Source organism: Nothobranchius furzeri, chromosome 7 (assembly GCF_043380555.1).
Source record: "Nothobranchius furzeri strain GRZ-AD chromosome 7, NfurGRZ-RIMD1, whole genome shotgun sequence".
Classification (NCBI taxonomy): Eukaryota; Metazoa; Chordata; class Actinopteri; order Cyprinodontiformes; family Nothobranchiidae; genus Nothobranchius; species Nothobranchius furzeri.
In genome coordinates this window covers 37,543,984-37,616,072 of record NC_091747.1, presented here as the reverse complement: position 1 = coordinate 37,616,072, position 72,089 = coordinate 37,543,984, and the positions used below count along the sequence as shown (strand labels likewise).

Here is a 72,089-nt window from a genome sequence, read left to right as displayed (position 1 = left end):
AGAACGCTCCAGGCAAAGTGGAGCCGATGCTAGTGAGTAAGTGCCTTATGTTACCTCTTCTGGTGGAAGGAGACTGGGGCACCAATCTGGAGCTAAACTCAAATGCTCCACCTCTAACAATTAGATGAAGCCACATTTATGTGAGAGTCCAGGTGAGGGCGGGGCCCACGGTGTGCTGGCTTAATTTTAACACCATAAAAAGAAGGCCTGTCTGGTGGTGTTGTGCTTTGACTGGTATCCTCACAGAACGACGTCTTTGCTCGCGTAGAAAGTTCAACTTTTTTTTAAACGTGCTTGAAGTGATGGCCTGCTGGCAATCCCTGGATTGGACCAAACAGCTTCCAACGAAAATGTTCTATGGAAATCTCCCCAAAAAGTTTCATTTATCAAACCATGATGCAGTTAATGCTAAAACAGAACTAGAACCTTTAACTTTATAAAAGACTAAATAAAAGCTACCACAGTCCTTCAGACAGTGATCACTGAATCCATCCAAGGTCTGCTAGCCCTTCAATCTGTCCCATTGCAATACTTTTACCCAGGATTAGTTAGAAATTAGAATGATTTGAGATGCATTTCTGTGATATTTTCAATCCAGCTCCGGCTTAAATCAGAGCCACAGACAGAATAAACAGCCATGGGCTAGAATAAAAAACCATTTTGTTACTGAAGGGTCTGCTGAGAGGATATTTAGAGAGAAACAAAACAAGGAACGAAATCTGAGATCTTTTTTTTTTTTTTTTACTTTTGTAGCCAGAATCAGATGTATGCTGGTGAGATCTAATACCAGAAATCAAGAAGCAGTGGATTTAGTCAGTTTTAAGCTCTGATAATGAATGAGCTCAGCTGGCATTAAGTATGGGGTGGGGCTAGATATACTGAGGTGCTAACTATCATTAATGTATGGGTAATAGACATGTCATCTTAAGTCCAGTACTCACATCTCAACTTAAACGTCTCTCTGCAGGTTTTTCAGAGTACCCTTGATCCTGCGTTGGCAGCTGCATCATGGCACTGAGCCACAACACCTCTGGATTGGAACGGGTCTTGTTTGTAGCAGCTGTTTAGGCAAAATATCTCTGAGCTCTAAACAAGGCCATTTACTGAGAGTTAGGCTGTTAGGAAACAGCTGAGCCGCAGGCCTGCAGGTCCAGCGCTCTGTGTGTGTGTGTGTGTGTGTGTGTGTGTGTGTGTGTGTGTGTGTGTGTGTGTGTGTGTTGGGTGGACTGAGATTTGGGAATCAAGGAGGAAATTCACAAGGATTATCCTCTGACAAACAAACATTCAGATCCACTACATGTGTCGGTGAGCGGTGGGCCAGCGGGGATCTGACTACTCTCTGAAGAATGAACTCTGCATTTGAGAAGCGTTGCGGTTCTAAAACTAGGACTGGGATTATGTCCGTTTACAGTAAAGAGGAAGAAATGATCTGCGTGGTTGGACTTTGTGTAAGCGTTGTCCCTGCAACAACACGGTGTAGCTCACAGTCAGTGCAGTTGCGGTCGTTGGGTGAGTGAGAGAGAAAATTCGACACCAGGTATCAAAGCAGAGATTTCCTGCCCTCCCTGGCCCTCAAAGACTCGATCCCTTTCGGTTTCATGAAAGTCATGTCTCGCTACTCTGTGAGAGCGGTTTTCTCTGGCAGCTCGAACGCAGACTTTTATCCGTTTCCCAGTCCTCTCAGGTCAGGACAGTGTGCTCGCTCACACACTCGCTTCACACAAGTGCAGTTGACCCTTTTTGTATAGAGCTAGCATGTGTCAGGATTTTCCCTTTCCCAAAAACAATAATGAGGATGATCTCCACCTGGAATAACTGCTGGCGAGTCCTCAATTTAGCTGCATTCAGTGTTTACTTGTGGTTCTCTGGAAGTGTTAGCTCTCTGTCTTGCTCTCATTGGTTTTTATTAGAGTTTGTTATGAAAAATGAGGACAGGAAATAATTTTCAACTGCTTTTGGTTAGCTTAACAGGAACAAGAATCAGAAACTTCACAACAAAAACAGATCCAAAAAAGAATCAGGAAAATGTACTTCTGTCACGGTACGGGATGGTAGGACCCAAAATGCAGAACCCACGATGACAAGAGGCAGGAGATGATATCGAAGAAAATACTTTTATTTGTAGGATGAGTCCAAAACAAAAATAAATCCAAAAGGCTGAAGCCAGTAATCCAAAATGTCCAATAATATAAACTAGAGATTAAAAAGAATTATTAAAAAAAAAAAAAAAAAAAGAAGAAACCACAAGAAGAACCAAGAAACACTAGAGGTAGGAACGAGAGACTGACAGAATAACCACAATGGACCAACAACAAACAGAGACAAGGCAGGGCTTAAATACACAGGGAGAACAATTAAGGAAACAGGAAGCAGGTGTGTGGAGTGAGGGCTGGAGGGAAGCAGGTGACACAAATTATCTAAATGGGGAAAACAGAACCAATGGAGGGCAGATAAACCTAAACATAAAACTAAACCCAAGACTGAGGGAAGGACTCACACAAACACATACACATACTGACACACATAAACTCACACACACTGACACACACACATACACTAAGCTGGGGAACAAGAGGGCAGAGCTACAACTGGAGGGGCAGAGGATAAATAAATGAACACCGGTCCTGAGGGAATGATAAGAAGGCCTACAAACAGAAGACACATAATAGAGACGCAGACAAAGGACACATGAGGGCGCCATGAGACACAGAAGGAAATCTAGAGAGGATGGAGAAACATCAGGAGACACATGAAGGAAAGGACAGATGCAGACCACGACAATTTCATATTAGAGCTGCACAATTTGTCAGATTTGTATTTAGATTTTGTTTTTGTCTCCGAATAATCACAAATGCAAATTATTTGAAAAACACTGATTAATAATAAAACTAATTATATTTTATTTTTAAATTCATTTTATAAACTTTTACTGACTCTGTCTGAATTAATACGAAGTGTGTTTATCGTCCCTAAAGAAGCAGAGAACCCTAGAATCTTCTGATTAAACATTCAAAGATCAACCAGATTGATATTTTATATTAATATGGAATCATTACATCTTATTGGTCATAATTAATATGTTTTAATTGCTACATCCACATCAAGATAAGCCAGTTGAGGTGGTTCAGGCATCTGGGTTAGACGCCTCCTATGCCCCCCTGGTGAGGGACGCCGAACCGGGAGGACACCTAAAGGATGACCCAGGCTGGCCAGGGAACACCTTAGGATTCCCACGGAGGGGCTGAGGAAAGGGAAGTCTGGGCCTCCTCTGCTTAGGCTGCTGCCCTCACGACCCAACCCCGGATAAGCAGATTAAAAATGGATAGATGAATGAGTGCAGCACAGCATCCTGTGATATCGATCCATTTCATAAAACCGTCAGCTCTCAGTGCCTCTCAACCTGGAATCCTGAGCTCCCATATAAGCTCTTCGCTGCTTTTGCAGCATCATATGTCTGTGTTTTGTTCTTGTGAGAGATGGGCCAAGTTTAATTTAATTTCACCTAAAATTTCAAGTATTATTTATCCTAAGTAAGTAAGTAAGTAAGTAAATTTTTTTTATATAGCACTTATCACAGACATAGAATCACAAAGTGCTTCACATAGATCAAAACAAAATAAAACAAAGTCATAAAATCATAATAATGATCTCAAAACAAAAATAGATAAACATCAGAAAAAATCAAGTAATAAAATTATAAATTTTCAAAAACAGATGAAATATTAAATGTTTGAGTTAAAAATAAGAAAATAAAATATTTAGGTAGAATCAGCTTTAAATAAAAAGGTCTTAAATAAGTCGAAATGTTTTTGTGATATCAATAAACAGCATCAAGATTCCACTTGCCGACAATAATGTGTCTGCAGCCTTCTTAAATCATGATCTCTAGACATTTAAATGTTTCGTCTCATTAAAAACAGTCTCACAGTCCAAGATCCTGGACTAAAGATGATAAATGACTGATGTCTTCATTCACCTTAGTCCACATGTGTCAGACACAAGGAGCATTTTTATGTGGTCTGCGAGATAAATATCAAAAATACATTAAAACTGACCCGCTGGCTGATTTTTCTACAAAGACTACAACTCCCATGATGCTTTGCGGCATTAGCGCAGAGCCGAAGCGCCCCCTCCTTTGTGTTTTTTTCCACGGAGATTTTAACCGCTCATTAATGTGTTCACGACTGAAAGAGAGAGTTTTACAACTAACTTCCAGACAGCTGATATAACTCCAGTGAGCAGCGACACGCTCACACCAGCACGGCTCTGTGGCTGCTGTAGTTTCTATTTTTCCTCCCCGACACACAACAACGTGGTCAAGCTGCTCAGACATGTTCATCAGCACAAACCTATGTGAGCACCTGTTGTCATCTAATGTTGTCATTATTATGATGAAGATCCAATCCAATCCAATCCAATTTTATTTATAAAGCGCATTCACAAGGCATTACAACCAAACAAGGCGCTGTACACTAAAAATGTTGGTTAATTAAACCGGCATTATACAAACATGTCGAACACAGATAAAAGATAAAAAGGAAATACAACAAAATTCCCAAAAATAACAGCTAAAAATCATTAAGACACAGGGTGAAGTAAAAATAGGAAAAAAACATTTTACAAAGAACCTCAATAATACGGAAGTCGATAATTGTGGAGTCAGTTTATAAACAGTGCAGATGTCAGTGAGGTTCATAATTATGTTGTATAAGCTAGGTTGAAGTAGTGAGTTTTCAGGCGTGATTTAAAAATGCTAGCTGTTGGTGCTAGCCTCACTAGCAGTGGTAATGCGTTCCACAGCTTCAGTGCACAGACAGAGAAAGCCCTTTCTCCACGGCTTTTTAAACGTGCATTGGGAACAGCTAGGAGGAGCTTATCTTCAGACCTGAGAGCACGCGGCAGGTTGTAGTAATGGACAAGTTCACACAGATATGGAGGAGCTTGATGGTTCAAGGATTTGTAAGTGAGAAGCATAATTTTGAAGTTTATCCTGAACTGCACGGGCAACCAGTGGAGAGATTTCAGAATTGGAGAAATGTGTTGTCTTCTGTCAGCTCCAGTCAGCAACCTAGCTGCTGAATTCTGGACCAGCTGAAGTCTAGAGAGAGCTGCTTTACTGATGCCATATAAGCAGGAGTTGGAGTAATCCAGCCTTGAGGTGATAAAAGTGTGGACCACCGATTTCAGAAGACGTACACTCAGGATGTGCTTTAGTTTTGAGATGCGTCTTAGTTGGTAAAAACGTGATTTAACTGTGTTATTGACCTGGGCATCCATCTTCAGAGCCTGGTCCATTTTTACTCCAAGGTTGGAGATTACAGAGGATACATTAGGTGAGAGATAGTTGAGGTCAGGTTGTTGAGTTGCCGTGATACTGTTAGGACTGAAAACGATTAAGTCAGTTTTGGAGTCATTGAGATGGAGGAAGTTGTCAGCTAGCCATTGCTTGACCTCAGATGAACAAAACAACAGGAGTCTACTCCTCAGCTCAGACCAACCCCATGATGCAGGTATCTGTCTGGAACAGGTGAGCATCACAGTAAACCAGTGGAACAAACTGAGCTTTAAATATGTTGGTTTTATGCTCTTTTTCTGCTCCAAAACATGAAAGTTAACAGGTGAGATATTGCATTTTCATTAAAGATACAATCATATTTTTATTTTGTTGTTGGCCCGTGAGAAAAGATTTAACCTACAGTAAAACAGGTTCTGGAAAGGCTGCAGATAGATGAATAGAATAGAAAATCCCTTTATTGTTCCTCAGTGGGGAAAGCTAGATGTCACAGCAGCGATGACACTTATTACAGGAGGAAAAAAGGAGAATAAACCATAAGAAAAATGAATAAACAACAAGAAAACATGAATCCTGAATAGATTTTAAAAATGCTGAATATACCACAAGTAATGAATACCACTGATGTGTTTTATTTTAAATTGGCTTGCTTGTGTGTAATTTGGTAATTCCACATTCAGTGTTAAAGTTTGTTTCCAAATTTAAAGGTTCAAAATTGCATATATGTTGATAAAGAAAATGTGCAAATTTGCCGTCACTTCTTCAAAAAATATTAAGTTTGGCCCGCAACTTAGTCCCAGACTTTCATTTCGGCCCCGTGTGAATTTGAGTTTGACACCCCTGCCTTAGTTAGTAATCATCATTGCTTAATTTGATGATTTGGCGGTATTTTCCCCATACAGTGCTGGTTTGCAGCAGCTGCTTGAGGCGTGCACTTGCTATGGAGAGAAACATGATATTATATTAAACCCCAAAAAGAGTGTTGTCATGATTATCAGAACAAAAGATGATAAAAAAGGAAAATTCCCCTCCTTTTGCTTGGCCAATCAGGTTTTGGATGTAGTTCCCAAGGCTAAATATTTAGGTCACATAATTTAAAATTTAAAATTTTAGTTTTGACTTTAAGAGCTCTTAATGGACAAGCTCCACAATATTTATCAGACCTTTTAATCCCTCACTCTTCTGGCCGCAGTCCACGGTCCTCGGGTCAAAACCTACTGAAGGTCCCTAAGACCAGATTTAAAACTAGAGGGGACCTAGCTGTAGCTCCCAGACTTTGGAACGCCCTGCCCTTGTTTCTTCGTGTGACCGACTCGGTTGATTCTTTTAAAAAGCAGCTGAAGACACTTTTATTTAGACAAGCTTTTATGTAAGTTGACCTTGTGCTCCTGTCCTGTTTTGCCTTTTTATGTATGCTGTGAAGCACTTTATGATTTTATTTGTGAAAAGTGCTATATAAATAGAGTTTTACTTACTTACTTACTTAAACATGATCTATAATCAGTGGTTCCCAAACTTATTTAGTCGCGCACCCCCTTCCATGTCCCGACCATGTCGACGCACCCCCCAGCCCCCACATCAGGGCATGGCTATATACATATATATATATATATATATATATATATATATATATATATATATATATATATATATATATATATATATATATATATATATATATATATATATATATATCAGACGTCAAGCTAAACAGAGAGGGTTAAAAATATGATCAGCCTTTTTCCCCATCACTTTCATTTTTTAAATAATAATTAATAAGCATTCGATACCATTACAATTTCCTTTGATTAAATTTTAAATAAATATTTAGAGTGACCAGGTAGCACATAAAAAATGCAATTTAACGGTTTTCTTAAAGTTTAACCTGTGCGGCCAGAGCGCTCTCCTTCCTTCTGCTCTGCGTAAACCTGAGCTGGTCACCTACTTGTGCGTAATGAAATGTCTATAGGGGAAAAGATATAGCCATGAGGTTCACTTTTGCCTCAGACCGACTTATTGCTGTTTTATGGTGTGGCTGAATCTGCGATCCGCTGCCACGCGGACTAGAATAACAAATGCTGCAGTAACATGAGTTGTAGTCAGGTTCGGAGTCACTGGCTGGAGCGGACTCGACTTTAATACGTCATCCCAAAATAGAAGCTAATATCTTAATTTGACCTGGAATGAAAAATGTTATAAAACCTCTTAAAAGTTTTTATCAAGGAGGATGCAGCGCTCATTTCTGTCTTCAGTCTGATGACGCGCCGGAGTTTGCGAAGCGTGCGTGCTTATTGAATCTGTGTGTGTGTGTGTGTGTGTGTGTGTGTGTGTGTGTGTGTGTGTGTGTGTGCGCGCGTGGCACAGCTCCATGAGCTGCTCAAGTCACCGCGTCTCGTTATTGGCGCTATTTAAACCAATTGCTCACGTGCACCCGTGAGCCATGGTTCTGTTGGAACGCGTCTGACCTCTGACAGCCGCACTCTGAACTGCAGATCTTCAGCGCGCTGTTAATAGCCTGAATGGGCAAGGGCGTCAGTTTGTTTTCAGAATTGCTGGGGACAATAACCATACACTTGAGTGGGGTTTAAAAATTGCTGGGGACAATATAGGCTAGCACAGGGGTCGGCGGCTCTGGAGCCGCATGCGGCTCTTCCATCCGGCTCTCTGGGCTTGTAAAATAATGAATGGATATTTAAATAAAAAGCTTTATATTTTACTGCATTAATTTTACATCTGTAAGCCAATTCTTAATGTAAAGATTGTCTGCGTAAACCTGAACAGGTCCAACCCGGTCTTACTGTGAGACCGGGTTGACGCGTCACGCTTGTGCGTAATCATAGGCGCTTTATGAGCTGAAGAGGATGTGAGATTCTGGGATTCTCCTCAGACGGCTCCTGGATGTGTCGCCATATTGGAGACAGGAACAAGCGCTATTCAGCCAAAGTTTCGTAATCAGGGAACATTTTCTAAGTGACAAGTCTTCTCTGAGAGACAGGGTTTGGAAAACACTCGCTTCAGTGGGAGGAACCTTCCCACATGCGCTCTGGGTGGCTCTGGGGTTAATCAAGTTTAATTGTTTCTCTTTGCAACAATCTTCACAAGAAGGCAAAACAGTTAAACGGCAGGTTACAGATATTTCCATTTGACTGTTTATTTTGACAGATGAACTCAATGATGTTGCTTGGTTTGAAAGAATCACCCCGACGCACACTGATGCGCATGGATGAGCTGACATTTTAATCGTTGACGCACATCGCGGAGGTAAAATATTCCCATCAGAACATCAGAGCTTTATACTGGTTCAGCGTGGCTCGGAGCGCCCACGGTGGACAGTGAGCTGAAGATCTGAGGGGTTCGCAGCGCAGAACCATGTCCACTACCGCAACAGTCTGGAAACCCGGTCTCTCTGAGGGATGTGTCACTTGGAAAAATGTTCTTTTTATGAAATTATGAAACTTTGGCTGAACAGCGCTTGTTCCCGTCTCTAATATGGAGACGCATGACGCGTAGAGACATTTGATTACACACAAAGTTTATGTGGAGCAGAAGCGGTCGGGCCACGGCAGGTGGAATGTTCCTAGCCTACATGAAGTGAAACTGTTTAATTGTAACATTAATACGTTACTGGACATGCTGGTCTGGTTGGTTAGACCAGTGTTTGAAGTGGAAAACACACACACACACACACACACACACACACACACACACACACACACACCAATTAAAATAATGCTGATAGCGTGGACTAGAAGACAGGTGATGGGTTACGTATTTAAATGATGATCAGGCTGCTGTAAAATGTAATCTCCATCCACATCCAGACACAATTATCCTCTATTCTTTCTCTAGTTGCTCTGCTCTTGTCTGGGCTGACGTAGCTGATGGTGCGCGCGGCGCGCCTAACTAGCGGCTGACGCACATTTTACGCATTTGGAGAGGTGGGCTGGATGCTTTGCTTTTACTGGAAGATGGTCCACTTAACGCACGGGTGTAGACTACATATTAATGACAAATGAATGAAAATTAAATTGTGAGTTTTTACTTCATATTTTATAAATAAAAATGATGGGGGAACACATTTATGACGTCTTTTTAAACTAAATTTTCTAGCGCGACCTGCCTGCTTCACTTAAGTCACTGCTTATTAAGGTCCGTCCAAAATTACCGTGGGAAACGGGTAATAATGGCTCTTTGATGGGAACAGGTTGCCGAGCCCTGGTATAAGATCTGAGCTGGTAAAACAAAAATCCTCATCAGCAGGCGTTTTTGAAAGTGGGGGGGACACAGCTGCCAATCACAAATTTTGCCGGGGACATGTCCCCGGCGTCCCTGGTTAAAATGACGCCTATGTGAATGGGAATCATTTCTTGATTTATTTTGTTACATCCACAACGTTCTGTGTGTGAGGTTTACAATGTCAGAACACCTGCATGAGACAGGTGTTAATTACAATCTGCCAGAATGACTCACCTTCAGATTCCTCCAACATCGTTAAAAATAACCAAATACGGAACATATCGGCGTGTGCAGGCCAGAGTGCTGAAGCTCGGCTCATTGTTATTATGAAGCTAGGGTACATGTGGAGGACACACACACACACACACGCACACACACGCACGTGCAAAAATATACTTGTTTTCAATTACATTTATTGTGCCCACTTACTTTTTCTTTGGCCCACCCACAAATGATTTTCTATACGCTAATGGTGACATATGACAGACTTCTCTGAGCTCCGCAGCCATTACACTTTTCACCTTGCGCACCCCCTAGCGGCAGCTCGCGCACCTCCAGGGGTGCGCACACCACATTTTGGGAATCCCTGATCTATATGATGATGATGATGTGCAGACTCAAAGCTGTAGAACATTGGCGGTTTTAAACAGGGGCCCACAGTGTAGAATGTATGCCTCAGCTAACACGCTAGCTCAAAAATTCTTTATGTGCACAGAAGATGTCAAGATAGAGCTCTTTAGAGCTTACAGTTCTCCACTTTATGCATCTCAGTTATGGTGACAGTTTAAGATGAAAAAGATGAGAAAGTTAAAGGTTGCATATAATGATGCATTCAGGATATTACTCAAACGTCCAAGATGTTCCAGTGCGAGTCGTGTTTGCAATGTGTAATGTACCTGGATTTAACGCTGTATGGAGTAATTTCATGCACAAATTCATGTGTAGATTAAATAGCTCTGATAATGAGACGATTAAAGCACTAGCGTCTCCTGCAGTGAAACCAGATATGCATCGTGTTACTGGAAATATTGGTTAGTGCTCTCTATACATTTTAGTCTACTTGATAACTTTGAACTTTATGTAGTTTCTTTAGCCAATGCTATTATGTATTCTCAATCATTTTTTTAAATTGATAGATTTTATTGTATGCATTTTACTTTATCTATTTATTGTTACTGTATTTTAATCAATGTTTAAATGTTTTTTTCACCGATGTGTCTGTTAATAAAGCATTCAGTTCAATTCAATGCAATTCAATTCAACTGCTGTTATCCCTCCTCACATAAATCATTGTTTTCTTGAATTGTCTTTACGAGCGTCCTCTGTCACAATAAGCATGCACTGGAACGATCTACAGAATGTAGTATGTGAACCAGTGGTGCTCCTTTGACCAGTAGTCTTCCATGTGATTATCAATGGTTCCCAGTGTCCACCAGTGCTTCGCTGTTTGCAAACAACCATGAAGTTGCAGATAATCCAAAACAGTCCTGATCTTGTAATGATTGCAAGGCTGGGCCGAGTTTTTAATCAGTCAATTATTTCAGGAATCTAACAATTAGGCTCGGAAGTCTCTAAAATGTTGTATCCAAATGCAGGGATGAGCGAAAGACAAAGTTCTGGCTTTAATGATTGAGGGCTCCTCAGAGCATGCTTCATAGCAAGGTGCTGAAATTACTTCAGCATGCTGCAGGGATCACATTTCTTCATCAAATGGGAAATGATTTTCAAAACGTCTCTGTTCTTGGATTTCACCCATCGTTGGTGGAGTTGAGTTTCTGGCAGACTGAACGGCCAAGGTGAAGTCTGGAGTCTGTCAACTCTCAGGCCGCGCCAAGTGAGGATCTCCGCTTGTCTGTCTTCCGCTCCGAGATAACGGTGCTCCACCGTGACTTCTCTCAAACCTTTCAGCAGCACTCAGAGGAGGCATGGTGTAAAAAAATACTAAGAGGACCATGGAATACCACTTAGAATGTCAATGGAAAATATAGCTCAGTCAATCTGATCCAGGGCCAGCTCGGTGCAGAGTGGTAAAAAAAAATCTGATGGTTTTGTTTTAGGAAATGTAGAAAATTATGTCCAGAACAGCTGATCCACAAAAACCCAGCAGGGCATCTTGTTAGAGGGTCTATATGCTGCTAATACTTGCTTGTCTCACGACTGAAAACATCTCTGAGATAACTTTTGTGTGTTGTTTTCTCTCTTTTTTTACAGGCTTAGCTCTGGATGCCTTGGTGTGAAGGGTCTTGACCCCCCCCCCCCCCCCCCCCCGTGACAGAGGTATATGATGATAGAGTCATTAATACGCAGGAAGCAGAAGGGAGACCGAGGATGTGTTGCACCAAGCTCTGAATAAAGACCCGATACCAAGCAGACAAGACCCACAAGTTTTCACACAACCCTCGGTCACAATCTTTATTAGAGATTTATCTTTCTCCTGCTCCTCAGAGGGAGTTTGGCCTGATCCAGGGTCAGATAAATAAAGAGAAATGAAGGGACCTAAAATACACAGGAGATAGTAAGTGCTGGGGCCCAAACCGCTAATATGTGGTATGTGGTTGGTGCCGCTGTGTGCATGCAGCGGCTACGCCGCTTTATCCTGTTGTTTAGTTGTGAACAAACATTACTCACAGTGAGCGGCAACCCAACATTAGACTTCGCAAGCACCAGAACTAATGTGGAGTTTCTATTCTGTTTTATCGGTTGTAGATTTCTTTTTAAAGAGCAAGTTTTACTCCACTCCCATTTCCTGTTTGAAAAATGCACCACAAGGAGGCGTTGCCTGGCAGACCGAGAGGGTGGAGCTGCTAACAAATACACACACTCACCTGCGCACAATGACATTGTGACATCATATGGTACCAGCTTATATCATAGGGACCTCTTACCCAATATCAATGGCAGATTTAAATTGAAATGTAGAGCAGTTTTTACCTGAAGAGGGCGCAATACTGACAGTTTTAGGCAGAATATTTAAATTTTAACTAAGATGCACTAAACTGCCACATTATTGACTACTTGTGTCCATAGGACAATTAAACACTCATTTAAATAGTTTATTAGCAAATAAAAAAGTTGAATGGGGTGACTTGCTCTTTAAAGACAGAATTTCAAAGTGGATCATGTGATTTGATTTTATAACCATTTACAGTCAGTTATTTTTTCACAAACAATAAGAAACTCCTTAACTTGACCTCTGGATGAACCAGAGGTCTACATGTTTAGTCTATAGTTTGTTTCACTTAAAAACATTCAATGCAAATTAACAATGATGTTAAGGTTAAAAATGCAATGTTTTCATGGACAACAGTGAGATCTTGATGGCTGGGATTTTTTAAAACAGCAGCAGAATAGTGATGGGAATTCCGGCTCTTTTTAGAGAGCCGGTTCTTTTGGCTCAGCTCACCAAAAAGAGCCGGCTCTTTCGGCTCCCAAGTGGCTACTCAGATTTTCTGTTGTGTAGAGCACATTTATAACCAAAATAATGCTAAACTATATGTAAAATGGTTTACTAATGTAAAAACTATGTAATATATTGAATATTTATAATTTCTATGGATTTAATAACTGAACACTTTAAGAAATCTCCACTTTCCGACTGCTGGCGCTCATTTTCTCACCGTCTTCGTCGCACTCTCCTCTCTCTCAATCGCCTTTTTCCTCCTCCTCATTCCCTCTCATCTCCCTCCACCCGCATGTGCTCTGCTGTGTGTCTGAGTCTGATCCTCCCTCTTCCCCGCTCCTACTGCTCTGTGTGTGGACAGTCTGGACACGCAGTTACACATGTTGACCAATCGCCTGCAGCTTTCACCAAAGCAAGAGAGGAGGGGGGAGGGGAGGGGACAGGTCCCAATGACGAGCCGGCTCTCGTCCAGGGGTGGCGTTAGGCCCGGCTACTTGGGCTCAAGCCTCGAATGTTTTATGAAAAGCCCCAGATCTAAAATGTGGAAATAACGTGCAGTACCAAAGTCCAACAGAGAGGGAGCAGCTGGCAGTAGTTTGTGTACAGCCTGCCTGAGCCTCCACCACTGAAGAAGAAGCCCTTCAGCAGCCGGCTTCTTCCACACTCTCTGCCTGAAACGCATGAGTGAAGATAGACATAAGGACGTTTTTTAGACAAAAAGTACAACGACAGAACCCCAGCTTTGATGAGACTGGTGTTGACTCAGGTTTGTGAGTCTTATTTGAAAATATTTGTTGTGCTGCTGGTTTGCCTAAAGTTAGCTTACTATCAGGTAAAGTTGTTGGAGAAAGAACGAGGGAATATTTACTATCATCTCACACTAAACACTAACAGGAACAATATTCTGCCCTCAATATGCTTAATATGTCGCTTCAGATTAAAAATTATGTGGTACAAGACAAATATATATGATGTTGACTAGTGCATGTCGTCTGCGTGTGTGCGCTTGCGCGTGTTAAGCCCCGGATCTTCTTCAGTCCTAAATCCGCCCCTGCTCCCGTCGTTCACTTCAAAGAGCCGGTTTGCTCGCGACTGACGCATCACTACAGCAGAACCGTGTAGACTAGCCTTTAGCTCATCACTCCTTTAGGATGTAATCCTTCATTTTCTAAACAGGTTGGTCAGGAAACTTCTTATTTCAGATACTATTGTAAATTTTTATAAAAATACAAAATTAAAACAAAAATTATTTCTTTAATTAATCTAGTAAAACATGTAAAGTAATGAAATGCATATAAAACATTCCTGCAAAATTCTATTTTTAGCAACAGTGGACCTTAAAATATTATTTATTTCGGCAGTCTGCAACCTTTTTTCTTTTATTTTACATTTTATTTTTAAGCATTGGGACAAAAACAACACGTTGTTATGAGATATGACAAAATTTTGACTCTGCTGCAGACATGCCATACAGATCTTGTAGAAATCTGGATGAAAAGGTTCAAACTATCTATTATTTATGCTAGTTGAAAAAAAAGTGTGTGTGTGTGTGTGTGTGTCATTTGGTCAGTTAGGAGCTGCTTCAGATTAATTTGGCCTGCTGATGATTGTTGTTCTCTGAATATTACGTTCATCTTCAACAAACACATGCCACTCATTCAGATTTTTATTCATTGCTGTGACCAAGTTACATCATTAAAAAAAAGAAATTTAACAAATCAGACGATACAAGGAGATATGTATTTGGTCATTGGACTGAAAATCCAGTCTCCGTTCAAATAAACAAAAACTCAATTTATATAACTTAACAATAACAAGAAACAAACTCTGGTCACAACTTCATTTGTTTGGACAAAATCATAATTTATATGCTTTAACCCAACGTTGCTCTCCACTGGTCAGCGTAGGGGTTGTGCTGAAGTACAGTACCAGGGTCAGTAGAGACCTCGTTGTTGGCTCCGCCTCTTCCCAGCATGCAGCTATAGTGTGAGGTGTCAGAAGTAATCCGGGAGGTTCAAAAGGTGCGATCAGAAACACAAGACCTGGTTCTGCCTGGATCAGGTGTTTTATTTTATGATGCTGCCATGGATGCTCAAACCTAAACACCAGGATGCCCTTTGATTGTTTAAATGAATCTTTGTTTCTGCACCTCGACTGAAAACCAAGAACTTTAAGTGCAGCTTTGTAAAAGGAAACTTTGCACATTCAAGATGCATTTAAAACAAAACTCCTCAATCGTAAAATAACATTTTAAATGAAGATTTGGCTTCCTCAGAACTTGTTTTTCCTCCTTGGACACAACCCTTTAGATGTGCTTTTATTTACAGATAGAATTAGTTTTTAACAATTAATACTTGCTTGGCTGATAAGGGTTTAATACTGAAATGTATTTTTAAAATCAAAAAGAACAAACGAGTCTACGAGGGTGAAAGTTTTAAAACCATCCTCTGGCTTCTTGTAAACCATCATCTGAATGGAACGTGGAACAGTTGAGGATTAAACGGGGCTTTTCTTCTTCTTGTGTTGTTTTGTTTTCCTTCATTCTGGATTATCTTGTTCTGTTCTCAAACGTGAAAAGGCAACACTGTCTGATAACGCAGAGTGAAAACATCCCCTTTGGGTCACGACATTCTTGTGCAGAGGCAGCGGCTCTACGTGTGTCCAGCTGAGCGCCGGCGCACGTTTCGGCAGCTAAACGCCACGATAAGAGAGGAATCCTTCGCTTCGTTGATGAAACCCAAGGCTGAGATGGAGGGAGCTGTTTGCTTATCGGCGTATGCTTACCAGCAGCCACTGATGGCTTGCCAGAAAGCAGAGTCCGACTGAGACAAAGCAGCGTTCTGTTTACAGCCAAGATGAAGACCTCAGTCAAAATAAAAACACGGATAACTCACTGAGTATTTTCTGTGTGTGTCCTAACACACACGTGTGCTATTAGAGTTCCTCAGAGGGTGAGCTCACTCTGCCTTTAAGGCACGTATCGTTACAGGGAGTGTTTTTTTACTCGGAACAAACCCTGGATAATGACTCTTGACTCTAAACTCAGCAAAATGTTCCTTCACAAACCACAGAGGCTTCTCTGTTAATCTGTCCGTCCCACTGACCACAATCAGTGGATTTATCTTCAACAATTAAAAAAAGGCACTTTGGCAAATTCAACATTTGTAGCATAAAAAAAGAAGAAATAGAAAAAAGACTCGTAAAAAATAAGTTATTACAAAAGTTTTTAGGACAAAGATGGTGAAGGCCTCCTCTCCCTCCTCCAGAAGCAGTTTTTGAGTTCAGAGGGAGTATGTTTGGTCCATATTTGGACTGCATAGAGGGACGAAGGCACATGTCAGAGCTAATACTTCTGCATCAGTGGCACTTTAACAGTCTTGATCTCAGCTATATGCGAGGACTTCTGAATGATGCAGCTGGTTGTCCCAGAGACGCTGTCCTTCCCTTGTGCCAAGTTGGTCAAGGCCATGGCGGCGTTGATCTCCTTCCAGTACGTCTCATCTTTGCCCTTCACCTTCTCCTTCTGCGTAGCTGCGACGCCACCGCTCCCACTGATGATCAGCAGAATGTGCAAACATGCAGAGAAAGAACAAAACATAAAGATTTAGAGGTCACGCTCAGCTCGTGATCCCAGAGATTTGATCTGGTGGTAGAAGGTCCACTCACTTGTCACATTTACTTGATCCATGATGGTCTGTGGTTTCTGAAAGCATATGGAGAAAAACAGAAGGTGAACTTTGAGTTCTCTGGGCTCAGAGATTTCCTAAACCTTTGTATTCGGGAAACGTGTGTGTGTGTGTGTGTGTGTGTGTGTGTGTGTGTGTGTGTGTGTGTGTACACCAAACACGTGTTGCTCTGTTTTCTCTCTTCACTCAAGACCAAAATACGTCTTTTAGCATGAAGCCATCAAGCATAAAGGTGACTAATAGTATCGACTTGAAAGATGTTTCTTATGAGTCATAAACTCCGTGCTCTAATATTTTGTTGGAAAACAAATGGGCCTGGGCCAACGTAATCGAGTTGTCTGAAGAAATCAGATCAGAAGTGACCGAGCATTACTGATCTGAGAGGGAATGGAGAGAGAGAGAGATGGATGCCTGCTCGGTTTTTCTCCTCAAATGGAAGCAATCTTTATCTCATATGTGAAACATTAGCAAGTCATTAAAGATCGAACCTAAGCTTTTCTGCAGGGCAGCGGGGTGTTTACTGCTGTTTACTGTGTTTGTTTGTGTGTGTGTGTGTGTGTGTGTGTGTGTCTGGGGGGTTATTGGTGTGTATGGGGCCGACCTGTCTCCTGTCTCGGGTTCAGTCTAAGGTTAAGTTCGACCAGCAGTGATTTTGACTACACAAGCTTGGCGTTTCATGAGGGGCTGAGCATCTGGATTCTCTAGCTGTGCAGCCTCCAGGTGCTGGATTAACTAAACACTCAGCTAAGGCCCGGTGAGCTTTTCAGAACTTTGGTTTTCATCAATGACCCACGCATGTTTAAAATGGATAAATACTGGTAGGTTTCCATTTAGTCCGACAATATCTGCAGCAGCACGACTCAAGGAAGGAACCACTCTAGTGATTCTCTGCACTTTTAATAAAACAAAAATGTAAACAAGAGGCTGGTTTTTATGTTTATTCATTTAGCAGACGCTTTTATCCAAAGCGACTTACAATTTCAAACCCGTAGGGCATGTTGTGATCTGTGGGGGGAACCGGAGAACCCGGAGGAAACCCACGCATGCATGGGGAGAACACGCAACTCCACGCAGAAAGGCCGCAGCCGAGTTTCGAACCTGCGACCTTTGTGCTGCGAGGCAACAGTGCTAACCACTGCGCCACCATGCAGCCACTAAAACCACTATCATTAAAATACACAAGTGAATCATCTCATTATAAGACAACCTGCAGCCTGCATCTGTGTTTGTTTGACTGTTAAGCCTGGTTCACACAGCTGAATTTAAGAATTGTCTGATTAATTTTCTAAACATGACACCACACATGCTGTGATATAAAATCATGGCTGTAACATTTTTGGTCTTCCAGTGACTGGTGTCCAACTAAACACGTCAAACATGATCCCATTTCACTCACAGACGTTCCCAGATTAGACGGGAAATCTCGTAAAACCCTTCACAACTTTGGAGTAAACAAACATGGCGGAGAAGGAGGAGGATTTGGATCCCCTCTGTGCAGCGTGCTTCCATCACGTTGCTTTCTGATTGGCTACATATGACATTCAACAGCCTGCACGCTCATCTGTCCTCGTGGCACTCATCACATGCTCCAATATCAAACGGAGACTGTCAAAAAATCCTGAACATCACTGATTTATGCTCTGAGCATTCCCTACATCCTTCTGAGCAGACCAGAGCACTCTTAATACACCACACACAGCAGGAATATCTGATAGGATTATCTTAGGGCAAGCAGACACATCCTGTGTCAGAAGAGGTAAATCAGACATAAGTATCCTGCGAACCAGCCTGGAATTGAATTGAACTAAATGTGTTCAAACTTTGGCAAGACCTAATTAAGTTTAGGTTTTAATCTAATTTAAGATTGTCATGATAAAAACTAATTCCCACTACGGTCAAATAGTCAAACCTCCACCAGTATGTCGTCTCTATTGCTGATTTTCACCAAGTCCTTTGCAGATTTCTACTGACATCATGTGTTCAGAGATCTACAAGCTACATAAGCATCCCAATAATCTTCCTGGTTCTCTGCTACTTTCCATTCTACTTTTCCAAAAGCTATTCTCAAGCCTCCTGACCCACGTGGACAGAACACAGTTTACAATGCCCCAGGCTGATGTGGACCTGATTATAACATTTCCTGCAGTTTTTAGTTTGTTTTGTAATAGCTGTAAATTCCTCAGAGAAGGAACCCTCTTCTGCTGATCGTTCTTAGAAGAAGAGAAGGAATGTGCGAGAAAGCGATGAGGACGTGATAACCCAGAGGTACAAACCGCAGGGTGAGATTTCAGGTTTCACTGCTTCGAATGGTTCCAACAACATCCTCACATTCTGATCGTGCCACAACTCCCTGCTGTCCTGTCTTCCCCTTTATTTAGCTTTATCAGTGAGTGTCTTTTGCTTTAGTGATATTCCCAGAGTTCCTCATGCTCTGTCCTCCAAGAGTTCCCGCCTCGTTGCAGATTTTTATTGTAACACCGCCTGACCCAGGTGCTGGAGAGACTGACCATTCCAGATGCTGAGCCAAAACAAATTCTGTTTCCTTTTTTCAAACTCAGGATGACTGTTTTGTCTCCAAAATCGCATTCTGAAAGCCTCTGACACTATCCATCTGTTCCCTGTCTCCCAATTTGGAATGCTTTACGTTTCAGGCGTATCTTGAAAACTCCACTGTTTTAATACCATTTAAAAAGGCAAAGGCATCCTTTTTCAACAGATTTTAGCAGCAGTTGTTTCCAGAAGTATCTGAAAAATGGAAAGATAATCAGAGTTACCATGTATCCAGAGGCCCCCTCATGGGACTGGACACCAATCTGAACCCTTTGAGAGCTCCTAACTCCAGAATCTGGAAGTGCACCGCTATACAAGATTTCCAAAAGCCTGTGCCTAAAACATCTGAAACTCAGGTTTTTAAAAACAAGAGCAGTGCCAACAACTCAATAAATGGCCAATAAATCACAGATACTTTTTCCAACTTAAAAAAAACCCCATATTATTTGCTTTTCTACTCTGCTACTGAACACTCCGTCAGCTCTGCTGTTGCATCTGGGCTCTTCTGACAGTGGGGTTTTATGAGCCACCAAATGGGGAAGCTAAGAAGCCTGATGGTTTCTGGCATCATGGATGAAGTCCAAAAATACTAGCTCACTTAACTGTGAGAAGAGGAAGAGGGGCAAAAAGGAAAACGGGCCAAAAACAAACAAAAAATATGACTAGTCTTACAAAAATGTGTTGAAAAGATGCACGTGCAGGACCTGACCGGTAGGAAGGTGGAGGTGACATGATGTTGAACCTGTTAAATGAAGGTGGAGGAGGGTGGCCTTCTAACATCGGTTCCATCTGGTGCAGTTGTTAGCAACACAACAAACAAAGGCCGAGCCGAACAAACCACGGGCTGGGCTTAATTAAGACACCAAATAAAACACACACACACACACACACACACACACACACACACACACACACACACACACACACACACACACACACACACACACACACACACACACACACACACAGTTGGAGTGTGTACAGGCAAGAATCTGGAGATCTATATCTCAATACCGGGGAGATGAAACAATATATCGCGATAATAATTTTTAAGGATGAATTTTATTGGAAAATTCAGGCCAGACACTTCCAGGACACAGCCAGTGTTATCGCAAATCTCGTTGGTTGCTCCGCCACAACGGAAGTGGTAAACACTGCTGCCACCTAGCACACGGAGTTTGAATTGCACCACACACACACACAAAAAAAAAACAGCCAATGTTTGCATGTAAATTCTAAAAAAATATATATACACTGGTTTAAATTTTAGATTCAGTATCATATAACAAAATATTGCTATCTTTTATCAATATTATGTAAAAATATTTCAGGTGAAAAAATATATTTAAAAAAGCCTAATGAATAATTCATATTTTCCCTGCTGTGAGTAGCTCTTATGTATCCATTTTGGTAATACATTTACAGCGGTCTCTAGTAGGAATGGATGCAATGTAAGTTGTTCAGTGGGGCAAAAAAGCTCGGGTGCAAATGTTTGAGGACGTAGAGGTAAACTTGAAGATAAATTAGAAGAACACGGTATCTTGCCTCTGATTGGCTAACAGAAACACAACACTACCACAAATATCACAAGCCAGGAAGAGTTCTGCTGTGTGGTTGAGTTGCTAATGCTAACGTTAACTTCTACTAGTCGAGATGTTCTCTGCTGTTTCCTGGACACTAAACCAATAACAGCCGTTTTGAGGGTGAATTCATGAAAGTTAAGCGACAGTGTGATGTAGATCCATCAGGATTTTCGAATCCTAGTTTCCCCATCTGTTTTCTATCAGAAGCTAACACAGGAGATAGGTGTAGGAGACTATTTTCATGTTCAGCCTGCATGAAAAACTCCGTGTGACTGATTATAATCAGAAATAATTATTAAAAATGTTTTTTTCAGTTAAGTTGTCCTTAAAAATGCTCATGCAAACTTTATCTTGAAAACTTTCACACTAGCCCTAATTTTCCACATGGTTATTGACTATTTGCTGTCGAGCTAATTAGAATTAGCACTTTTTGTTTAGCATGTAACAGCTGGAGTTTTGTATTTTTGTCACACTAGCTGTGTAATGTGAAACACACAGCAGGTTCACCAACGAGTGTTAGTAGAAATAAGAATTTTCTTTAGCGACTTGAGTAATTTTAAGACTACAGCAGTTCCTTTTGACTTTGTCAAAAATAGCTGTTAGCTTATCAATCCTGGCAGAACATTTCTCCAATTTCAAAGAGCTTCTCACAGGTAAGATGTACTTATTCATAACGTACATTTTCTTTTGATTAGAATGCAGGAATCACATATTTGATGATAAGTAGTCAGTAAATCAGCTGTTCTGTGTGCAGAATGTAAAATGAGCTTAAACAATTAAAGCTGATGAAATGATGGTAAAACAGTTGTTTGAAGACTAACTGTGGATCTCTGAGACTTTAATTCTAGGTTTTGGGAACCATTTTTTCAGTGAATGGAAAAGCTCATTGGCTTGCTGCTCTTTGACCTGTGCAGTCTGGAGAACCAGCATGATGACATGCAGTCTGTCTGAAGCCAGTAGAGATCAGAGGATGAGGAGGTGCTACAGTCAGCTGAGGAAGGGCCTACTCTCTGCTAAAATCAGAGGTTAACTCAATTTCATTTTTCTGAAGTTATTAGTTTTCCGATGCTAACCACTATAGTTACGCTTTGTTGCTTTAGATCAAACAGAATTTACCCACTGGGAGGTGGGTGTGTTGGTTTGGCCTAGAGCATATTTATTTTACTTCTTTTTGGGGTGATCTGTGCTTTTATTAATGTCAAGAAGATGCTGTAGAGGACGTTGCAGATGCTTTGGCTCCACTGTCCTTGGCTCTGCCACCAATGCTTCTTTATTTGCCCTCCCACTTTCTGTATGAGGGTCCAAAAAAACCTCAAACTGTCAGTCCTGCTTGCCGAGCCAAAGACATCATACAAAGCGTGAATTTAACGTCTCCTGTTTGCCCTGACAACACTTTCATCACAATGTTGAAAAATTAGCTCCCACTTTAGTCAAGAGAACATTTGTTCAGTGACACGGCCAGTCGTCAGTCAGAAGCTCAGCTCGCTGCCCAGACAGAAACCCAGAACCTCGCTCTTTCTGCGTCTGCCAGGCAGATGACTGTCTGGTGAGGCTGATTGGCCCAGATAACAGGGCCTTGTGTCTCCTAGCTAGATGGAGAAATAATAACAGTGCTTCAGATGGTTAAACACACCCAGGTCGTCGTGGTGTTTACAAGCACCAGTAAACAGAGTAATCAGGACGCCCAAAAAGAGAATCTTAACAAAGAAGCACTGTGAGGCAGGACAGCAGAGTTGTGGCCAAAAAAGACAAACAGGATCATAAAGATGAGGAAGGTGGGGATCTCAGATGATGCATTGTCTCTTACACCCATTCATTCATTCATTCATTCACCAGCTGCTTTCTCAGAAAAAATCTGAGGATGAACGGCTGATATTTGTGGTGCGCACACACACACACACACACACACACACACACACACACACACACACACACACACACACACACACACACACACACACACACACACACACACACACACACACACACACACACACACACACACACACACACACACACACACACACACACACACACACACACACACACACACACACACACAGGAGGAAAAGGCCCCCGAAAGGCAGGAACCACAAGCAAACATTATTTGGATTTGTAAGTATTTACATACACACTAAAATAGCCTTTTTTGTGCTCTGGAAGCCAAATGATACGTTTGCGCAGCTCTTACTGCTCCATTATGTTGCAACTCTTCACAGCGGAGCCGAGTTAGCCTCTCACACTGTTTGGGGATTTCTGTGTTCGTGTGTGTGTATTCCGCGCTGGGTCACACCTCTGCGTCCTCGTTAAACCTCTCAACTCTCTCCTCCATCCCGTGGGAACACAATGGCCGACCTTTGTTCTAGACACGCTCGGCTTTTAAAATGGAAACAATTTGTGTTTTACACAGAGCTGGGCGGGTGGCTCAGTTTCCTCGAGTAGGCAGACCTGCCCGAGCGCGTGAGAGCGAGCGAGCGTGTGTGCGATTGAACCAGAGAAACTTGGCCTGACAATAATTTAAAAACAATCAGGTTCAAATGTTTTGTTTTTATTTTGCACTCATCCAGTTCTAAGTTGGGGAGTTGTGTGAGTTGATGTTTGGGAACTCGTAGCGTCGTAGACAGAAGCAGCAGTCTCAGGCTCAGAACCAGCCTCCGGCCGGAGCAGGAGCCCACTTCCCATCTTCTGATGACAAAGAAACGCCAACACTTTTCCCCTTTTGCTCCGTTCCTTTGTCCACCTTTCCATTCACTTCAAGCTCAGGATCACGCCAGGATTATCCTCCACCCCTGCCAACTCCTCCTGGCTCCCACCGCTCCGCCAGCCGCACCTTAAAGCGTTTACAGTAAACCTTCCTTCTGAATGAGCCTGTTTGTTTCCCAGCTGGTAAATTAGGCTACCTTCTATGCTCTGTTTGTAATGACATCAAAATAAAAGCACACCAAAAATAATCACTTTTCATTGTATTTCAACGTTTATTTAAACAGATTAGATACAAAACAATATTAATTTTATTTTAGTTTGTGGATAATTTACAGCTCAAGAAGTAAAATGAAGATATCACTTGGAAAAAATAAAACAGCAATTCTATAGTAAATGTATGTTTTGGAACAAATATCTATTAAAATGTGATTTAAAAAATGTAGGATAAAGGAAAGAGGGAAGTCAGTGGATCCCAGAAAAGGCGGAGTTGGTAGAAAGAGCAGAATAAGAGAGGGTGTTGATGAAGGTCACACCAAAGCCCGAACAGGTGAGTTTTCACCACTGATCTCAGGCTCAGGAGGAGAGAGCGTCAGAGCCTGGGGGCCACAGCAGCACATAATCTGTCATCTTTGGTCTTTAGCCTGATGCTGCACAACCAGTAGGCTTTGGTTACTGGACCTCAGGGACCTGCTGGAGGTGTAGGGACTAAGGCTAGTTATCAGTTATTCTGTTTGAGTCAATGTTGGAGATATTTGTAGTTGTTTTGTGTTAAGCCGTGTTAAAATAATAAAATAATTTAAAAAATTTTGAGAATTTTGCCTCTAGATGTTAATGACTAAAGTCGTCGTTTGCATTTTTTTTACTGTGTGGGCATCGGATCGAGTCCCCGCACCGTGACAACAAACATCCCAGCTCTAAAGCCGATCTTCATTGGCATATGTCACACGTCACGTGATCAGGAAGCAGAAAATCCACGTTAGGAGATCGTTTTGGGCCGCTGCTGTAAAAAAAGTGAGGCGCGAACTGGAAAAGCTTCTGCCGATCACAATTCAACAACGAATTATGAAAGAACGGATAACGCTCAAAACACGCGGATTCTTCCTGATATAAGAGGCGAGTCTCCGCTTTGTTTTGGTTGTTTTGGCATCGACATCATCCTAGCGCGCAACATTCTGTGACTCCTAAAGAAAACAGTAAAAACAGTGAGAAACGCTGGCAGCGAAGGGCTTTAGCGATCAGGAAACGGCTGGCGGCAAATGAGTTAACCAACACAGTTTTTACTATAATAGATCTAATGTGTACGGAAGCATATTACGATCAGTTTGGGGAATAAACAACAGAGCAGCACCTCGTTATAAAATGAACATTTCTCATTATTCAGAGTTTTTCCTGATAGCGACATATAAAAGTCCTTTTAACGAGAAACGCAAATTTGTTGATTTATGTGCCGTTGTTGGGTGGATTCCCCCCCCCCCCCCACCCCCCCCCCCCTTTGTTGAGGCGCTGCTGCAGCTGCACTTCCCAAAAGGTAAACATCAACTGGAATAACTGCCTTGTTCATTCAGAGTGGAATGCATCAACATATAATTGCCCTTTTGTATTTAATATAGTCCCTTCTAGAGTCCTAGAACCCCCCAAGATGCTTTACAACACAGTCATTTACCCATGCACACACACCCAGGTGGCGATGAGTTACAATGTAGTCACAACAACGCACTGACAGAGGTAAGGCTGCTGAGCATTGGTGCCACTGGTTCCTCCAACCACCACTGGTAGGTAATGTGGGTTAGGTGTCTTGCCCAAGCACACAATGACAGACTGAAGGGGGCTCAATCCTGCAACCTTCAGACTATGGAGCAGACACCCTCACCCCTAAACCCATTCTTGTTATTAAAAGACTTTAATATGCTGGTATTATCAGAAATATTTCTATGACTTTATAATGGGAAATGTTCTCGTAATACCCTTTATTTCTGCGTCGAGTTGCTAACCGAAGAAATTGCCATATTTGTGTAGAACGTCTTATTTCTGCATCCCACAATAACGTTCATGTCATTGATGATGCAGTTGAGTTGTTTAGAAATAGTTCTTTTATGTTTTTATAGCACAGTGTGCTAATTACTAAAGAAGGTATCTCCTCCACAGTCATCATGCTGGCACAATGTCGGTTTTTTACGTTGTTCCTCAGTCCTAACATTTTCAGAAGCTGACTTGCACCACACACTTTGCTGATCTTTTCTTTTTTTCCAGTTTTTGTCCAAAAAAAAAAAAAAAAACACAGACAAGAACAAACTCAATTCTTCCAACCAGACTCTCTCCGTCTCCCTGTCTCTGCCACCGTGCTGTTGTCCTCCTCCCAGCAGCCTGCAGCTGAGGAAACTCGAGTCTTGATCTGGATGGAACCAGCTTCCTCCCCTCCAACTCCCTCTGTACTGATTTCTAAAGCTCAACCTGAAACCATCGAACCTTGGCAGGAACAGCATCCTCAACTCCCTCCTCTGTCTTTTCTTTCTCTTTCCTATGAAACCGTGGAAAGACTAAATCATAGCCAGCTTGTCCACATGTCTGAATTCCTGGGACAAAATGTCTACATTCATCACCATCTAGGAGTGTCCCTGTGTCCAGCATTGCCTGTCTGTCACTCTGCACCTCCGTAGTAAGGGACACTGTGACTCGTAGGTTAGCAAGGGAAGGCTGTATATCATGATCGAATCTGGGTTTCTCTTTGGAGAGGAATTAAATCTGGGCTTTAATGGTAAAGGAAATCCACTCAGGATGATGGAAACCTCTTTTATCATCACATCACGTCTACCTTTTCATTTAAAGAAAAGAAATCCAGAACTCACATTTACCTCCACATTAATGTGTCTTCAGTTTCACTCAGTCTGAGTTGAGGCAATGCTTTGAAAATAAACTGATTCAATCATTTCTGGCAAAAAAAAGTACAGATGATTACCTCAGCGTTGTAAACTTTCGGCCACTTTGCTTTTGGGTGAGGAATAAATGCTTATTTCATATACAGGAGATAAAACATTATTTATTTGTCTAATATACACAGAAGTGTTGTGTTAGTAAAGCACCTCTACAAGGCTGGTGCAGAAATGTGTTTCAGGTTTGCAAACATGATCAAAACTCAAAACAATAGGCCATGATGCAGAATTTAGGAAAACCCCAAGCAACACAAAAAGCTGATATCAGCTGTTAGGCATGGTGGTGAACGGCTGGTGGCTTGGGCTTCTATTGACTTCACCATAAACACCTATGCAGACAAAAGTATTCAAGAGTCTAATATGTGTCTATCCGTCTGACAGCAGAATACTGGACCAAACTGGGTCAGGAAACAGGACAACAAACCCAAACACAGCCTCAAAACAGCTGAGAATCATCAAAGTGTTGTGAAACACCAGAAACATGCTTGAAATGTACCTAAAAATATCTGAAAATACCAATAAAACTAAACACTAAATTTAAAAAAGACTAATGGGTAAATGGCCTGTATGTGTATAGCGCCTTATTAGGGTTCTATAACCCCCAAGGTGCTTCACAACACAATCCGTCATTCACCCATTCACACACACGCATTCCCACACTGGTGGGGATGAGCTACGTAGCTGCAACTGCCATGGGGTGCACCAACAGAGGAGAGGCTGCCAAGCACTGGCGCCACCAGTACCTCTGAATACCACCAGCAGGCAAGGGGGTTAAGTGTCTTGCCCAAGGACACAACAGCAGTATTCTCTGGTCTTACCTGGGATTGAACCTGCAACCTACCGATTACTGTCCAACAGCACGTCTTCTCAAGGTAATAATGTTGATGGTGGTTCAATGAATCATGTGAACTCTTAGGTTACATTCTTAACCCTGCCATTAGTTTTGCATAAATACCAATACTTATATATATCTATATCTCTCTATCTATCTCTCTATCTATATCTCTGTCTATCTATCTCTCTCTATCGCTCTATCTATCTCGATCTATATCTCTATATACACAGGCCCTTCTGAAAAAATTGCATATTGTGATAAAGTTCATTATTTTCTGTAATGTACTGATAAACATTAGACTTTCATATATATTAGATTCATTACACACAACTGAAGTAGTTCAAGCCTTTTATTGTTTCTAAGATTGATGATTTTGGCATACAGCTCATGAAAACCCAAAATTCCTATCTAAAAAAATTAGCATATCATGAAAAGGTTCTCTAAACGAGCTATTGACCTAATCATCTGAATCAACTAATTAAGTCTAAACACCTGCAAAAGATTCCTGAGGCTTTTAAAAACTCCCAGCCTGGTTCATTACTCAAAACCGCAACCGTAAGGCTGTCGACCTGACTGCTGTCCAGAAGGCCATCATTGACACCCTCAAGCAAGAGGGTAAGACACAGAAAGACATTTCTGAATAAATAGGCTGTTCGCAGAATGCTGTATCAAGGCACCTCAGTGTGAAGTCTGTGGGAAGGAAAAAGTGTGGCAGAAAACGCTGCACAACGAGATGAGGTGACTGGAGCCTGAGCAAGATTGTGGAGAAGGACCGATTCCAGACCTTGGGGGACCTGCGGAAGCAGTGGACTGAGTCTGGAGTAGAAACATCCAGAGCCACCGTGTACAGGCGTGTGCAGGAAATGGGTTACAGGTGCCGCATTCCCCAGATCAAGCCACTTTTGAATCAGAAACAGCGGCAGAAGCGCCTGACCTGGGCTACAGAGAAGCAGCACTGGACTGTTGCTCAGTGGTCCAAAGTACTTTTTTCGGATGAAAGCAAATTCTGCATGTCATTTGGAAATCAAGATGCCAGAGTCTGGAGGAAGACTGGGCAGAGGGAAATGCCAAAATGCCTGAGGTCCAGTGTCAAGTCCCCACAGTCAGTGATGGTCTGGGGTGCCATGTCAGCTGCTGATGTTGGTCCACTGTGTTTTATCAAGAGTAGGGTCAATGCAGCTAGCTATCAGGAGATTTTGGAGCACTTCATGCTTCCATCTGCTGAAAAGCTTTATGGAGATGAAGATTTCATTTTTCAGCACGACCTGGCACCTGCTCACAGTGCCAAAACCACTGGTAAATGGTTTACTGACCTTGGTATTACTGTGCTCAATTGGCCTGCCAACTCTCCTGACCTGAACCCCGTAGAGAATATGTGGGATATTGTGAAGAGAAAGTTGAGAGATGCAAGACCCAACACTCTGGATGAGCTTAAGGCCGCTATCGAAGCATCCTGGGCCTCCATAACACCTCAGCAGTGCCACAGGCTGATTGCCTCCATGCCATGCCGCATTGAAGCAGTCATTTCTGCTACAGGATTCCTGACCAAGTATTGAGTGCATAACTGAACATAATTATTTGAAGGGTGACTTTTTTTGTATTAAAAATACTTTTCTTTTATTGGTCGGATGAAATATGCAAATTTTTTTGGATAGTAATTTTGGGTTTTCATGAGCTGTATGCCAAAATCGTCAATATCAGAAACAATAAAAGGCTTGAACTACTTCAGTTGTGTGTAATGAATCTAATATACAGGTGCTGGCCAGTAAATTAGAATATCATCAAAAGGTTGAAAATATTTCAGTAATTCCATTCAAAACGTGAAACTTGTACATCATATTCATGCAATGCACACAGACCAATGTATTTCCAATGTTCATTACATTTAAATTTGATATTCATAAGTGACAACTAATGAAAACTCCAAATTTGGTATCTCAAAAAATTAGAATATTCTGAAAAGGCTGAATATAGAAGACACCTGCTGCCACTCTAATCAGCTGATTTACTCAAAACACCTGCAAAGGCCTTTAAAAGGTCCCTCAGTCTTGTTTTGAAGGCACCACAATCATGGGGAAGACTTCTGACTTAACAGCTGTCCAAAAGACAATCATTGACACCTTGCACAAGGAGGGCAAGACACAAAAGGTGATTGCTAAAGAAGCTGGCTGTTCGCAGAGCTCTGTGTCCAAGCACATTAACAGACAGGCGAAGGGACGGAAAAAATGTGGTAGAAAAAAGTGTACAAGCTCTAGGGATAACCGCACCCTGCAGAGAATTGTGACGACAAACCCATTCAAAAATGTGGGGGAGATCCACAAAGAGTGGACTGCAGCTGGAGTCAGCGCTTCAAGAACCACCACGAGGAGACTCATGAAAGACATGGGATTCAGGTGTCGCATTCCGTGTGTCAAGCCACTCTTGAACATGAAACAGCGCAAGAAGCGTCTCGCCTGGGCCAAGGACAAAAAGGACTGGACTGATGCTGAGTGGTCCAAAGTTATGTTTTCTGATGAAAGCAAGTTCTGCATTTCCTTTGGAAATCAAGGACCCAGAGTCTGGAGGAAGAGCGGAGAAGCACAGAATCCACGTTGCATGAGGTCCAGTGTAAAGTTTCCACCGTCAGTGATGGTGTGGGGTGCCATGTCATCTGCCGGTGTTGGCCCACTCTGTTTCCTATGGTCCAGGGTCAATGCAGCCGTCTACCAGGAAGTTTTAGAGCACTTCATGCTTCCTGCTGCTGACCAACTTTATGGGGATGCAGACTTCACCTTTCAACAGGACTTGGCACCTGCACACAGTGCCAAAACCACCAGCACCTGGTTCAAGGACCATGGTATCCCTGTCCTTGATTGGCCAGCAAACTCGCCTGACCTTAACCCCATAGAAAATCTATGGGGTATTGTGAAGCGGAGGATGCAATACGCTAGACCCAACAATGCAGAGGAGCTGAAGACGACTATCAGAGCAACCTGGGCTCTCATAACACCTGAGCAGTGCCACAGACTGATCGAGTCCATGCCACGCCGCATTACTGCAGTTATTGAGGCAAAAGGAGCCCCGACTAAGTATTGAGTGCTATACATGCACATTCTTTTCATGTTCATTCTTTTCAGTTGGCCAACATTAGAGAAACAAACATTTTTTCATTGGCCTTTAGAATATTCTAATTTTCTGAGATACCAGATTTGATGTTTTCATTGGTTGTCACCTATAAATATCAAAATTAAACGTAATAAACATCGGAAATACATTGGTCTGTGTGCATTGCATGAATATAATGTACAAGTTTCACGTTTTGAATGGAATTACTGAAATATTTTCAACCTTTTGATGATATTCTAATTTACTGGCCAGCACCTGTATATGAAAGTCTAATTTTTATCAGTACATTACAGAAAATAATGAACTTTATCACAATATGCTAATTTTTGAGGACCTCTATCTCGATGATAGATGAATAGATGACAGACAGACAGTTTAGATAGAAAGAGCCTATCTGAAGCTGATTGTCAATCATCCGGAGGGGGAGATAAAACGAATAGGAACGAGGGAAATCAGTGGATCCCGAGAAAGGCGTAATAAGTAGAAAGAGCAGAATGAAGCCTGATTCATGCTTCTCCATCTGTGTCAGTGCGGAGACACGCAACAACATTATCCGTCCTTGCGGGCCTGCTGGAGAGCTCCGCAAGGATGCACAGAGTCGAGCTCTCTTTTCTAAACATCCGTCCGTCGAGACGGACAACGCAATCTTGTGATTGGTCAGGACGCCACTGTCATCTACACTGCCGCCATTGCGCCCTCAAAAACATAAAGAGAGCCGAGGATAACTAGCGGCAAACATGGAGCAGCTTGAAGAATACCTTGCGAAAAACCTAAAAAAAATGAACGTTTAGTCCCCGTGACTGGAGGAGTGAAAAGATGCGCAGCAAGCATTTTATTTGTGGACGGAAATGACAGGAAACGTGGGTTTAGAGGTGGCGAGAGCATGAAGAGGTGGAGGAGAATGAGAGACAAATTTGTCTGTGTTAAAAAGTCTCTTATATACAAAAAAAACACATTATAAACACACTATCTTGGACCGGATACATGACAAGATACCACAGAACAGCGCTACGCCCTCTGTTGTCCTGCCGGGCAATTGCTTTGCAACACTCTCCAGGAGACGGAGAAGTATGAGCGCAAAACGCTTCCGTCAATCCGTGCGTGTCTGTCCCTTGCGGAGCTGACGGAGAAGCATGAATCAGGCTTCAGGAGAGGGTGGTGATGAAGGTCACACCAAAGCTTGAACAAATGAGTTTTCAGCTGCTTTTTAAAGGAGACCGATGAGTCCACTGATCTCAGGCTCAGGGGGAGAGATGTCCAAAGTCTGGGGGGCCACAGCAGCAAATGACCTTTGGTCTTTAGCCTGGTGTGCTCCACAACCACTTAGCTACATATGTACATGCAAATGTCATGCATGTGTGGCTAATCTGCTAGCATTTGTTATTGAACAAATTGGTCTTTAAAGAACAAAAGTTGCCTTCATAGTGTAACAAGATGTATTGTGAAAACTCCACAAAGCAGCAGGAATATATAATCCTGTCCTGCCTGTAAAGCATCAGCATGTTAATAGTTTAGATTAGCTAATATTACATTGATTTACAGATCTGACAGTTTTGTAGTAAACTCAAATTCGTGTTAATCTGTTGAAAACGTGTTGTTTCAGTTCAACAAACGTCCGTGTTGCTCATAGGAATCCAACTACTGCTGGCTGCTGACTAGCCGGCATTTACTGGTGTTTTTCCACATCAGTAGATTTATTGGCGAGCATCCCACAGTAACCATCGAGCTACCGTACGCAGCTGTAACCGGAGCCCATTACAGAGAGGACCTGAGAACACAAACTACCGTCAATCTCATGTAAAACGTCTGACAGAGACCTTTTTTTATCTCACCCCGCAGGATTGTTGGGGTTGTTTGACCGTATGATCTATATGATATCGGATGGGCCCAAATCTGTTACCAACCAAGAAGAAAAACATTCAGCCAGATTCCTGCCATTTAATATCCCATTAAAGGGAAATTTGGCATGAAACCCCTGGCATGTGGGATGGAATTCTACCGCGCCTTGTGTTCAACTAAATTCCTCACAGGCTTTAGGCTGCAGTGTGTGTACACGGTGGGTGTTTGAGTCCTTTGAGTTGGACTGAGTGTGAGTTCTTTCAAGCAGACAGACGTTTAGTTTTCCACTGGGGTGAAATCTCCCCTTTCTGCCACGTCTGACTGCCCTCTGTAGTCACAGGGGCTCAGTACGCACCCACAACAACCACCTGGCACTGTCAGCTTTAAGCCGATGGGACGGCCCTTCAGATTTGACCAATCACAAAAGTTACATGCTGGAAAACAGCAAAACGTTTTGTGTCTGAGCTGAATAACAAGTTCAAGTGCTAAAAAAACATCTTGTTGCATCAGTGATCACAAACATTTAAATCTTTGTTTCCCCTGAAGCTGATAGAATTGCTGATTCATAAAACTCAGGGAAACTTAAACACATTAAAACGTGGTCAGAAAAATCTGGAAATAACGCAAACTGAGCTGCAAATGATTTCTCTCTCCAGTCTTTCATTTGATCCAGATACTTCGGCAGGATCAGACGTGGAATTAAAATTATCTTCTTGACCACACTTTCATTTCTTTGAGTGGCCGATGTGATTACTCGGGCCGGGCAGGTGCTCGATCCCACGCGGCCTCGGAGAATTTTCCGTGTGTGCATGTAACAGAATAACACGTCTGTAAACCTGCCAGAGACCAAGGAGGCCAAGAGGGAGTTGTCAACGCCAAGGAATTATAGAAACTGGGGAGATAAAACAGTTACTGTCCATTAAAAACAGCAGGGGCGGCCAGGTGAATTAATCCATTTTTGGGATTTCTCTCATTAAACTCTGGCAGAGTGAAGGTTACAAGTCTCCCTGCGTCTATTCATCTCATTCTTTCCTTCTCCATCTGTGAGTCTCCGCAGGTGCTCGACAGAAAAAAAGCCCGATGTTCACTCAGGTCAGATGGTTCACAGTTTATTCAATCATCACAAGTGCACTTGCTGCAGTCCTTGATGCATCACACACACACACACACACACACACACACACACACACACACACACACACACACACACACACACACACACACACACACACACACACACACACACACACACACACACACACACACACACACACACACACACACACACACACACACACACACACACACACACGGCCATAAGAAACACAATAAAACCATCACTTCCCTCCGTCACTTCTCTCCCTACACACTCGGATCCAGCCACTCCGAGGATTTTCCAGGTTCTATCCACAATACACAGAAAGTGAAAACATTACTATTAGATTTTAGTTCCCTCTGCTATGCTGCACATTTTTTTAGTTCTAAGACATTTTTATTTGCAAAAGTCTGGCAAAATTTTTTACTGGATCTGTGGTTGACATTTTAGGCTGGTAAGATCAAAATTAAGTAATCTCAGTAAAAAGGTCAAAGGTTAACCTGTAAGGGACTACATAGAAACAAATATGAAAATTGGAAATTTCACTCAGTTTCTTAAGATTTTGTTAGAAAATTAATTCCCAGATTCATCATTAATTTAGCTTCAAAAGGTTATTTTCTAACGTAAAAATCCCTATCAGTAGCAGCAAAGGGATTAAAAAATCAGGAGTAAAGCCTTCATATTTCTATTAATCTAACAGTATCAGTAAAATAATATAGGTATTAATCACTTAAGTCTTCATTGAGCTTCTACTTCTCTGAATAGCGGCCATTTAGGAACACTGGGTAACAGTAATTATAACATTACAAAAGAATACTTCATATATGAGAAAAACAAAGCAACACTTTTCTTGTGAGCCAAAGCAAAAACATCTTAATACAACACTGATAAATACCAATAATCACACATGCAGTTAATGATAAGAGCTTTCAATATCCCGGACGAGCCCCCATATGTTACAACCCGGCTTATACGACGGCAAAAAAAGGAGGAGATCTGGACATATGGTGCGAGTTTGAGAGTATTTTTTATTTTAAAAATCAGCCACCAATAAACACAACAGCAACAACATGACCGCCAGCATCACTAGGCAGGAGTGGCAGCCAGACTGCATGCGGCTCTGCTGGCCTTTACATAATTTTTGAGTAATCTTGCCTTTGGTTGAGATGGAATGTTTTCATATTTTGGAGATTAAACATTTGTGCTTTGCCTTAAATCTAAATCAAACTGGTTTTACACGTAACACTCAGCAGGAAGAAAGGCGGACCAAACAGTAGCCTGAAAGAGAGCCAATTCCCCATGGCCTTGTTGTGTCTGTCTGCTAAACCGAGTTAGCTGGAGGGATTTTCATCTCCACTTGGGCGAAAGACAACGTGAGTTCTTGTGAGTGTGTCTAACAGCATGCAGGCTACTGAATGTCTGTGTGTGTAAACCTAATAAAAATATAAATCCTCTCAATTGCAGTGGTTAACAGAACCAGATTCAGCAATATTAATGTATCAAATGACAAAATGCACTGATTGGCTGCAAGACTGAAAATATAACATGAACCTGAAGGAAACGTGTGTCAGAGGGAGAATGTAGAAAACTTACCAGCCCGATAAACAAAGTTGGCCTCAGCCTCGGAGGAAGATGGCGACAGCAGCTCATCGTCATACTCGTTGGAGCTGAAGGAGCCAGAGTGGTTCCTCTTGCGAGAGTCCATGACGGCGTTGGCAACCATGACATGTCGCAGCGAGTCATTAAGGTAGCGGTGCAGCAGGCTGCTCTTGTACTTAGGTGGAGACACATAGTCTTCAGCCAACGAGGCAGCGTCTGCTGCTGAACGCAGCCCGGCTCCCATCCCGATGGCCATGCCCATCATGGAGGAGCCCTCCTTCTTGATGACACTCTGGTACATGGGTTTGTTGAGCTCCTCAGGGCCACTCTGTGTCCTCTGAGGGTTGTCTCCATCTGGAAAAATCAAGATATGAACGTTTATGTATAAAACTTTAAGATGAGTAACAGATCATCTAACCAAAGCAGCTTTTCACATTTTCACATGAGATTTGGATTTTCCTCTGGCTGACAAAAACAACTTGCTGAATCTTTTAACACAAAGTGTGATGTAATGCCTGTAAACGGAGAAAAGCTGACCATAGGTTTTCCAGGAGTGTGAGGGATCTGCAAAGATGCATGTTTTTGTTGCCTGCGGCAAAATCAGGAAAAGGAGGAGACAACGAGGATCTGATGCAGATGGAGTCATGTCCACTGATAGCTTTTAGATTATGATGGTTATATCAAAGGACTGGTTTGTTTAATGGGTCTGAAGCTCTAACGCAGAGTTTATTCCAAAACAAAGGGTGTATTTGATAAAGTGAGGGGGGATTGCTTTGTCTCACTGGTCCATCTCCTCACAATCCAGACTAGGAGTTTTGGCAAATTGTAATTTATTCTTGTGAACTCTGAGAATAAACCATGACATTTTGGGATAAATCCATAAAATTGCAGACGGACAAACTGGTTTCTATTCTTTCAGTCGAAAAGTGGACAGGAAGTTTTCCTCCCTTTTAAGGTGTAGTTTCTTTCTTACATCCAAAGTGCGTCTCAACATTTCAGCTTTGGAACATTGATGGCATGTTTGTGATCGGATGTAAGGAAATATCAATACACTGAAATATCAAAATATTTTATGTTATGAGACTGAATAGATATAAAAACAGTGCATACATTTTGTATTGAGCATTTATACGAAAACATTTACCGTTTCAATTTACAAATATTCTACACATATTCTATACATATTTACACACACACACACATATAAATATATTATATATATTTATTATATATATATATATACACACACACACACACACACACACACACACACACACACACACACACACACACACACACACACACACACACACACACACACACACACACACACACACACACACACACACACACACACACACACACACACACACACACACACACACACATACAGTGGGGCAAAAAAGTATTTAGTCAGCCACCGATTGTGCAAGTTCTCCCACTTAAAATGATGACAGACGTCAGTAATTTTCATCATAGGTACACTTCAACTGTGAGAGACAGAATGTGAAAAAAAAATCCATGAATTCACATGGCAGGATTTTTAAAGAATTTATTTGTAAATCAGGGTGGAAAATAAGTATTTGGTCAATAACAAAAATTCAACTCAATACTTTGTAACATAACCTTTGTTGGCAATAACAGAGGTCAAACGATTACTATAGGTCTTTACCAGGTTTGCGCACACAGTAGCTGGTATTTTGGCCCATTCCTCCATGCAGATCTTCTCGAGAGCAGTGATGTTTTGGGGCTGTCGCCGAGCAACACGGACTTTCAACTCCCTCTACAGATTTTCTATGGGGTTGAGGTCTGGAGACTGGCTAGGCCATTCCAGGACTTTCAAATGCTTCTTACTGAGCCACTCCTTTGCTGCCCGGGCGGTGTGTTTGGGATCATTGTCGTGTTGGAAGACCCAGCCACGTTTCATCTTCAAAGCTCTCACTGATGGAAGGAGGTTTTGTCTCAGAATCTCACGATACATGGCCCCATTCATTCTGTCCTTAACACGGATCAGTCGTCCTGTCCCCTTAGCAGAAAAACAGCCCCAAAGCATGATGTTCCCACCCCCATGCTTCACAGTAGGTATGGTGTTCTTGGGATACAACTCAGTATTCTTCTTCCTCCAAACACGACAAGTTGAGTTTATACCAAAAAGTTCTACTTTGGTTTCATCTGACCACATGACATTCTCCCAATCCTCTGCTGTATCATCCATGTGCTCTCTGGCAAACTTCAGACGTGCCTGGACATGCACTGGCTTCAGCAGCGGAACACGTCTGGCACTGCAGGATTTGATTCCCTGCCGTTGTAGTGTGTTACTGATGGTGACCTTTGTTACTGTGGTCCCAGCTCTCTGCAGGTCATTCACCAGGTCCCCCCATGTGGTTCTGGGATTCTTGCTCACCGTTCTCATGATCATTTTGACCCCACGGGATGATATCTTGCGTGGAGCCCCAGATCGAGGGAGATTATCAGTGGTCTTGTATGTCTTCCATTTTCTGATAATTGCTCCCACAGTTGATTTTTTCACACCAAGCTGCTTGCCTATTGTAGATTCACTCTTCCCAGTCTGGTGCAGGTCTACAATTCTTTTCCTGGTGTCCTTCGAAAGGTCTTTGGTCTTGGCCATAGTGGAGTTTGGAGTCTGAGTGTTTGAGGCTGTGGACAGGTGTCTTTTATACAGATAATGAGTTCAAACAGGTGCCATTACAGGGTATCCGCGGGTCCTTAAAAAGTCTTAAATTTGCTTTTCCAAATTTAAGGCCTTAAAAATCCTTAAAAATGACAAATAATCCTTAAATACAGTTTCCAGAGGTCTTAAATTACCAAAGACCCAATAAACTAGATTATTTTATTTCTATAAAATTTTCGTGAATTTCTAATTAGTGTTCAGCATTTTTTTGTGTACGATGTTGCCGTAAGCGGAACCGTACACATTCAGTTGGTTGTGAAAGGGGGCTATTTTTAGATGAGCACATTAGCTGGTTAAGCTAGTGGGAGCTTGCACCATGGGGAAGTGCAAGTTTAATGGTAACTGGATGGTTAATCCCAAGTTCGCGACGTGGTTAGCACCGGTTCCAGGCAATAGCTGGAAATTATAGCTTAAATTTAATTTTAAAAAATAGCTTAAATTTGGTCAAAGTGGCCTTAAAAAAGGTCTTAAAAAGTCTTAAATTTGGCTCTCTTAAACCTGCAGATACCCTGATTAATACAGGTAACGAGTGGAGGACAGAAAAGCTTCTTAAAGAAGATGTTACAGGTCTGTGAGAGCCAGGGATTTTCCTTGTTTGAAGTGACCAAATACTTATTTTCCACCCTGATTTACAAATAAATTCTTTAAAAATCCTGCCATGTGAATTCATGGATTTTTTTCACATTCTGTCTCTCACAGGTGAAGTGTACCTATGATGTAAATTACTGACCTCTGTCATCATTTTAAGTGGGAGAACTTGCACAATCGGTGGCTGACTAAATACTTTTTTGCCCCACTGTAATATATATATATATATATATATATAATATCGATTCATCCTTGCCAATTCACAGCCCCAGCAGTGGGCATGAATATCAGTCACTGCAGCAGTCACACTTTCTGACTCAAACATTTGGACAACCTCAGAAAAAGACCGATAAGAGTTTCAGACGCACTAACATGTGATCATAACATAATGACACATGAAGGCCAAAGAGCTGAATGACTCATTTCTCTCCTCCTGTATCTGAGTAGTCTGAACAGGTTTTTCTATCACCATAAAGTCACCCAAAGCAACCGGCGCCAGCTCCCACAGCCGAAGCACTAAAACCTGGAGACCAGGTTAAGTTATTTTCTCACTCCTGTTCATCCGCTCTGACATGGAGACAGGTTTTTCTGAGCTAATCTTGAATCAAATGCCAGAACTGGAGGATTTCAGCCTGGCACTGCTGCCCTGATGTTGGCATCGCCTCCTAAGCTGAAAACCCAGCTGAGACTTGAGATGCATTACCGAACCATAACGGCTGATAGGTGATTTCCTGTCCATCAAAAGTCCATTACTCCTCTGTTCCCCTGCAGAAATAAATAATTTCCACTGTGCTCTGCAGAGAAGAGATTGAAAGAAAGCACTGAGTTTCTACCTGATGAAAGAAACAAGAGGAAGATAAAATACTCTGCTGAAAAAAACAGATCTGCTCTGGCAAATGGGAAATCAAGGACAATCCACTGCCAAGACAGTAATTCTGTAATTTGGGCAAGTTGGACATTTGACTCCGCCTCGTCCAAATTAAAATGATAGCTCCCACGTATCAGAAACACATGGCTTTCCTTCCTCTTTGCTTTCTGGGGTAGAGTTCAGCACCACACAATCTGACCTTTCATTTTAATCCTGCAAGAATCTGGTGTCAGATTTTTAAAAAACCAGAAGCAGCAGCATTTCTTTTCCAGACTCTGAGTAGAACCAGCCTTTCCGTCTCACCTTGGTCGTGGTGCTGCTATAACAAAACAAGCTGGACCATTTTAGGACAGTAGGACGGATGTACACACGGTCAACGGGATCATATCTGAGCTCATAAATAGTCTCTGGAACAAAAACGTAGGCTTAAAAACATAATGGAAAGCCTCAGAAAACATGGGTCAGGAGAGGGAGCAGGCTGCGGACAGCTTCATAACCATAATGTGACAGCGAGAGGAGTCGGGGAGATATACGGAGCCTCCGGTGGTGCAGCGGCCTGCGGCAGACACAACACAAACACCACGCACACATTCCTCTGGAAGCCACACGCTCAGCTTCACCTCCTCAGAAAACTTAATTAGAGATTACTGACACCACAGCGCTCTTCCTTTGTTCATCCTCTCGCTGCCTGACTACCAAACTTTTATTTTATGACAATTCCCGACCTTGATTTCAGCGCCGTCAGTGAGCAGACGAGAGGCTGGACCCTCCCTTGAGATTGGCCATGTGTTTGCAGTAAATACATAGCAGACATAGAGCTGCTTATTTCCAATTGCAGCCTTGGAAGCAGAGGTTGGCCCGGCGGGGTGTCTTAATGACAGTGTGTTGCAGCCCGCTGGCCACCGCGCATCTCTCAGCTGGATCGCACGCTCAACATTTATGCACAGAACAATGTTCTGCACAGCACCAACCCGCTTTGTGACAAACACGGCCGGACATGGCCCGACCTTTCACCATGCCAAGTGTGATGCAAGAATGTTCGGCTGCAAAGTGCATCAGGTTCAAACCAGAACTGTTAATAATAAAAGTGTGAATTTAAACTAACCTTTGCAACTTTAAACTCTGAGAAAATTAGTGAAATGACCTATGAAAGGTTCTCCCTCCAAGTCTGAGACTTAACTTTTCGTTAATTCTCCTCTTCAAAGTAAAAGATTATTTAAAAACTACTGAGTTAGCAGGAAAATTTACGTGTTTTATCAGGATTTCTTTTCTGTACAAAAGTGAAACATTACTGGGTTACCTGAATGGTCTCTTTTTAAGAGAGATAGCATTTCTGTTCGGCAAAGCTGATGAGCTAATGCCTAGTCTGAGGACAGAGAAAACCAAAGTGCGTTGTTGCCATCTTACTTGTGATGTTCACTGAAAAACAGTTGTTCTTTTTGAAATCAGCTTCATTGAGTTTTACATGCAGGTCAAATGTGAAAATAGTCTTCTACCGCTATCTTCTGGACTAGCTGCCAAAAGAACTGCTCGGGTCAGAAGAAGCCTCTCAAATCTGCGTCCCACTGAAAATTGGGTAACTGAGTACATGTCAGTCATCTTGGACTTTATGGACTGGTGTGAGCGTAACGTAGACATTGAGTGTCGGATACCATTAAGTACCTGGGTGTTCACCTCAACAGCAAACTGAACTAGTCCAACAATACGGAGGCTCTGTATAAGAAGGGCAAAAGCTGCCTCCACCTCCTGAGGAGGCTGAGGTCTTTGGAGTTAATTCCCAGCTCCTAAAATCCTTTTATCACTCTGTTGTTGGCTCTGTTATCAACTCTGCTGTGGTCTGTTGGGGTGCAGGCAGCTCTGACCGTGATGGGAAGAGACTGAACAAGTTAGTTTGCAAAGCTAGCTCGGTTCTGAGCTGTGCAATGGATTCAGTTGAGGAGACGTGTGAAAGGAGGATGCTGGTGAAGATCAAAATCAGAAGGGTTTTTATGGCCATGTGTGCGAGAAGCACAACATTAGGAAATTGCTGCGGTGCTTGGTGCAAAAAAAAAAAAAAGGCAGGTAAAAGAGATGAGAAAATATAGGAAGTAAGATTATGATCATGGTAAAATAGTAATAGAAAGTGGCAATAAGTATGGAAACGGCTGCTATATGCAAGACGGTGTAGGTACTAATCAGAGCGGATCAGTTCAGGTACAAACACAACAAAGGATAAGGTGATTGGAACCAATCGACTGGAGTGGGTGACAATATGACCTCCATCTTAAAAAAACCCTTCCACCCATTGCGTTCCACTGTGGAGACCATGGACAGCTCCTTCAGAGGCAGACTGAGACATCCCAGATGTAAAACGGAAAGCTACCATAGGTCATTCATCCCCTCTGCAGTAAGAGTGTATAACGCCGCAGTTTAACTGGTACTGGCATTATCCTGGTACACAATAACACAAATGCAATACTGGGTATGTGTTTAAAACGTGTGCAGTGCTGGATTTACATTGTATGTGTGTGTCTTTTACAGTATGCCTCATAGGGCTAGAACCCAAGTTTTTTATTTTTTTTATTTGTGGTTTTTAGCGGTCGAAGGTTACAATAATAGTTTACTGCCTATGAGTATGTACACGTACCGTTGTTATTATTTGTCTTCAAATTATCCTCCTAAGTATATGTGCTGCTGTAACAAGTGAATTTCCCCACCATGGGATCAATAAAGTCTATTCTGTTGTAAATTAGCATTGATAGACACACCCATCTTGACCAGGAAAGCCGTTGTCGATTTAGCATCCAGGAGAGATCACAATGCACCTCGGCTAGTAGAAATTAACTGTTAGCATTAGCAACTCCACAATGTGGCAGAACTCCTCCAGGCTGATGTTATAAAACATCAACATTGCAGAGCTAACACACGTGTTGGTAGAGGAGCAGTGCTGTTAGCCAATGAGAGGCAAGATGCTCAAAAATCATGAATATTATTGCGTAAGACTCCAAAAATGGTAAAAGCAAGAAATATTGAGACATCAGTAGTAAACTTTGATCTTGGCTGTTCTCGGTCGTGCTAGATTCAAACTATTTCTCCAAACTGAGGCTGTTTGGGAGCCTTCTAAAATGGGTAAGATGGTGATTATTGACAACTTTGTAACAAGAGCACACTTCAGAATGGCTGAAATACCCAGCAGAAGGCTAAAGTTATCTTTGTAACCAAAAAAAATCCTCTCAGTGAGAGCAACACTAAATCAAGGGAACAAGGCCAAGTGTGTGTGTGTGTGTGTGTGTGTGTGTGTGTGTGTGTGTGTGTGTGTGTGTGTGTGTGTGTGTGTGTGTGTGTGTATGTGTGTGGGAGTGATGAAAGCAGTGTGACATTATCTTAGCTGAGAAGACTGTTGTAAATCTCCAGAAGGTTTAGGCACACCAGCGACTGGTGGATAGCATGAAGCAGGTCTGCCCCTCAGCCCAGAAGATTAGACACAAGTGTTTTCACAGCTTAGTGGCCGTGCACACGACAGAGCCGGACGTGATTTGTTGTGTTAAAATCCCATTTCATTGCTGAGAACTCCGTCCTGTTAGGCCAGTGGGCTGGCTGTTGTTTTGTTGGACAGTAGCCACTGAGCAGCCCCAGCTTGGGTGGCTCCTCACCCCTCTGGACCATTAGATATTAAGAACCCTTAAGCCGTCATTAATCTGTCTCGTACCTTCGGAGCAGCTGTCTTCACTGCTGACACTCAGCCTCTCTGCGTTGCCCTGAACGTATTTGTTGTAGAGCTTGATCCGGAGTGCCCAGCTCAGGTCCGGCTGCCTCACCGTGTTCTTCAGCCGCCTCCTGGCATTGGCAAACCAGTTGGACACCTGAGAGGAGTGGGAGGAAATAACAGGAAGTGGGAACACACAGCAAACAGAAACAAATTATTGTTTGGAATCCAAACTCCTCCACATCCACAAACAAAAAATCCATCCTCTATGAAATTGTCTGCTCCCTGCCTGCCACGAGTCTCATTCAGAAAAAAAAAAAAAAAAAAACAGGGACTGACACTGAGTACAGAGACAGGGTCAGGTTGCAGAGGAACTCTTAAATTGAGCTTTAGGAGACATCCAAGATGCACCAGGGAGGCGTCCAGGCCTTGCCTCTTTTCTGTGTCAACGCCACACAGAAACAAACGCCAGACAGCCAGTGAACGCACCGTTTCATCTACTAACGCGCCGGCTGAGATGCTTACTCTGGACTCATGCAGCCTTCCCTCAAATAATATTTTTTTTCCAACACTGTCCTCAAGATGCAATAAAAGAGACACTTGAGCCGGCCCTCTTCCTTGCACTGGGAGGGGAGACTATTAGATGCTCTACTGGAAAAACTTTTCATGCTCAATAGATTTCAAGCGGCTTATGAAGAGGCAGGGACACGGGCCTTATGCTAGAGTACTTATTTTTTAAGGTCCTCTCCTTAAGTATTGTGTTTCTCGTTAACTAAGACCATCCTACGTCCTTTAGCCTGGAGCCCAGTGCTGTGGCACACCAGAGGGATGGCGGCACCGAGCAAGTGTGGCTTGGCAGCAGGGTGGGGAGGGGAGGTGAGACGAGGTGAGGCGTGAGATGGAGCACTAATGAGGACAGATGAGAACAAAAAACAAAAAACAAAAGGGTGGCACAGAGAAAAAGTGTGAAACATTTTCCCCCGTGGCCCGTCTGTAGCGTAGAGGAGACGGCGTGCAAGCACGGAGACGCTGGACTATTAGCACAAACTGAGGGAACAACTTACAACATTTACATGGAAAATGGAAGGTTGTTGTCCTAAAACATGACAGATTTAGCTGCTCTTTGACACCTGGTGCCAGGTTGGGCTTTCCAGAGAAGAATGGACAGGAAGTGATGCATTAAGTATCACTGGCAGTCCTAATAGAGGTCTGTCTGGACTAAACGGTGGAAGAGTTCTGAGCCTCCGTTGATGGAAAGACACAAAGCAGCGTCTACGGTTAAGTATTTTAACATTGATTTATTCAGAATTAATCATTATTTTTCTAAAAGAGGAGGGAAACTTTAATCTTTTAGTTACTGTTTGTGCTTTAAAGGGTAAACACAAGGAATTAAACACCTAAAAGTGATAACTGATGTTCGGATTTTCTTCAAAAACTGATATTTGTCAGACAAACACTGATTTGTCGACTAATCATCGCTGCGACCGTTGGTAATAAGAAATGAACAACGAATGTTTTAAACCTCCTCTCTGCTGAAAAGTGTGATAAATCAAATGCCTGTCCTCGCTCAAATCTAAATTCAAGAAATCTTCTTCTGACCTTTGACCTCAGCTGCTTGTATTTGGGTGTCGGCCTAGACGTGTGTGAGTCGGTGTCCTAGAGTCCAAAGCATTCCAGCGCTCCGGTTCGCCCTCACCAAAACAAACGGCTCCGGCAGGACCCCCGAAACCAGAGGCAGATTAGGAGCGGTGGCCAGCAGCACGAAAAAGCTGCAGACTCTCGGAGGCTGCATCAGTGACTTGTCAGTCAAATGATACTGTACACACACACACCGCCGCACGTGCCAAACACACACATTCTCAGTGCTGGGTTTTCCTCTCCTTTTGCTCATGCGTCTCATCATGAGACTGTCATCTTTAAAAACACCAACAGTTCTGCTACACATTCATAATATTTTACCTTTAATTAGAAGAACAGAGCAGTTTTAAATACTTAAACAAAAACTTTGGGATTAAGCTCCTAATCTGTGCAAGAGCTCCTAAAAAGAAAAGAATAATTGAAACATTGCTGTGTTTTGTTAACTGTTGCACACAAGCAAAAGTCATGTTAAATATTTAACACAGCAGCAACGCCAGTGCCAGATTAAAGACGGCCAAAGACCGGCTTCTCACCTGTACCAGAGTCATTTGTGAGCCGAGTGCCAGGAGGATTTTCTCCGTCTTGGTCGGGTAGGGGTTGTCTCTGTGCTTGTAGAGCCACTGCTTCAGTGGCCGTGCCATATCCTGCAATGCCTGGCGCTTGTGTCGCACTTTTCCTCCACTGGGACGACCCCTGAGCATCAGAGAGGACAGAGGAAAGTCAGGCTGGATGTGAAAACATTAATCATATGGGAATTTTGAAATTCGGCAAAACCTGAAGAAGATTATCTAAATGTGTCCATAAAAGCATCATTAAAATCAGTTTTTCTTTCTGTAAACTGTGTGAGTAAATAGCTTAACATCTGTGTGTTGCTGTCTGCTGAAACGAGCCCAACACTGCAGCTGCTAGTGGAGCTGAGGCGAACATCAGAATCCTCTCACTAAACACGCCTAAATTACACCAAAACGTGCAGAATGAAGGAAGAAAGGATGACAGGGAGTGAGCTGGAAAGGATGAAGAACACAGTCAGGCAGAGAAGCAGGCAGCAGCTGCAGGTTCAGTGAACCTGTAGATGTCAGTGTGGTGCTGCTTGCTCTCTCTCACCTCCCTCTCCCTTTATCTCCTCCAAAAAGCTCCACTGACTGCAGATGTAACAGATTTAAGTCTAACCTCAAAGTCTGCCTGAGGTTCGTGCTCTACAAACATTTTCCTTGTAATCTAGATCGCTATGAACATCCTTGAGCATATTTCACTGCAGGATCTAAACTTTTGATTTAAAACTCTCTCTCTCACACACACACACACACACACACACACACACACACACACACACACACACACACACACACACACACACACACACACACACACACACACACACACACACACACACACACACACACACACACACACACACACACACACCTTTATATATAATAACTAACATTTTTATGTTTACTCCCTGAGAGGAAGCTCCTTCTGGTCTCACGTGAGTCTAACAGGTGAAGAATGAAATGAATATTCTCTCACACCTGCTTCCTGTTACTGACAAACAAAATAAAATTCATTAAAAAAAGTCTTTATGTGATAGACCAGACCACACAGGGAGCTCAAGGGTGAACGTGTTTCTATTGGAAGCAGATGGAGACCTCTGTAGGACAGGCTACTGAACAGGTCTGACCTTATTAATCCCAACATTAACTGTGAACATCAACACCTAAATGAGGACCAGCTTTGGAAACAAGAAATATTTACAATCTGATCAATCAACTAGCGCCACAGGAAGAAGAACAAAACGTCAAACTGTAACAGAGAATTCAAAGTCCTGAAGGAAGGAGCGCTTGGAATTTTTAATCCAGTTTTACCGCACATGTGCGTAATTACGCACAGCTGCTGGAAACGTTTGAGCAAATCAGCAAATGTAAAACTAGATCAAAATAAAATCCAAAGGGGATTCTTTAAAAATGAGCATCAACAACAAATTTCCAAGAATTTTGATCCACAGAATTCGAATATTTCTCGCCTTTACCTTTTTACGCACGAGCACCATCTAGATTTTCTACTTTTTCGCACTAATAGAGCGTGAGATCCTGGTGAGATAATAACCCCCTGGGTGAGCGTTCCCTTCCAGTCTGGTTACTACACACACACACACACACACACACACACACACACACACACACACACACACACACACACACACACGCGCGCGCGCGCGGACAGAGCCGATAGCCGCACGTACCCGCTGCGCCGGTGTCTGATGGCCTGGCTGTCCCTGATGCTCGGGCTGCCGGAGAGCAGGTCTGGATGCTGCCCGTCTATGACTTCCAGGTAATTTCTGCTGCTCATTTCCACCTCCTTGGCCTTCTCCTCAAACAGGACCTGGCTGTTCAGCTTGTTAAATACGATGGCGTTCATCTTTGGCCACACACGCGCGTGCCCAATCCAGCGATGTATCTCTCTGAGGCGCACAAATTGACAAGAGATGTCAGGAGGAAAAAGTATGTCCTTAGATTCGTCGCAGCGTCCTCTTGTCTCTCCTGTGGGGGGAAAGATTTGTCAACTGAAATATAATCATTCCGGCACAAATCCATCATTAGGATGCGCAACTTGAGTGTTCCAAATCAAATTTGCGCAAATCAAATATTTAAAAATAATAATTACTATTGTTCTCAATTATTATTATTTTAGATGATTAACAGCCTGAGTTGACAGTTTTAAGGTTACTTTGTGGGGTGCACTAAAGTATTTAATGAAACTTTAAAATCTCAAACTTGATTTCATTAAATGCAACAAATAATTTAATTTAAACAGCTTGAATAAAATCAACAGAAAAACCCTTAAATGGTGCGGCAGCAATGACAGTTTTGACTAAAAAGGATTTAAGCCTAAAAAGTCCGTTCCGGTCCAGTAGAATTTAAACTTTTGCGTTTGCGCCTCTGTGTTCTTAATCTTTAGATACTTTTACATTTTCATACAATATTTACATCTTTCTTTTTACGTTTGTGTCTTCTTAGATTTTATTAGTAATTTCTGCAGGATAAATCGGCCATTCTGTCTCGGGTGAACGTGACGTGGATTAATTAACAACCTGTCGCGCGCTTGTACAAAGATAACACTAACCCCAGTTTTTAATTATCCGTGCGACACATCCATGCCAACACAAAGCTGTATTAAACTTCATTCAAAGTAAACGTCTGTGAAGGTGCGCGTGCACTAATTGGCTAAAACAACAACAGCACGTCAGCTCTGTGGTAAGAAACTTGTCGGTTACCTTGCCAGTGTTCCTCCTGCGTCTCTCTGCCGTGCTGAACAACAATAATCCTGCTTCCAGTTGCCCATGCCCCGCTCACATGCTCCCTGCCTGAGTCTCTGAGCTCTAACCGCACGGACCGCCGCCTCCTCCTCCGTTTTATCCGGTGGCCTGCGGCGCCGCCCCGGACTCTGAATACCAGTCCCTGCTCATGTTTCCTAGCACACAGCCCGAGTCTGCGAACATACTGGCGGTGCCTTAAGCCTGTTCAGGGGCGGCAGCCGCCATCGGAAAGGAGAGAGAGAGGAAGGTTTCACGCCGGAGAGAGTCGGCTGGAGGCGGAGGAGATAAAAATAAAAAATATTTAGAAATGTAAAAGTTCGTGTGGCTCGTGTTAGGAGAGGAACAATACAGCTATAGAAAACAACGTGTCATTAATGATAATAATATGTATGTGCCACTGCACATGGGTTTTACTTAAAACACAACAAACCAGGTTTATGCATGAAACCTGACCTACCATTTATTCTCTGTAAATAAATTCCTCTATTTTGTTTATTAGCTGATTAACAGTTAGTTAAAAATCTAAATCTTCACCCTAGAACATCAATCTAATATGTTAACGCTGTAAACCCAGGCTTGCCACAGCCATTAAACCATTAAGTTTAGCCCAAACATGCTATTAAACATTAGACCGGATTAAAATGTCAACCGCTACGGGTTATTCTACTGCCAATACCAATGCCGATATGTAGAAGACATGGTCAGCCAATGGCTGTTATGCACCTGCCGATTTTTATGGGCCAATTTCATAGCGTCTGTCCAGATGTTTTACACCATATTTCACAATAATAACATTAGTTGATGCACAACATTGCATCTGTTTTTTAACTCTAATTTTAAATTTTAACTATGTGCACCGGTCAGTGTTACTAATTTAATTTAGAGTATTTATTATGTAGATGTTGTTGGTGAATGTAAAAATAGATTCCATTCAATTCTGCAAAGGTGCTGCCCGAGCAAGCACCTGACTTTAAATCAGCCTCACTACAAATATCGGCTGTGGCCGATATATAAAAACGATAAATATCGGTCGATCGATATATTGGTGTACCCCTAGATAAGACCAAAGGGCAGAAATCCACACAGATGATTGATGATTTAAAACACAACAGTAAAACACCACACACAAATGAAAACTTGGGTTATACACACTGACAAGTCATTTTATGAAGCTCACCTGTTTAACTGCTTGATATGATCCAGCCAGTTATTTACATGGTTGCAAAGCAACACATTTAGCTAGCTAGACATGAGGAAGACTTGCTGAAGGTGCCATTGAGCATCAGAAAAAAGAAGAAAGGCGAATTAAAAGAATTTGAACATAGCATGGTTGTTGGTATTAAACTAGTGGTGTCCAATCCTGGTCCTGGAGGTCAATAGCCTAGCCAGTCAGACTCCTCTGTTTAATTCTGCACAGAGAAAGGGCCCAGGAACTCTCCTATTCAAATAACACAACCCCCTGAGAATTCTAACTGAGCCAATCTGCGTTGATTAGCGTGCGTCACACACCACAACGCCAAGTTTGTCTTAAACATGGTGACTTAAGCGGAGTTCGCTGCAGCTCTTTCCTCTGTTCTAAATTACTTGAATGTCTTTAAAACCACGACAAGTAGAAGCTCTAAAATTATTTCTTCTAAAGAAAGATGTTTGTGCTGTTGCCAGACGCCATTTTGGACTACAGCTAAAAAACTACAGCGTGCGGACGCCACACACAGTGACGCTCAGTTTCTCATAAACAACGAAGACAGCGGCGGGGTTTGCTGAGGCTCTTTCCTCCGTTCTAAATGACTTGAATGTTTTTAAAACCACAACAAGTAGAAGCGCTAAAAGCATTTCTAAAAATAAAAGATGTTTGTGCTGTTGGCAGACGCCTTTTTTTTTTACCACAGCTATAAAACTACAGCGTCACGCGGTAAGGTCACCATTTCCGTCTTTTTTCTGATTGGTTATTTTTGAGCTGCCTAGTCCCGCCCCTCATGTGCCTCGTTGCCTGTGAGTTATCAGACTCTTTCTCTGTGCAGAATTAAACAGAGGACGAGTCTGGCAGGCCAGGGGGTCCACTGCCCTGTTTGTTTTAGCTGTTTCTCTGCTCAAACAGACAAATGCTTTAATCAGCAGATGATTAACAAACTTCTGCAGCGCATGACCTGCTAAACTAAATGAAACAGGCGTGTTGGAGCAAAGAAACAATTAAAAAGTACTGAATTGTGGCTCCCAGAATTAGAGTTGGACACCTCTGTAACAGACAGACTGGTTTCAGAATATGTAGATGTTCTGGGGTTTCCATCCACAACCATAGGGGTTACAGGGGATGGCCCAAAAAAGAGAAAATATCCAGTGAGCAGCAGTTGGGTGGATGCAACTGTTGTGTTGAAGTCAGAGAATGGACATACTGGTTCTACATCAGGGGTGCTTGACCCTAGTCCCATGTTCAGAATAGTCAGGTCACAATTTGGTGTCACCAACATGAAAGCATGGATCGATTCTGCCTGTATCAATGCTTCAGGCTGCTGCTAGTGGTGTAATGGTGGTGGTGGTGGGGGATGTTCTTGTCCCTCAATGGCCACTTTAGTTCCACCTGAGCCTGATTTAAACACCACAGCCTATCTGAGTTTTGTTGCTGACCATGTCCATCCCTTTCCGACCACACGGGCCCATCCTCTGATGGCTCCTTCCAGCAGGATCATGCAGCATGTCACAAAGCTCAGATCATCTCTAACTGATCATGAGTTCATTGGATTCCAACGGCCTCCACAGTCACCACATCTCAGTTCAGTCCAGAACCTGTTAGATGTGGCAGTTCCATGAGGTTCTCATAGATGGAAATGATGATGCCATGCCAAAATGGACCAGGTCATCTGAGGAATGTTCTTAGCATCTTGTTGGATTTGTGACATGAATAATTAAGGTGGTTCTGGTGGCAAAACAACCTGATACTGACAAGGAGTCACTGTAAAGGTTACCTGATGACACAGGGAGAGAATATAAAACAGTGACAAGAAGCAGGAAGTCTTAAACCTTATTTTCTGTGCAGTCTGTCACATTTTAGAAGATAACCTTGCAGCAAAGTGGATCGATACTCTTTTCACAGTCTTGAAGCATTTTCAGAGCTAGGGTTAGGGTTAGGGTTAAAGCAACTGTCTGCTGCAGACACCTTACAGAACAGTAAACTTGTTATAGATGCTTTTAATTGATGCATCATGTTTCATTTATGCAAGGCCATGCCTCTGCATCAAACAGACCCATTATGTCTCCAAACAAAGCTGCACATCTACTGTTTTACAGTACCTTCAGCTGCCTCAAAGCTGAGAGTAGATTCGAGACCAGGCCAACTAAACATTCCATTAGATAAACAAAGCAGTTTTAGTGAAATACAGAAAAAAGGAGCTGTCCTGCAAATAGCCATGCCACAGCTGATTACTTCTGATGCACCCTCTCATTGACTTCCATTATAAACCTGTCACGTTATGGGCTCATGAGTCATAGGTTCTGAAGTTCTCAGCTGTGTGTTTCTTTGGGGTTTATCCAGGGTAGTTATTCAAAGGACGTGACTAAGCAGCAAGAGCCATATGAAGACTTTCTGGTTCTGTGTAATTATTGTTTATTTGTGCTTATTTTCATTTAACTGGGGAAGTTGACTTACACTAAGAGCTTTCACAAACGTGCTATGACTGGTCCAGTCATGTAATCACGTTAATTAGGGTCAGACATGGTTTATTTGCCTGGGATTTACACTATATTGTAAGTTTAAGGTCTCGCCTGAGGTGAACTCCTGTTACCTCCTCTGACCTTTTCCCTGTTATCCACAGCTAGATGAGCGGCCATCTCTGAAGTCTTGTTGCCAGAATCACTTTAATCTAAATGCTCTGCACATGTAGGGGCTGCCTGTGGTCCACCATGGGTGAACAAAGCAATCCGGCAGGTAGAATCACAACATTAATCTTTATGTCACAACTCCAGGGGGGGTTGGTGGCAAGGACTCTGCAGACAATTCTTGCACACAGCTCTGTTTCATCTCAGGCTGGAGTTCATGAATCACGTTGGCTTCTGCTTTTTTTTTTGTCATCCATTTATAGGTTGTTGGGGTTCAACCAGAAATGAGTTTTGATGCCTGGCACCAGTGTCATTACATCGAGAGACATTGGATATCTGCTGAGAAGCTTTGCAGACATCCACTACGCTCTGGCGCTTCATCCGTTACAGTCAGATCTCTTTTCCAACTTCTCTTCTAACGGTTAAAAAATAGACTTCATGTGACACCTGATTAGCTTCTAAGCCACTAAGAATTTCTTACACATTAAGCATGAATAAATATGAGCTTAAATTAAAAATAAACAGAATGTCTGATTTTTTTATTTGAAGGGACACACCACAAGTCTTCAGCATCAAAGTTAAATCTTCACAAAAAAATTTGGAAGTTGGGTAACGTCAGCTGGGGCCTGAGTAACATCAATGAGCTCATTGTGACATTATTAGGGTCATCAAGCAATGAACTGCCAGTGGTTTTGTGCAGAATAAGAACAAAAAACTTGGTGACACAAGCTGCAGATGTTGGTGGTGGCTCTGAACCACACAGTAGATGAATCACATCATTCTCTCATGAGTCCAACAGCCAGCTGGGAATGAAAGGGTGAAGGGCCATCACAGGCGTTCCATTATAAGTTTTGTTTGGCATTTGAATTTTCTAGAAGTTTCTTTGGTCCATACCATGATGTCATCAAGGGGAGAAAAAGGAGATTCAGTTAAATTTCTATTCTGTTTATTTATATAGTGCCAAATCCTGACAAGCGTAGTCTCAAGGACAAAGAACACACTCGAATACAGGTCAGTTCATTAAGCCAATCAGTAAAAAGTTTCCTATAAGGAACCCAGCAGATTGCATCGAGTCACTGACCAGTGTCAGAGCCTCTGACACAGAGTCTTGGTCATCAGAGATGTGAGAGCAACTAGAGAGTCTCCTCCCCTTCTAGAAGGAGCTGAAAGCCACGCCCCCTGCCTGCCATGCACACACAAATAGCCTTGCAGCACTAACGAACAAGTAATTAGGCACCCCCTGGATGGATGGCACCCTTAGCCTTTACCCTTATTGCCTATGCACTGTGTTTATGATATGTTCCTGCTCAAACACACCAGATGTGCATGAGGCACATGCTTTTCACAGTTCTCACACATTCTCATGCCACACTTCCAATTTCTCTCACTGAAAAAGGAATAATCCACCATAGCGCACCCCTCGTTCATTCCCTTCCATCCTTTTCCACAGGTAGCTTGAAGTTTACAGACTGACATGAATTCAATGCAGGTTGAGTTAGCATTTAAGCTAGGTTGGTGTGCTAAGCTGGGGACTGGGGCATGTTCTTGTTGATTGGCAGCTCCTTCTTGTGAAAAAAACAGCTCTATTGGTCGACGCTAGGCTCACATAAATGATTCAATTTGCTGTAGAGGTCAGGCAAGAGACTTAACAGAAACATAAACGGTGAAACATTACTTTATATCGTAGAATGTCAAGCACTTTTAAAGTTACTTAAACAATTTGATGTTAATATTTGTGTATGTAATGCACACATGCAAATTTGAGCCAGTGAATATACTGAAGTTGTTCAAAACTATCTGCAAACGTGATGCCATCTGTTCAGTGATGAATTAATTCATTCATGTTCCGTTTGCTCCCACCGAACTGGGCAAAATGGCGTTTCACACTGCTCCTTCTGCATGGAACAGGCTGCAGGAAAGCTAGACATTGACTGAGTTTATCTCCTTGAATACATTGAAATCAGACTAAGAATCCTTGAGATGGATTCCCTGTGTTGAAAATGCCTTCTGTAATTTTGCGTATAACATGTCTGTGCAGTTGAAAACTTTGTAACAGTAACTTTTAATGCCTCTTGGCCAGGACTCCCTTGAAAATGAGATTTTTAATCTCAAGGAGACCTTCCTGGTTTAATAAAGAATAAATAAATAAATAAAATGTGCAGGAGGCTCTAAAAATACAAAAATTTGATGTTCATTTTACCCTGATTACAGGTCGGTATGTTATAGTGGATAGGAAATGAAAAAAAAATTATCTCAAGAAAAATACCACTCACCATTGCAGCTTTGCTTGGATGACTTAGAGGACAAAGATTGGCATGAAAAAAAAAACCACAATAATAATAATAATTCAAGCCAGTCAGAATATATGTCTGACCTCTCCAACCCTTCAGCATTGTTTGTGCATACACATAAAAATTATTCAGTTCGTCTATTGTGCAGCGAGCAAGCTATTGACTTACCCGGCAGCAGGTCAGTGACAATAGCATGTCTGGGTGATTTTTTTGTTTGTTTGTTTGTTTTATTGTTGCTGGGCTGTTTATTTTTGGGGCAGCAGTAGCTCAGGTGGTAGAGCGGGTTGCCTCATGATCGGAGGGTCATGGGTTCAATTCCAGCTCCCGCCAGGGGTATCCTGCTGTTGTGTCCTTGGGCAAGACACTTCACCCAACTTGCCTGTGTTAGTGGTGGTCAGAGGGGCCGACGGCACCAAATGGCAGCCTCACCTCTGTCAGACCTCCCCAGGGCAGCTGTAGCTACAAGTAGCTTACCATCACTAGCAGTGTGTGAATGTGAGAGTGTGTGAAAGCGTCTTTGGGTGTCTTGAAAAGCACTATATAAGTTCAATGTATTATTATCATTATTATTATTATTATTTACCCCGGGGTAAAAATTTGTTCATTTATGAACAACATGTAAATAAATTAGCTAATGCCCCTTTAAACATACATATAATGTAGGAACAAACTGTAGAATGCTTCAGGGAATAAATGGTTAAATTAGTGTTGCTTGAAGGACAGAGGGTGAATAGTTCACATGCAGGTTTTCTAAATTTTTTTAAAATCCAAGATAGATAGGGACCGTTGGCCAAGATACAACAATATTCACTTTTAAAGTTGTATTGTTTGCTTTTATCACGTCCACCGAAGTTCATCTGTAATGGGTTTGTGCACATTTGGTTTGTGTGTGTGTGTGTGTGTGTGTGTGTGTTGGGGGCTCTCTTAGTGAAGTTTATTTCCTCACCCTCATAACATTGAACTGTGATCTCTAAAGAAAACAGAGAAACCCTTCTGCTCTGCTTTTCTGCTTTTAAGCCAATTAATGTAATAAAAACACACTTTGATGATTTCCACTGCAGAACCTCAAGAAGATTGTCCTGAAGGAACTGATGTTAAATCATAAAGCAGACATTCATGACTCATCATAGGCTTTGCTTTCCTTCATCTGGTTCTGAGCTTGTGGCTAAATTCAGTGTTAGCTCAATGTAAACATGCTACACCTTTATAATCTAAATAATTTGTTTTGCCACCCATCTGCAGCCCCAGTTTCTCACTGAGGATGCTGTTTTCACTCCAGTCTTGGACATAATTGCTCCATGTAAACCCAGTTGGGATTATATGCCGTTGCAGCCACACTACTTGTAAAGCCACAGATATATTTGTTGAAGAGTTTGCCAGCTTTAGTGGAAAGTATGACTGAGAAAAACATTTGCAGGTTGTTTAAATGCATAACTTTCACAGGGGTTTTAACATTTGAGACACCGATCAGTGACCTGAGGCATGCGTAGGACAGGGGAAGCATCCCTGTTGGTTGCGTCTCTAAATATAGCTCTCAGAGCATAAATCTGGGTACTGTGTAGATGCTCTGGTCGAATACATGGAGCTGGATATATCTGTCAACAAATGTTTTCTTTAAAATACCAAACCCTCAGTTGAATAAATTGTACTTTTAGTTCGCCTGTGTGTGCCAGAGGTATCTGCTCATGCTGGAATAACAAAGACGCACGTTTGACTTGGCCATTGGTTCTGCCAGTGTGAAAACCTAAGTGAAACTTTTCAGTTACTCGTGTGTCATCACCTCTAAAATCCTGGTTGGTTTACCTGTTGGTATGTTTTTTTATGAGCCGATTGTTGCAAAGTATTTGGGAGTGTTTGGGCACACTGACAGACAGCAGCAAGCACGGACGTAATTTTCACTTTAGAAGTGGGGGGGCACGGGGTTGGGGGGTGGGGGGGGGGATCTTTACAGTATGTTCTAATAGGAAACAGGGTTCAACACAAACGGTTGCTTTCTGCTTGATCCTAGAGCTCAACCAGTGTCACTTTAATATAGCGTAACATTGTTTTTGGATGGTAAAAAGTGCAAGGGTCAAAACCTGACTTTGGAAAAAAAAAAAGGGGGGGGGGGGGGACATAACAAAATTACGTCCATGGCAGCAAGCTAGACCGAAACAGCAGTTATTCATGCATTAAACAGAAGAGAGGGTCATTAATTAATGTCAGAGATCAAGCAGCAATAACACTATAGAGTTAAGAAGCTGAGAAGGCCACATCAGACAGGCAAGCATATAACTAATACGGCTTTTTACTCCGTGTTCGTGTCTCAAAATCCACACTCAGATTTAAATAGGATGTTATCTAATTCCTTGCTGATGATTTGTTGATTTGGTGCAATTCCCCTCAGTTACATATCTTTAGCTCAGTTCCAGAACGGTAATAGCTTGATGAAAAGATCCTGATGAAAACTCTGGGATAATATATTTTTGGGTGGAGAGACATATCAGGTTAGTTCTCGTTCCAGCAGGGGAAACCTGGCTGAGCTCAGAGTTCACTGTTGTGCCGGCTGAGGGAGCGTACCAATTTATCACTGCTGCGTGAGGAACTTGGCATCTTCAGACGTCTTTACCAGGCATTATCCTCAAACTACTAATGGATATAACTGCCTGATGGCTATCACCACCCTCTCCTTTCAGGGAAACAGCAAGAACCCAAAGCCCAGAACTAGGATTAGAACAATATTATATGTAACGTACCAAGCTTTGTAACCTGTAACATGTTTTGTAACTTTAACTTTCATTTTGTAACTTGTAATTCTCGTTTTGTAACATGTAACATTTGGTACGTAACATCAAACTTTCATTTTGTAACTTGCAGAAAACAATCAGTGTTCAAGTTTCAGATCACAACTCTAAAATCACAAATCTCAGTCAACAGTTACAAAACTCAAGTCTACAAGTACATTTTGTCCCAATTCTAGCTTCCTTCCCACAGAACCAATGACAGGCTTTGTCTGACCAGCCAATCGTGAGTCTTGGATTCCTGTCAAAGACAATTCCAGTTGGAAGGAAGCAAGTTGCAAGTTACACTTGGTACAAGTTACATGTAATATTGTCCCAATCCTAGTTCCATACAGGCCATGTAAACTCTGCTGTGAACCCAAAAGCTGAAAAACACACTGAACATCACCACATCACACATCAGAGATGGGAGCAGAGGGGAGAGACAGCACATCTACAGGAGAAAATACTTCAAGCACATTTAATAAAAGAAAAACATGTGAAGGTAATCAGTATAATTTTATGTCATCAAATCAGGGCCATGGTCACAAGAATAATAATTATTATTAAAGATTTCTAAAGTTCTTCAGTTGAAAGGTCAAGTAAAGAAAAGAGAAATCTGTGGTCTGTTATTGTAGCTGACAGGCATATCCTGATTCATCCACAGCAGACAGACACACAACAGATCCAGTGGTTAGAGTGTTTCATTAAAGCTCCTCAGATGTTTAAGGGATGATTGCTTCTTGAGCTCTTCTCCGTTCTGTCAATTGATTCATGGTAGAGAAAAAGAAACGTATGCAACACTTTTAGCCCAGAAAAACAGACCAAAAAAGGCTCAAAAAACTTTTCACATCTTCACGGGTAAAAAAAAAAACTGTCACAGACCTGCAGTCATCACACTTTTAGATCCTTCTGACTGGAACTGAGACTTCATCTAGTCTTCCAACTCTTTTCTTTTTTTTCTAAAGTATGAGGTGGTTTAAGATGCCCTGCCCTTTCAGAACTTGCACAGACGTCAGCATATCACAACTGCTTTGGCAGCAAGTGATGTCACTGATCAGCGCCGAAAAGCACCACAAGTAACATTAATAATATTAAAAGCATTTATTTTATAGAAGTATATCATAATTTAATCCCTTCCGAGGACAAGAGCAGTTCCAAATTTTCTGAGAAAAGCTGTTAATTAAGTCTGTGGGGGAATTTCCCAGTTTTCCGGTGTCGGGAGTTAGATTTTAGATGCGATGGCTGCTTATTTATGTATTTATTTATTTATTTATTTATTTATTTATTATTTTTATTCCATTTTTCTTCACCAGCTACTTTTCTAATTTTACTGCTGCCGGTTGTTTTGGACGTCTGCTGATGCCATTTCCTACTGAGTTACAACCAATAAGCGTGAGTTAACTGAAGGCTCTGCTCAGCTACTCCACTGGGCCGTTCGGAGTACCTACTCCAGAGCAGGTACTCAGAAGGTTCCTGAAAACGACCTGAAAAACGGACGTTCGTGTGGCCCGGTCAGATGGGGACTTGCGCATGTTGGGAGGTTCCTGTAATTCTATCCTTAAGTTCTTGTAGTGGAAACACGCCTATTGATGTGCCAGAAGAACCACGACTTAGCTCACACACCAGCCATTGCAGTGCATTTGAAGAGATCGTGCGAGAACGTGAGCAGGAAAGGAGATTTGTGACTTCTTCATCTGCATTGGCTCAAGTGCAAACTTACCTCACTGAGCAAATCGTATGCAGTCTGCAAATCCTTTGACCGATTGGAGGGACAATGCTGCCCAATTTCCCTCACTAGTTGGAATTGATCAGTGGGATCTCTCAGCCCCGTGCACAAGTGTGGACAGTGAGAGATTCTTTAGCACTGTGTTTAACATAACCGATGGAAAGAAAATCCGTTGGTTAGCTGACAGGGTTTTATATCTGGGATGTCTTAGTCTGCCTCTGAAGGAGCTGTCCATGGTCTCCACAGTGGAATACTGTGGGTAGGAGGGTTTTTTAAGATGGTGGTCATCTTCACCAGCATCCTCCTTTCACACGTCTCCTCAACAGGATCCAGTGGGCAGCCTAGAACCAAGCTAGCTTTGTAAACTAGCTTGTCCAGTCTCTTCCTGTCACGGTCAGAGCTGCCTGCATCCCAACAGACCACAGCAGAGTGGATAACAGAGCCAACAACAGAGTGATAAAAGGATTTTAGCAGCTGGGAATTAACTCCAAAAGACCTCAGCCTCCTCAGGGGGTGGAGATGGCTTTGGCCATTCTTATACAGAGCATCTGTGTTGTTGGACCAATTCAGTTTACCGGTGAGGTGAACACCCAGGTACTTAAAGGTATCCACCACCTCAATGTCTGCTCCCTGGATGTGATTGAGGAGGAGTGTTTCTCTGGAAGTCAATCACCATTTCCTTTGTCTTACTGGTGTTTAAACAAAAATGGTTATGCTCACACCAGTCAGCAAAGTCCACAATGACTGACCTGTACTTCAGGTCATTCCCCTCAGACATACAGCCGACATTGGCCGAGCCATCAGAGAACTTCTGGATGTGACAACTGCTAGTGTTGTAGGTGAAGTCCGAGGTGTAGAAGGTGAATAGAAAGGGCGAGAGGACCGTACCCTGTGGAGCTCCAGCACGGCACACAACCACCTCAGATGTACAGTTGTGCAGCCTTGCGTCCTGTTGGCGAGGTAGCTGATGGTCCATGCAGTCAGATGTTCATCCACTCCTGCACCAACTCATCTTCTGCTGCAGTAGACATGGCTGAATGGTGATGAGAAGTCAAAAAAACATGATTCTCACAGTGCACCATTTCAACAAAACTCTCCTTCTGAGCTAAAAATAGAAACGTTATTTAACAGTAAGATTAGCCTGACTTCAGATTAAAGCTTAAATTACCAAACATCACAATGGCAGCTCCCAGACATGTGCAATAAGTAATTTAGCTAAGAAAGAAGATGCACTGCAGTAAGGGTATTTAATTGCATGTTTGGTATTTCTGCAAAATCTCAGGTAAACACTATAAATCATAAAATCCCAAAGCTCACATCGGCCTTCTGATCTTTGAATATTTATTTTCGGACTGCTATAAAGTTTTTCAACCTTGAAGAGAAGCTTTTTCTCTTTACTTGAAGTAGATCGAAGGCTTTTGCTTGCTTACGTCAAATTACTACCTACCAATGTTTCTCTAAACAGAAGAGTGGCTTTTCTGCTTTTATTGGAGGCTAAGGCTTTAGGCTTCCTGTCAGAAACGACAGTTGATTAAAATGGATTTCCATGCATGTAGAGAAACCAACAGCTGTCATGACCCATAAAGGTATGATTAGTAATTTGGAGTATTTGCTTGCAGTCCTGAAAGTGTACCCAGATGGTGCGGTGTTTGCCCACTCTGTCCTCTGTTTATTTATCACCATGCCAGCTTGTTATTTACACTTTATAGATGGAGATTTTTGGAGTTCATTAGTGCTAAGAAATACAAGTGAATGACAAGAAAAGGACTTCTGAGAGGCAAAGAATTGTGAGATCAGCTGAGGGCAGGAAACGGAAAGGGAGGCGAGCCAGCCATGACGCACGGGTGTTGCTCCAGCAGGCCTGATGGTGTGAGTACTGATATAAAAGCTAATTTACCACAGAGAACAGAAAGTGTGTTCAAGCCTGAGCTCTCATCTGCCAGAGAGTGTGGCCCAATGTTTAGAGGAGCTGTGAGGAGCCGTTGTGCATGCGCATGTTTATGATGGCAGCATAACAAGTAAACCATGCTGCTGCTGTGCAACAGTTTGTTATTTAATATATTAGAAATTGTTTATTAGAAACTGGAGGGGATGGAAAAGCCACTTCTAATATTTGGAAAGAGCTTTTACTGTTCATTAGCCTGTTTTATGAAATTTAGCAGCAGGATGCTGGGGGTGTGTGGAAGACTAATAAAAAAGTAAAACTTCAAAGAGGAAGTTGCCTTTTTAAACAATCACACTCATATCACCAAACAACATGCAAACTCTCAGACAGACCGTGTTACATCAAAAGGGGCGGGACTTAAGCATCAGCTGGTTTAATAACTCAGTCATAAAATTTTATTAATATGTTTCCACATCAGCATACAGATGTTAAAAATATTTCCTCCAAGTTTTAGCATTAAATTATTTTTGTGTTTACATTGGATCTAATTTGTGGTTGAGTTTTAAAGGTGAGGAAACCGTTCATTTATTTATTTTTTGTGTTATTTTTAAAATGTGATCTCATCACTCTGGGTTTCAAATGCAGGTCGAACGTGAAAATATTCTTCTACCATTCTTCTATCATCAGCCACTGATGATGCTTGGACTAAAAATGCAGGCCAGATCTACGTCATACTGGAAAAACTCACGATGGGGAAGGTTGTTGTTGATTTTGTGTCCAGGAGAGAGTAGAGCGTTAGCATTAGTAACACCACCATGAGATAAAACTCTTCCAGTTTTGTGGTTTTTGTGAAAAAAAAAACACATCACCTTTGCAAAACAAACAGAGTCGGTGTTAGAGTTGCATTGTTGTTAGCCAATCAGAAGCCAGATGTTTGCATATCGTGAATACTAATGATCAGAACTCGAGCGGTGTTTTGTTATTGGACTTCTGTGCAAGCCGCAGTTTGGCCATAACGAACACCATGTTCGAACATAAGGATGCCCACCGGTACACTTGGTACCAGGGCAGCCTAGGTCACAGGTCGATGATGGATATTGTAGTCGTATCATCTGACCTGCGACCGTATGTTTTGGACACCCGAGTGAAGAGAGGGGCGGAGCTGTCAACTGATCACCACCTGGTGGTGAGTTGGATCAGATGGCAAGGGAACATGCCGCGTAGACCTGGCAGACCCAAACGCATAGTGAGGGTCTGCTGGGAACGCCTGGCAGAAGAACCTGTCAAGACGGTCTTCAACTCCCACCTCCGGCAGAGCTTTGACCACGTCCCGAAAGCAGTGGGGGACATTGAGTCCGAGTGGGCCTTGTTCCACTCTGCGATTGTCGAGGCGGCTGTTGCTAGCTGTGGCCGTAAGGTGGCCGGTGCCAGTCGTGGTGGCAACCCCCGTACCCGCTGGTGGACACCAGAGGTTCGGGGAGCCGTCAGGCTGAAGAAGGAGGCCTACAGGGCGTGGCTGGTCTGTGGGTCTCCGGAGGCAGCAGACAGGTACCGGATAGCCAAGCGGGGTGCAGCAGTGGCAGTTGCCGAGGCAAAATCTCGGGCGTGGGAGGAGTTTGGTGAGGCCATGGAGAAAGACTATCGATCGGCTCCAAAGAGGTTCTGGCAAACTGTCCGGCGCCTCAGGAGAGGAAGGCAGCAACTCGCTCACACTGTTTACAGTGGGGATGGGGAGCTGCTGACGTCAACTGAGGCTATAGTCGGACGGTGGAAGGAATACTTTGAGGAGCTCCTCAATCCCACCAATGCGCATTCCGAGGAGGAACCAGAGCTGGGAGGCCTGGGGATGGACTGTCCGATCTCGGGGGCAGAAGTTGCTGAGGTAGTCAAACAACTACACAGCGGCGGAGCCCCGGGGGCGGATGAGGTTCGTCCTGGGTATCTCAAGGCTATGGATGTTGTAGGACTGTCATGGTTGACACGTCTCTACAACATTGCGTGGTCATCGGGGGCAGTTCCTAGGGAGTGGCAGACCGGGGTGGTGGTCCCCATCTTTAAGAAGGGTGACCTGAGGGTGTGTTCCAACTATAGGGGGATCACACTCCTCAGCCTCCCTGGAAAGGTCTACTCCAAGGTACTGGAGAAGAGGGTCCGATCGATAGTTGAATCTCAGATAGAGGAGGAGCAATGTGGTTTTCGTCCTGGCCGTGGAACTGTGGACCAGCTCTATACCCTTGCAAGGGTGATGGAGGGGGCATGGGAGTTTGCCCAACCAATCCACATGTGCTTTGTGGATTTGGAGAAGGCTTATGACCGTGTCCCCAGGGGCACCCTGTGGGGGACGCTCCAGGAGTATGGGGTGGGTGGCTTTCTGTTAAGGGCCATTCAGTCCCTTTACCAGAGGAGCGTGAGTTTGGTCCGCATAGCCGGTAGTAAGTCGGACCTGTTCCCAGTGAGGGTTGGACTCCGCCAGGGCTGCCCTTTGTCACCGGTTCTGTTCATCACTTTTATGGACAGAATTTCTAGACGCAGCCGTGGTGTGGAGTGTGTCGAGTTTGGTGGCAGGAGAATCTCGTCTCTGCTTTTTGCGGATGATGTGGTCCTCCTAGCTTCATCCAGCTCTGACCTTCAGCTCTTGCTGGGTAGGTTCGCGGCCGAATGTGAAGCGGCTGGGATGAGGATCAGCACCTCCAAATCTGAGACCATGGTTCTCGACCGGAAAAGGGTGGCTTGCCACCTCCGGGTCGGGGGAGAGGTCCTACCTCAAGTGGAGGAGTTTAAGTATCTCGGGGTCTTGTTCACGAGTGAGGGTAGGAGGGATCGGGAGATCGACAGGCGGATTGGTTCGGCGTCTGCAGTGATGCGGACGCTGAGCCGATCTGTCGTGGGGAAGAGGGAGCTGAGCCAGAAAGCCAGGCTCTCGATTTACCGGTCGATCTACGTCCCAATCCTCACCTATGGTCATGAGCTTTGGGTAATGACCGAAAGAACGAGATCGCGGATACAAGCGGCCGAAATGAGTTTCCTCCGTAGGGTGGCCGGGCTCAGCCTTAGAGATAGGGTGAGGAGCTCGGACATTTGGGAGGGACTCGGAGTAGAACCGCTGCTCCTCCGGATCGAAAGGAGCCAGTTGAGGTGGTTTGGGCATCTGGTCAGGATGCCTCCTGGACGCCTCCCTGGGGAGGTGTTTCGGGCATGTCCTGCCGGCAGAAGGCCCCCGGGTCGACCCAGGACACGTTGGAGAAGTTACATCTCCAATCTGGTCCGGGAACGCCTTGGGGTCCTGCCGGAGGAGCTGGTGGACAAGGCCGGGGAGAGGACGGCCTGGAGCTCCCTAGTTGGGATGCTGCCCCCGCGACCCGGACCCGGATAAGCGGAGGAAGACGAGACGAGAGACGAGAATACTAATGAGTAAGACTACTAATTGTTCAGCCTGTTTTTCTGCCCCACACTCCTCTATCTAACCTCTACCTCCTAAAAATTGCGTGCCAGAGCTCTCTCCTACAGAGAATGACCCACGGGGACTTCATTTACACTAGATACCGCTGCAGATTTATTTAAATAATGCATGTATGCCAACTTTAAAGAATGCCATTATGAATTTTGTCCTGTCTCAGTTGTATAAATGGTTACTTGGACTCGTTTCTTCCTTGCAGCTCTTTCTTAAGGTGTTTTACCTTGACTCAGTGGAGCTCTCTGAGAGTCAGTTTCTTTCAGCTCTCCATAACATTTGCATTTAATTAATATTTGCAGTCAATACCTTTCTTACCCTAGAAGTCTAGACACACCATAGCAGAATCAAAATAATTTTGCACTGCAGGTCCATTGGACCCTCAGCTGGCTCGAACCGTTTTGGGTCTTGCCAATGATCTTGCGCTATCTGTTTGATGGGCCAATCACAGCCATCTATCGATTTCGGCAGGATGTTACTGCGACTGAGCAAAACAACAAGTCAAGTTCAGATAGAGGTACTTGTCATGTATTTAGAAAAATAATGTGTTTGCATCTTCTCCGTCAGTCAGGGCCGGAGTGGGACACATTTTCAGCCCTGGAGTTTCAGACCCCAGACCGGCCCACTTAATGAATTATTATTAAAATCATGTTAGAACTTTATATGTATAGTCTACAAAAGCACACTACTCGGTAAAGCCTTGTAATTCAGTGCAAGAAAGAGTTGCTTTACAATGTAGGTTTATTTGAACATCAGTGCCCATCTCCAACATTGTTCTTTACAACACATTCTCTAACAATATAATAATCTACCTTCTGTTCAAACAGCTGTTCTGAGATTTTCAAACCTTTAAAATGAAATGACTCAGCACTCCCTTTCACATTTTTTCCAGTTTCCCTATACTCACCTGAGCACAATTAAAATAATCATCTGTAAAGCTTTAGCACACCTGATATGGAAAACACATTTTTTGTAACCAATTAAAATATTTTCAATGGCAAAATATGCAGGCTTGTTTCATTTTACTTTCATTCTAATAGCGATCTGTTGTGGGCTTTGTGCATTTACTAATAAAAATACAACAGGTCACTACTATTATTTGGACATTAAAATTATTATAATGAAACTAATGTTTGCTTGTTTGCACATGAGTTGGCTCACCTTCTATCCCAACAGGAGCAATACCCTCACTGCTGGCTCCTGGCTCTTCTTCTGACACTACATTGTGTGAAAATTGTCACAATTCAGCATTCATTTTCCTTTTTTACACGCTTTCTGATCAATGCTGAATCATCTAGCATTTTAGAACACTTTCATATAGAGCCAGGATAGTTTTCATCATATAAATTTTAATAATATTCAGTTCACTGACTCAATAAGTAATCCTACCTGTACATGCCCGCTCTGGAATTCTGGGCTTCTGCCTGGTGCTTATTAGGCCTACTGGATCTTGTGGGCTACAAGACAGTTTGGTGGCATCAGTCACATCATACTGTTAATTATATTACATAACGTTATGTCATGACGCCATATAATTCATTATTGATGCTTAATTAACTTGAATGGTGATTTGCAGCCGGTAAATTTTAACATCTTGACTTGCCTTACCCGGTTTATCTTCATTTGAAGTTAAAGACTGCAAGCTTGTTTAAGAAAAAAAAGTGCTCATTTTTGCACATTTAGCTGCATCTGTTTCCAGCGCTTTCCTCTTTTTAATTCTTGCCTTCTCCGCGCCACCCTTGCTCTTTCTACTTTCCATCTTTCTGTCAACTGCGTGGTCACGTGGTGCGCACAGGCACATATAGGGGAAAAAGAAAAAAAAAACGAGCTGCTGTGAGGTTCTGTGTGTGTGTGTGTGTGTGTGTGTGTGTGTGTGTGTGTGTGTGTGTGTGTGTGTGTGGTTCCTCACCTCTTCTCCTCAGGTGTGACAGGCAGGCCGCACCAGGTGCCATTGATCAGAGGCAATCAAGGTGGAGCACTTAAAGCTGGCCGGAGGAGGAAAGCAGATGCCAGATGATTAAGCCACACAGCTTGGTAATCAGGTCAGCTCTGTGTTTCCTTGCGCTTCCCAGTGTTTCGCTCACAAGTAATGTTTTGTCTCGCAGTAGTCCCGACCTTCTGAGTTCCCAGGATCTCCCAGCGTCTTCCCTGAACCGTGGTGTCTGCTTCACCCAGTGCTCCTCCTGGCTGCGGTGCTTCAGCCTTTTCATCCACGCCCTGTTGGATCCTCCTCTTCTCCACCTGCCTGTCCACCCTCGAGCCTCCAGCAAAATCTCAACCTCAGCCTGCCACACTGCCACACTGGACCTCACCTCCTCTCCAAACACTCCTCGCCACGCAGACCAGTAAGCTCACCCCCTTCAATTCTTTTATCGGAACAGTCTCCTTGCTCCTCGACTCACCTTCTGTTTCCCCTTCAGAACCGCCTCTGCAAACCCGTCCAGAGTTCCTCCACCATTTTGAGAACCCGCTGAACTTTTCAATAAAACTGTTAAACTTTCTCCTGTGTCCGGGTGTGTTCGCTCCAGAGTCTCCTAGAATCATGACAGAATCATCTGGACATTCAGACTCTGCGGCACACCTGCGCACTGCTCTGTCCGAACAAGGCATCCTGTTGGGCCGACACGAAACGGCTCTCCAGAACATGTCTCAGCAACAGGATACGTTACTCCAAGGAATGAATCATCTCACTAAACTCTTTCATGATCTGAGTTCTAGGCTCCCCTCATCTGATCCACAACCGTCGGCACCAGTCCCGGTCCGCCGTGATCCTTCAGCATCGTCCGGTTTCCGTGATGCGGTTTCTCCAACTCCTAATCCGTTCTCTGGCGAGTTAGATAAGGCAAAGGGCTTTCTATTGCAATGTTCCTTAGCTTTTGACCGCAGTCCCCACTCTTTTCAGACAGATGAGAGTAAAATTTCATATGTCATCTCCCTCCTTAATGACAAGGCTCTGCTTTGGGCCCAGGCTACTCTTGGCTCCGACAGTCTTTCAGATCACTCATTTGACTATTTTCTCGAACAATTTAAGCAGACTTTCTGCCCAAAAATTAGCGAGGAACAAGCCACCAAGAGATTATGGAATCTAAGACAGGGTAGTAGATCAGTAGCTGAGATGACAGTCGATTTCCGCATTTTGGCTGTGGAATCAGGTTGGAACAGTCCCGCGCTGAAGGGGGCGTTTCAACATGCGCTTAAGGAGAATCTGAAAGACGAGTTGGCCAGCAGAGACGAGCCCGACACCTTGGATGAATTAATCAATCTCGCTATAAGGATCGACAACCGTCTTAGAGAGCGAGCAAAACTTAGAGGTCCGGGTCCCCGATTCCCTGCTCCGCGTCGGGCTGAACTAACTGCATCGCCGTCTCCTCTCGGGGTTTCGGCTCCGCCCCTTGTGTCCAGCGCACCGCCAAACTTGCCTCCCTCTGAGCCCATGCAGATCGGCCGTGCTCGGCTTTCTCCGGCGGAGAGACAGCGTCGTATGGAAGCTCGTTGCTGCCTATACTGCGGTTCCCCTGACCATTTCATTGCAGCCTGCCAGCTCCGCCCAAAAGAGTTTGCTCGTCAGTAAAAGTGGGGGTACTGACGGGCAACCTAAATAAAAGTAATCTTCGCCTCACGCTTTCCGCCACCATCCAAATTAATTGTCTTCAGGTCCAAACTAGTGCCCTCATAGATTCTGGTTCAGAGCAAAATTTAATTAGTGCTGGTTTTGTTCAACAACATTGCATTCCCATCCTAGAGCTCGATCATCCAGTGCAGGTTTCTGCATTAGATGGTTGTTCTCTTACTACAATCACCCATCAGACTGAAACGGTTAACCTAGTGGTTTCTGGTAACCACTGTGAAAAAATTACATTTTTGGTTTTCCCAGTCAATGATTCACCTGTAGTTTTAGGTTACCCCTGGTTGTCCCAGCACAATCCCTCCATCAATTGGTCCCAGGCCCGTGTGGAATCTTGGAGCCCTACCTGCATTCGCGAATGCCTCCATTCTGCCGTTCCCATTCAGGTTTCCTCCGTCCCAGAACATTCTGAGCCCACTGATCTCACTAACGTCCCCACAGAATACCATGATCTTCACAGGGTTTTTAGTAAGGAGCGTGCCCTCTCCCTTCCGCCTCATCGGCCCTATGACTGTTCCATAGACCTTCTCCCAGGGGCCCCTCTTCCCTCCGGTCGTCTGTTTAGCCTCTCAAAACAAGAACGTGAGACTATGGAGGAATACATTAACGATTCATTAAAAGCAGGCATCATCCGACACTCCACTTCCCCCATGGGAGCAGGCTTTTTCTTCGTGGGGAAAAAAGATGGAACCCTGAGGCCCTGCATTGACTATCGTGCCCTGAACAACATCACCATAAAGAACAGGTACTCCCTCCCTTTAATTGCTTCTGCTTTCGAGCCTGTCCAGGAAGCTCTATTTTTTACCAAGCTTGATCTCAGGAACGCTTACCATTTGGTCCGGATCAAGGAAGGGGATGAGTGGAAAACAGCGTTTAAAACACACATTGGACATTTTGAGTACCTGGTCATGCCCTTCGGCCTTTGCAACGCCCCAGCAATATTCCAAAATCTGATAAATGATGTACTCCGGGATTTTTTGAATGTCTTTGTTTTTGTCTATCTGGACGACATTCTAATCTTCTCCAAATCATTCTCAGACCACCAGGTCCACGTCCGCCGAGTCCTACAACGCCTCCTGGAAAACAACCTCTTTGTGAAAGCTGAGAAATGTGAGTTTCACACACGTTCCATCACTTTCCTTGGTTACGTCCTCGGGGGTGGGCAGGTGAAGACAGATCCAGAAAAGATCAAGGCAGTAAAGGATTGGCCCATTCCAGAGTCGAGAAAACAACTGCAGCGATTTTTGGGTTTTGCTAATTTTTATAGGCGGTTCATTCGCAATTTCAGCATTCTGGCAGCCCCATTAACTGCTCTCACCTCCACTAAGCAGATTTTCCGTTGGACCAAAGACGCAGACCAGGCTTTTCTGTCCCTTAAGCAGAAATTTGTTGATGCTCCCATTCTGGTTACACCTGACAGCAAGGCCCAGTTCATTCTGGAAGTGGATGCCTCCAACACTGGCGTGGGAGCAGTCTTGTCTCAACGTTAATCTGCTGATCAGAAGCTCCACCCCTGTGCCTTCTACTCCAAGCGTTTCACCCCCACTGAAGGCCGGTATGACATAGGGGATCGAGAGCTTCTGGCCATCAAGCTTTCCTTTGAGGAGTGGAGGCATTGGCTCGAAGGTACCGAGTTACCAGTAATCGTTTGGACTGACCACAAAAATTTGTCATATCTACAATCGGCCAAGCGTCTAAATCCCCGACAGTTTCGTTGGTCACTGTTCTTCTCCCGTTTTAATTTTGTTATCACTTACAGGCCAGGCACCCGAAATGTCAAGCCAGACGCTCTTTCACGCCAGTTTTCACCCGACGATCCCTCTGAAGCCCCAGAACCCATCTTACCGGCCACATGTTTGGTGGGCAGTCTCACCCGGGACATTGAGAGACAGATCCACAAGGCCCAGGAGACTGAACCAGACCCGGGTGGGGGTCCCCCTAACCGACTCTATGTCCCCGCAAGTGTCCGGTCCCAGGTCATCCGGTGGTCGCACTGCTCCAGGTTCTCCTGCCACCCAGGGGTGAGTCGTACCATAGCCTTTGTTCGCCGTTACTTCTGGTGGCCTGGCCTGAATAAGGATGTCACGAGCTATGTTACTGCCTGCACTACTTGCATTCGTAGTAAGAACTCTCACCGTCCACCTGCTGGGCTCCTGCAGCCTCTTCCAGTTCCAGCCCGACCATGGTCCCACATCGCGCTGGATTTTGTAACAGGTCTCCCCATCTCCAAAGGCAAGTCAGTCATCCTCACTATAGTAGATCGTTTTTCTAAGGCATGTCACCTGGTCCCGCTGTCCAAACTACCCTCAGCTGCTACTACCGCTCGACTTTTGTTTCTCCACGTGGTCCGACTACATGGCATCCCATCTGAGATCCTTTCAGACCGCGGACCCCAATTCATCGCCAAAGTGTGGAAGGACTTCTGTCGCTCCATTGGGGCTGAACCCTGTTTGTCTTCTGGCTTTCATCCCCAGACAAACGGCCAATGTGAGAGGCTCAACCAGGAAGTCGAGGACACCCTCCGTTGCCTCTGTGCCGATAACCCTACATCATGGAGCCTCCACCTTCCTTGGGTTGAGTACTCTCACAATACTCACGTCTCTGCCGCCTCAGGTCTGTCTCCATTTGAGGCCTCACTCGGGTATCAACCACCTCTCCTTCCTGGCACCTTCCCCGATTCCATCACTCCCTCTGTCCGTTCTCACATGATGGCCTGCAAACGAGTTTGGAACCATACTCGGTCCGCCCTGCAGCGCACCTCAGCCCAAAACAAGAGGTATGCTGACCGGCGTCGCATTTCAGCCCCCGCATACTCCGTTGGTCAGGAGGTCTGGCTGTCATCCCAGCATTTCCCGCTCAAGGGCGCTCCCAGGAAATTGTCTCCCCGGTTTCTGGGCCCTTTCCCTATTGCTGCTATCATCAGCCCTTCAGCTGTCCGTCTGAGACTCCCTAGCCACCTTCGTGTTCACCCAGTTTTTCATAGTTCCCAGATCAGACCGGTATCCTCGAGCCCCCTGTTCCCTCCTGCCGATCCCCCTCCGCCCGCCCGGGTTGTTGATGGCCATCCCGCCTTCTCTGTGTCCCGGATCCTGGACGTCCGACCTCGGGGACGTGGTCGCCAATACTTGGTCGACTGGCTGGGTTATGGTCCTGAGGAACGCTCCTGGGTTCCTCGTTCTGCTATCCTGGATCCGTCCCTCATCCGTGACTTTGAGCGGTCTGTTGCCTCGACCTCTCGGGGTCGGCCGCCGGGTGGCGTCCGTTGAGGGGGGGGGGTACTGTGAGGTTCTGTGTGTGTGTGTGTGTGTGTGTGTGTGTGTGTGTGTGTGTGTGTGTGTGTGTGTGTGTGTGTGTGTGTGTGTGTGTGTGTGTGGTTCCTCACCTCTTCTCCTCAGGTGTGACAGGCAGGCCGCACCAGGTGCCATTGATCAGAGGCAATCAAGGTGGAGCACTTAAAGCTGGCCGGAGGAGGAAAGCAGATGCCAGATGATTAAGCCACACAGCTTGGTAATCAGGTCAGCTCTGTGTTTCCTTGCGCTTCCCAGTGTTTCGCTCACAAGTAATGTTTTGTCTCGCAGTAGTCCCGACCTTCTGAGTTCCCAGGATCTCCCAGCGTCTTCCCTGAACCGTGGTGTCTGCTTCACCCAGTGCTCCTCCTGGCTGCGGTGCTTCAGCCTTTTCATCCACGCCCTGTTGGATCCTCCTCTTCTCCACCTGCCTGTCCACCCTCGAGCCTCCAGCAAAATCTCAACCTCAGCCTGCCACACTCCCACGCTGGACCTCACCTCCTCTCCAAACACTCCTCGCCACGCAGACCAGTAAGCTCACCCCCTTCAATTCTTTTATCGGAACAGTCTCCTTGCTCCTCGACTCACCTTCTGTTTCCCCTTCAGAACCGCCTCTGCAAACCCGTCCAGAGTTCCTCCACCATTTTGAGAACCCGCTGAACTTTTCAATAAAACTGTTAAACTTTCTCCTGTGTCCGGGTGTGTTCGCTCCAGAGTCTCCTAGAATCATGACAGATGCAGCCTGCAGGTAGAGACAGCCGGGAGGAGCGTATGAGATCAGCCCGGCGGCCTCAGTGCCATGACTGAACACCGGCACCAAAAAATAAAAATAAAATGATAAAAAACAAAAACGAGAGCACCGGCCCATGCGGTCCAAACATCGCGCGGCCCACCGGGAATTCTCCAGACCCTCCCGATTAGCCACTCCGGGCCTGCCGTCAGTGTAAGGCGGACTGCTCCGTCTTTTTACTTCTGTAGCGGTGAGTATGTCACATAGTTTGTTGCTCTGGCTTGTCCTAGCACTGTCCAATAGCGTGCAGAGACAGTTTGAAACACAATTGTAGATTCTTCCTTACGACTAAGATCTGTCTGTGGGTCGTGGCCAGAAATCATATTTACAGGACGGTTTGCCAGGCTAATCCTTTCTCACTTAGCCACTTTCACACAATTGCCCTTTGGATAACACACCACACATTGTTTTCATAAATAACGAAACCATAATATGTCATGACTCCCAGTCTTTCACCCTCCTCTGCCTCTGCTGCCACCTCATCAAGCCCTCAGCCACTTCATTCATCTCACCTGGCCCTGTCATCAGCTCATTACACACACCTGCTCCCCCTGCTATATATGCACCAGCCAGCCACCAGTCCCCTGCCAGATTATTGAATGCTTTTTGTTAGTAAAACTTCCAGCCTTGCACCTTGCCTTCACAGCCTCTGGATCTCGTTTTTTCGCCTGACCCCTGCCTCGAACTCTGCCTGCCACCACGACCCTCGCCTGTCTTCTACCACGTCTCCAGCCTGCTCCCTGTACCTGCTTGTCCTGATCCGGTTTTTACCCACGCCTCCTCTCCGACTCTGTCTCCTGCCTCGCCCTCCTCTGGT

General features: G+C 43.6%; 1 protein-coding gene across 2 annotated transcripts; it reads right to left on the bottom strand.

Moving 5' to 3' along the window:
• Positions 1–16,011: 16,011 nt before the first annotated feature.
• Positions 16,012–47,772, bottom strand: mkxa (mohawk homeobox a). Of its 2 annotated transcripts, none has more exons than XM_015954873.3 (7): positions 47,601–47,772; positions 46,569–46,866; positions 44,860–45,019; positions 42,692–42,845; positions 34,850–35,209; positions 16,596–16,632; positions 16,012–16,480 (listed from the first exon to the last, which is right to left on the bottom strand). In XM_015954873.3, exons 2-7 carry the CDS (start codon positions 46,742–46,744, stop codon positions 16,273–16,275), a joined length of 1,095 nt encoding a protein of 364 aa, XP_015810359.3. In that variant the 5' UTR covers positions 46,745–46,866; positions 47,601–47,772; the 3' UTR covers positions 16,012–16,272. The 2 variants fall into 2 exon arrangements, with proteins under 2 accessions (XP_015810359.3, XP_015810358.3); XM_015954872.3 differs by having other exon boundaries at positions 46,569–46,787; positions 47,601–47,764.
• Positions 47,773–72,089: the final 24,317 nt, after the last annotated feature.

What these genes read in the sequence shown, in the direction of transcription:
- mkxa (XM_015954872.3), bottom strand. Translation starts at nt 47,668, where the DNA reads ATGGGCAACTGGAAGCAGGATTATTGTTGTTCAGCACGGCAGAGAGAC. An exon ending in CACAAATGACTCTGGTACAG is followed by an intron (nt 42,846 to 44,859) that starts GTGAGAAGCCGG and finishes CACTCCTCTCAG; the next exon opens with GTGTCCAACTGGTTTGCCAA. An exon ending in CAACTTTGTTTATCGGGCTG is followed by an intron (nt 16,633 to 34,849) that starts GTAAGTTTTCTA and finishes ATATGCTTTCAG; the next exon opens with AAACCACAGACCATCATGGA.